We start from the raw sequence: 66,667 nt of genomic DNA, 5'->3' as shown, positions 1-66,667 counted from the left end.
TTAGAAAAGACAATGGGAACGCGAATCTAAATGAAAGTAGCATAAAAGATTAAACACACTTTTTTTGCAAAGTGAGGACCTTAGTTTTTGATCGAAATTCAGATCGAAAAATTTCATTGACTTTGCATTGTTTTTTTGACACACTACAAAGTGAGGACCTGAAATTATTTGCATTTTTATTAAGGTATACATGGTGAATAAATTTCTGACTTTCAGATCTTGCTAATGTTTGAAACGCAAAGAATTCTATCTAAATTTTAGTGAAATACTATTAATCTTAAATTATCAGATGGCTTTGTGGTTGGTTAAAGTTGTAATTGTTTTTAACTCAACATTTAAGATGTTCCTAGCGTGATAAAATGATATTAGAATGACATGGCATTGCCAATCTAACTGAAAGTTATGCTTAAAAGATTAAAACACACCTTTTTTGCAAAGTGAGGACCTCACTTTTGATCGAAATTCAAATTGAAAATTTCCTTGATTTGCATTGTAACTTTGACACACTACAAAGTGAGGACCTGAAGTCATTTTGTATTTTTACCTACATCTTTCAAACAGGAATAAGTAATGATGATTAAAATGTCAATAATTACATCCAGAATATATTTACGATTTTTAGAGCTTCTGTAATATTTGAAACACAAGAACTTTACCAAAATTTAGTAAAATACCATGAATTTTGAATGATCAAGATGATTTATGGTTGGTTAAAGTTGTAATTGTTTTTAAGTCAACATGTAAGATGTTCCTAGCATGATAAAATCATCTTAGAAAAGATGATGGCAACGCGAATCTAAATGAAAGTAGCCATAAAAGATTAAATACAGATTTTTTGCAAGTGAGGACCTCAGTTTGATCGAAATTCAGATTGAAAATTTCCTTGATTTTGCATTGTAACTTTGACACACTACAAATTGAGGAACTGAAAATATTGAATTTTCACCTGAGGGTTCTGTAATGTTTGAAACCCAAGAATTTTATCTAAATTTTAGTAAAATACCATTAATTTTGAATGATCAAGAAAGCTTGTGGTTGGTTAAAGTGTGTAATAGTTTTTAAGTCAACATGTCCTTATGTTCGTTTTCGAGATTTTTTTGACTTGTGTTATCTTTTGGTCTGATTACTGCATTGACATACTCGGTTCTACATATTTCTTCTCGGTGTTCGTACCGTACCGATGATCTCTGATAGCCTTTTGGACTTGCTGATTTATTGCAATTTTTCCTCTTTTTTTCCATAAAATGTCTTTCTGTTAGAGACGAGGAGAAAATTACCCAGAAGCACCTGTAAGTCGTCAAACTGACTTTACCAGACCCCGGACTTTGGGCCCGCCCGAACGCTGCATCCACTCCACTGGGTTCTAAATTGTTCCTGGGCCTTCCCAAGTGTGCCCTGACCCGTGGCAACCTTTCATTTCGTCTTAAAAAGTCGGCCAAAAATGCCCAAAAGGTGATTTCGGGCTATCGGGTTCATCCCGAACGCGTGCCAATCGAGCTCAAATTTTGAGGGAGTCTTCAGGGTGACGAGGGAAAGTTCCCTGCCAAATTTGGAGTTATACCATTTCTAGTTGGCTCAGAATTCACGCGTTCGGGGTGAACTCGATAGCCCGAAATCGCCTTTTTGGGTACTTTTGGCCAATTTTTGCCGACTTTTAAAATCTGTAAAATCTGTAAAATCTGCTTTATTATAATTAAACCTCTCGGTTAAGACTTTCGGGTCGAAAAGCATTCACATAAAAAAGAAAGCACACTGTGGTCACTCTTGTCTAGAGGAGCTAGGTATTGGATGTCATTGACTTGGTGTTCTTCATTTGTTAGTATCAGATCTATTAATGATGTTTTAATTCTATTCTATTCTAATTTTTAATTTCTATTAATGAAAGTTTTCCGATAACTTGTTTTCCGAAAATAATCCGAAATAGGATTTAAACTTAGTAGTCTTAACGACGACGACCACCCGAGGGGAAAAAATCGCGGAAGGGATTTGAAGGGTCCCCTTGGCTGACCAATAAGTAAAGTTATTGAGACGAGAAAATTTAGCTCCTATGAGAGTTGTGAGGTGTGATTTACGAATTTTATAACAAAGTACGACAAATTTCATTGACTCAATCAACTACAAATTTTAAATGATTTAAAAGCCTCAATCCGATAGCGCCTTAAGTCTGTATTTACACGTTCATTTTTCCAGATCACTTACAGACGGCTCAAAAATAAAACGTAACAAAAAATGTCATTTTGACGTCCAAAAATTTTTTTGTTTAAAAAACCTGAATTTGCTTTTTCTAGAAACGACCGTGTGCGGCCAAAATTAAGGTCTTTAAAACCGACCCAGGAAAGAATTGTCTAAAAATCTATCATTATGGCTCGCCTGGTGTAATTTTTCGATAATATTTGCCTTGTTAAGGACAAAACTTTTTGAAGTTTACCATAATTTCGTATTTTCCTTAAATTTTAGACCCTTGCAGAGCACCTCCTCTCTCATCGAGCCTTAGCGGTGCAATTTCAGATAATGTCTGATTAATTCGCACAAAAGATTTTTTTTTAAGTTTATTGAAGCATAATGTCCCTGCCGTATTATGAAAGAGAAATCTCTAAAGATTGATGTTTATTCTTTACCAGACAGTGACTTATGCTCTGAGGATGAAAATGCTTCCTGACTAGTGGAAAAACCCCACAAATATCCTTTAAGAAGTTTGATTTAAAATCTCTAAAAATTACTTCTGACTACATCGCAACAAACTCGTGCTCAACCCTCCATTATACAACAAATCAGACTGTCACTAATAATTAACATTTACTCAAGTCCTCAGATTGCATGTTTGTACACACGAATTTTCTGAAATCCGGGAAGTCCTCACTTTAACGGGTACTTATAAACGAAAAAATAGACACAGGTCCTTGGTATAACGGATTTTTGAATTAAAAGATAGGGGTGTGTTATTAGGACTGTTTTACGTATTAGTGTCTACTCTAACCCCACCTAAAATTTTATTACCGTGGGTTGCATTAATTTAAAGATATAGACTTTTTTGTGTAGGTCCTCACTTTAACGGGTTGCGAATGAGGTCCTCACTATGGACTTTTCGTGTGCTATGGTGTATGTATGTATGTATGTCTGTATGTATGTATGTCCGTCCGAAAATTTTAGGGCAGGCTGGACACTTCAAAAAAGGTCGGATTTGACTGAAATTTGGCACACTTGTTCCTTGGGTGAATATCTGGGGGTGTTTTTTTCATTTTTTGAAAATTTTGATTTTTGGGGCCTTGGGACGAGTTTTTCACCAAAACGAGGCTGGCAGCCTGGACACTTCAAAAAATTCGGATTTGGCTGAAATTTGGCACACTTGTTCCTTGGGTGAATATCTGGGGGCGTTTTTTTCATTTTTTGAAAATTTTGATTTTTGGGACCTGGGGACGAGTTTTTCACCAAACGAGGCTGGCAGCTGGAGACTTTAAAAACGGTCCGATTTGGCTGAAATTTGGCACACTTGTTCCTTGGGTGAATATCTGGGGGTATTTTTTTCATTTTTTGAAAATTTTGATTTTTGGGGCCTGGGGACGAGTTTTTCGCCAAAACGAGGCTAAGACTTTGGGGCAGCCTGGAGACTGCAAAAATGGTCAAATTTGGCTGAAATTTGACTGTAAAGCTATGATGGTAGACTTTAAGAATAGGGATATATGTAAACATTTGTGAACCCAAGAAAACTTTAATATCTTATTGATAAATTTTAAAATCAATTTTCGTATATGATAAATTGTGGGAAATTAATTTTTCAGAGCAACGTGTGAACAAAAGCCACAAAAGGTTTGAGGAACTTTCTCCTAAGTTATTTATTTTGAAAGGCTCTTAGGACGAGGACACTATTCTAACGCACATAAAAAAATGAAAAAATTAAGATAAAAACACCCCCAGGTATTCACCCAAGGAACAAGTGTACCAAATTTCAGCCAAAACGGACAAAGTATATTTGCTACCTAATACTAAATATTTGAAATGTTACAATTGGGCCTTCTAATAACGGGAAAATCTGAAGTTGAGCCCAGTGCGGTGTGCACGTTCGATTTAGTTGAAAGTTTTGGAACATAGATTTTCAAGACAAGGGAAAGTCATAACTCTTGAGTCTTGACTCTCCACCCGCTAATCAACCTGATCCATTTTGAAATACTGTACTTGAATCAAACTGCATTGAGCTGAGGTGACACTCCCGGGGGGGTTACCAATTGACAGTATTTGCGGCAAAAAAATTGGCTTTTAGAATCGCACCCTTACAGTGCATTTATCAAATCAAAAGTCCACCCTTTACAGTGCATTTCTGATAAATTGGAAAACATACCCTTAACCGTTATCTGGTACCAGATGTGGAAATATGCTACGACACGTTTTGCTCTAAAGGTCCGGCATATTTTATATTGGTCCGCTCCTTTAGAGCTTTAGCGTGGGCAGCCGCCAATACGCCATCGGAATATCAGATAGCCTAAACCGCTGCAGATACCCGTCGCGGCGTCGGTCAATTTGCCTGACTGCCCCCCCCCCCCCAATTTTTGTTTCTTAAAATTTTAACGGAAATTTTCAAAAATATCAATAAGAGCTCATGAAACCAGAAAAAGTTTGATCAATGTTGACAAAACAGACAAAATAACACAATTTTCGTCGCACCCGTATAGGATTCAAACTCTCTATAATCATTACCCTTAAGTTGCCGTTTCATCGACTTATCCACTCGGCCACGCAGCTGATGTGCAAGAGAAGTGAACAATGATTATCATGAGACCTTTATTTTGCCACGACTTGTATAATTTTACCCTGTCAAGGTATTGACTTCTTAAAGAAATGATTTTAGATTATTTCCAACATGCAAGAGCCGATTGCACTAAATATATATAACACTCGAAAACTATCATGTTATATTTTTTTGTAATTAAATCTTGCATCAGCAGTTTCGAAACAAAAGCATGCTATATTTTTATGTAAAGTTATTTTTATAAAGAGAAACGCTTCCTAGGATTAAAGGAAATAAACCAGCTGTGCTGGAAGGTCAGCCCGAAAGGATAAGAAAGATTAGAAGATAAGAAGATTAAAATAATTAATTCAAGGAAAACTAGTTGTCCCTTATTTTCCAAGGAAAATTAGTTATCGCGTATTTTCCAAGGAAATTTAGTTATTGCGTATTTTCCAAGGAAATTTAGTTATTGCGTATTTTCCAAGGAAGATCACTAGACCGTATTTTCCAAGGAAAATCACTGGTCCGTATTTTCTGAGGAAAATAGTTGTTGCGTATTTTCCAAGGAAAATTAGTTATTGCGTATTTTCCAAGGAAGATCACTAGACCGTATTTTCCAAGGAAAATCACTGGTCCGTATTTTCTGAGGAAAATAGTTGTTGCGTATTTTCCAAGGAGAATTAGTTGTTGCGTATTTTCCAAAGAAAATCACTGGTCCGTATTTTCTGAGGAAAATAGTTGTTGCGTATTTTCCAAGGAAAATTAGTTGTTGTGTATTTTCCAAAGAAATTTAGTTATTGTGTATTTTCCAAGGAAGATCACTAGACCGTATTTTCCAAGGAAAATCACTGGTCCGTATTTTCTGAGGAAAATAGTTGTTGCGTATTTTTCAAGGAAAATTAGTTGTTGCGTATTTTCCAAGGAAAATTAGTTATTACGTATTTTCCAAGGAAGATCACTAGATCGTATTTTCCAAGGAAAATCACTGGTCCGTATTTTCTGAGGAAAATTAGTTGTTGCGTATTTTCCAAGGAAAATCCTTTGTTCCGTTCTTTCCCAGGAAAATCAATTTTCACGTATTTTTCAAGGAAAATCAATTGTTCCCTATAGCTAATTTGCAAAGGAAATCATTTCTGTCGTATTCTCCAAGGAAAATCACAGCACTTTATTGATTTTCTTTTGAAAGAAAAGGTATTTCCCTTGCAAAAAATACAAAATAACTGAAATTCCTTGAGCAATCATTAGTTGAATTTTTCTTTTTGAAAAAGAAGATTATTATTCCCTTGAGAAACACACAGAAAATCAATTTCCTATGCGAAAATTCATAGCCTGTCTTATTTAATTGGAAATACAGATTTTATTTATTTTTCTCTTGGAAAACTGCTCAGAATGATGATTTCACAAACTGGGGGGAGGAGTCTTCAAAAGTCATGCATCCGACATGTTCTAGTCCAACAGCTAAAAAGTCCGATAAGGCAATCGAAGGTTGCTCCAGTTTTTCCGAACCGATTTTGTCCGGCAAAAAGTGTCAAAAGAATATTTGTTTCAGAAAAAACGTTATTAGCCTGTCTGACTAGCCAACCAATTTTTAACACTTAGGCGGAGGACCGTGTCCGTCTAGTACAGACTTTTAAACTAAATTTAGGGAAAAAATCTCTCAAAGGGTCCCAAAATCATCAAAATTTTGTCTCTCAAAGGGGCGATTTTCGATTTTTGCCTCGGACATACCTGTCACCTTGCAAACCTAGTACCCCCCCCCCCCCCCCGGAGCATCCGTACCCCTTTTTGCCAATATCCCCCATGTATATCTCGAGGAAAGTGTATTGGAACTTTGTGATTCAAAGACAGATTTTGGATGAAAATTGTATCAAAAGTCCCGGGGGGGGGTACTACCCTTGTCGACCGACGGGGGTGCTCCGCCGAGGTTCGAAAAATGGACCCTACGTGGGACTCGAAATTTGCGAAAAAAGTGACCCTGAATGGGACTGAAATTCCAAAATTTTCTCAAATTTTCTACTTTTTCCCCAAATTTTCCAAAAATAGGCACCCTACGAGGGACTGATTTTTCTATTTTGGTGTTTTTGCGACCCTACCAGGGACTCGTGGAGGTTAAAAAAGGTATCCTGACCAGCGGAGCATCCCCGTAACCCATTTTGCCTTAGTACCCCCCCCCCCCCGGGTCAAAAGTATCAAAAGATTAAAGGACAACAACAAGATCTGCTATTTACAAAGATAAATTTCTCGTCCTCCGTGCTTGAAAAATCAATATTTTTGATTAGGTCTGAAATATTTTTGATCCCTGTGGATAGATTAGTTTAGGAAAGAAAAAAATACTTATGGGGGAATCGAACCCTGGACCATCTGACCTGATATCTGATGCTCTACCGTCTGAGCTAATTAACCGTATCTGTCTTTCGAGAGCAAATGTTTTTATATTACCATAAAAAGTAATAAAAAATGACGTAATGTAATTGCGTAAAACATTTTCATTCGCGCATACAAAGGATTTTCATTGTTATTTTGTCGATACTGGCGTAATCATTTGAGAGTATTCCGATCAGAATTACAACTAATACTTGCTTAGCGCTAGCCATAAGCGATGCTAGGTTCTAGAAATCCGTTCGGGAATGTTTTGCCGAAAACGTAAATCGGGGAAACACTTTTTTTGAACGGAAACGGATGATAACATACTATTTGAAATATTTTTTTTGATGGATTGTGTGTGTTTATAAAAAATAAATGATCTGATTTTTCTCAGCTCTTTGTTACCTATCCCTTGACCAAAAACGTTTGTGCGTGGCCTTATAATTGAGCCTCTCACTTTTGTTTTCAGCCTCCCGCCTCCCACTTTTGTTTCAGCCTCCCGCCTCCCACTTTTGTTTTCAGCCTCCCGCCTCCCACTTTTGTTTTCAGCCTCCCGCCTCCCACTTTCGTTTTCAGCCTCCCGCCTCCCGCCTCCCACTTTCGATTTTAGCCTCCCGCCTCCCACTTTCGTTTTCAGCCCCCGCCTCCCACTTTCGATTTTAGCCTCCCACCCCCCACTTTCAATTTCAGCCTCCCGCCTCCCACTTTCGTTTTCAGCCTCCCGCCTCCCGCCTCCCACTTTCAATTTCAGCCTCCCGCCTCCCACTTTCGTTTTCAGCCTCCCGCCTCCCGCCTCCCACTTTCGATTTAGCCTCCCGCCTCCCACTTTCGTTTTCAGCCTCCCGCCTCCCACTTTCGATTTCAGCCTCCCGACTCCCGGCTCCCGGTTCAGCCTCCCGCCTCCCGCCTCCCAGTTTTCCTGTATGCCCTTTGCAAATGGGTTTTAGTTTATTTTCAGTGTAAATTTCAGTGCAAATAAAATCAATAGTGTCTTTTATCGGGACACTTGTAAAGAGTGATTCTACATCATAACTAACTTCTTCTTCATCATGTTTTAACGCGGGAAGTTCTTTCAGTAAGTGTGGGAAAGTTTGTGTGTCTTTAATTACGAATTCACGATTTACGATTTATTGCCTCCTTTGAAAATTCTTTTATTGTTTTATATTGTTTTAATAGACCCTTTTAATTAGCCTTTTATCCTAGAATCAATTTTTTGTATGATATGTAGATACATTTTTCAACCTAGAAATGTCATTTTTAACCTGATGATGAGCAGTTAAGACTCGAAAAGCTTTGTTTGAATAAAATCAAATTTTTGTGTTGTTTATTTATTTTGAATCATGATTTAGTGGCTTGGAGAAAAAAAAAAAAAAAAAAAAAAAAAAAAAAAAAAAAATATACCGATTGTCCTGTAGTGGCGGTAAAGGATTGACATGGTCATTGCTTGTAGACCAACGATCATAAAACACATACCGATTACCATCAGATAAACTACTTTATTCTCATTTTTAATTTTATTGGTGATGTACATGGTGACAGCGAACGCGACGGATTCCAGATTGAAAATCATTCCTATGTAATGAATAGGTATGTTGTATAATTGTCTAGAAATTGTAGGCATTTGCATTGCGTTGAAACATGCTGCGAAATAACCGCATACAAATGTCATTAGAATGATAAAATTGACACGAGGGTTTGTGAATATACTTTTTGACTTCAATTTTTCCGCCGATTGTTTGCTTGGCTTTTTCTTCTCGTCCTCTTGGGAATTAATTTCGTTGGTATTTTCAAATTTACAATTTTTTTCCGAAAGATCCGATACAAAAAACACAATGACGAGGACGAATGAAGCCCACAGAAGTCCCACTAAAAAGAACGGGAAATTATACACCTTGAATCGGGCGCCAAAAATCGTGAAATCAACTCCACTAAATACAGAAGTAACAATTGGGCTGCCAATATAACTAATATAATAACACATGGTACACATTGCAATCTTTTTCGATTGCTCTTCGCTGTCGTCGTAATGTCGAATAATTTCTCCTTGGACGATTGATAACAACGAGTCGGCAAGACCTTGAATCAAACGCGCAATCAAGATAACGAACGCGTAAGAGGGTAGTTTAGGTATAAACTTATTTCTTTCTTTTTTTATGATTCTTGTTGGCTTATGATAAAGAAATTATCTTATATCTAGTAGAACCTATTTGTATCTTGTTTATCTGTAAAATATATTTTTTAGCTTTTTAAAATTTTATACTAATTACTGGTTATTGAAAAGATGTTAAACTTGTTAATATAAAATTAAAATTATTTCCAGTCAAATTAAATATAGTCTATAAGTATAAAGCAAGTCAATCAAACAGCAGACAGTTGTAATCAAAATCATCCTCACTAAAAAGATACTGTTCATTTGAAGTATCAGCTATACAAAGTTTGAAAAACGTATCCTCAAAATCGTTTTTATCTGGGACTTCCACATCGTCAAAAACGTTATTTATTATTACCATAAGCTCAAAAATAAGCTCTTTATCGATGATTGGTAAGTGGGCAGAAATTGTTTTGACAGAGTCTATAAAGGGTAAAAATGATATAATTTCTTCCATCACGCTTGGTGCCAAATTGGAAATGAGCTGGTGTTGGATAAGAATTGCTTTATTTGGAGTTGATCTTTCCTGGTACTCTATTAGCAAGGCTTTGACTAAATCCTCGTCATCTTTCGTGACATCTCTAATTCTATTAGGAGGACTTTCTTCGTCTAACTCAAAAAAAAAAGGTGTTTGTGGGTTGGTTTTTCCATCACAAAGTTCACATTCACAAACTTTAGAACAAAGTGTGCAGCAATAATGTTTAGGTGATAAGGGTTGTATATTTACTTCGGGTGGGTTGAATGGGGTAAACAGTTTAATACGTAAACATTCCTGGTGATCCATGTAATCTCTCATGTTTTGTGTTACTCTGCCACATCTAGGGAAAGAGTACAGAATTGCATGGCACATCGTCATAGTCCCAGAACGACCTGCTCTACCAATTTGTTGACAAAAATCAACAGTGTCATATGCTGGTCCAAAATTGATCACAAAATGAACACTTTTCATGTCAACACCACATCCCAAAGCACTTGTTGCCAAAATAACACGAATATCAGTTTCCTCTTTCAAGGCATTTAGGATGGTTATTTTTTCGTCATCGAAAGAAGTTGAGTGATATATTTGTACATGTTTACGTAAAATATCTTTTGGTAGAATTTCACTCATGAGAAACTCATCATACAACCAGCCAGCAAGTATTACTGTCCTACAGTAGATAACAATTTTTGGAGCCGCTTCTGCATAATCCTTCAAACCATGCAATACCCAATATAGCGGTTTCGAAGAGCGTTGATTTAGCTTGATTTTGTGGAGTGTTATATTCTTTCTATCAATCACTTCGGTTATAACATTCATAGATTGGCCCATGGAACAAGAGGCTTTCAGTAGTTTAGTGATATCAACATCGACAGTTGCACTAAGGGCAAGGATTGGTAGATTTTCTTTGATAACCGAACGAAGTTCGTTGATTCGTTTGAAAGCCTCTCGAAAGGGTTTTGATGATTTATCACATTCACCCCATGTCACTTTGTGTACTTCATCAACCACCAAACAGACAGTTCTTTCAGCAAATGTCTCACTGCTTAGCATGTCTCTCCATTTTTTCACGTTGAGAAAACTTTCAGGAGTACCAATCAAAAGGTTATATTGACCAGAAGCGATCTCAGAATACTTCTCAAAGTCTAGTGTTGTTGGTTTGAGAGAAAGAACTTCAGGGAGTTTCTTTGCAGAGTTCACCTGATCTGATATCAATGACAGTAATGGTGATAAAACAATGATCATTGGTTTCTTGATATGGTGAAACTTTTCAAAACAAACTGGTAACATTTGATAGATGAGACTCTTCCCATATCCTGTTGGCAGAACACAAAGTGTATCCTTTCCTCTCAAAATACTATCAACAGCTTCTATCTGTTTTTGTTTAACATTAAAGTCTGTACCACCAAGAAGAGATTCCAGAAATTCTTTAACACAACTTTCTGTCTGCTTCGCCATTTTCAACTTTGTTTTGATTTGAATGTTTTGATTTTAATATGTTTTACCGTGGTTACTCTTTCTAAGATAAAAAAATCCGCGGTTAAATGAGATAATTGCGCATAATTGTTTAGTGAGTGAGTTCGCGGCTCCGATAATTATTACAAATATTTAACAGTTTTTTTCGACCAATCAGGTTCAACTCGCTATATTATAGCGAGCAGAACGGTGGGAAGTTCTAAACGTTTTCGCCAACAAGAATCATAAAAAAAGAAATAAGTTTATACCTAAACTAGTAAGAGGGTACAGAGTAAAGAAAATTGCCGAAAGCAACTATTAAACATACTATAATGAGAGTCTTTTTCACATTGCGTGTACGATCGGTATAACGAGTTAATGTCAAACATCCAGCGGTTGACATAGCAAAATAAGATGCTGATATCACTCCGAACCAGATTTCTGCATTTTCTGCATGGACTCCCTCTTGCAAATAACTCAATATCGTAGATGGGAAAATGCCATACTCTAAACCAATGATCAATACGAAAATGCAATAAGATATGAAAGTTCTATGGCGTTTCTTTTTCCAATCTTCTAGATTGATATTTATTTCTTCTTCCATTTTATAGTTTAATCTACGAATTTTCTATCACTCTATAAAAAGAATATGTAAATGTCTTTTTAAAAAAAGCTGATAAATAACTTTGAGCTAAGAAACAATCGATAACAACCGCAAAGTTACAAACAACAAAAACAGAAAAAGAAGCATGGTTCAACCCCGCCATCATTTGATAAAAGCGTTAAGGTCTGTAACATAAATAAGTTGCAGTTCAACTTTTTTTCAAGTGGCCGCCAACCCGCCAACTTTTTCATCAAATTGTAACACTTTTCTTGTTTCAATTTTCAAATGTTTTTATTTGATGAAAAATATTTAAAATGGCCCCAGACCTTTACCACAAACATAAGATACATAAACAGTTTTCTATATCTGATTAAAAAGCACTTTCCGCCTCGACACAAAACACGCAGAAAACTTAACTTAAAGCTGTGACAAAAACATTAAGAAAATTATCAGAACCCATAATGAACCAAGAAAATATTTATCTAAAAAAAATCTTTAAAAAGAAAACGAAAGATTGTATAACACAGATAAACAAAAACCGTATTTTTGAAAAAATCCATACAAAAAATTGTTGCTTACAAAAATGTATCGCATCTTGTACCTCAAAAACCTGACAAAGTTTATATTTGGCTCACAGAGCTAACAGAAAGTTTTCTAAAATGTTTTTTTTCCAATCCGACAAACAAATAAACACAACAATTACAAAAATACAACCACTAAAAACTACCCAATAACTCGACAAAAATATAATGGTTATCCAGAGCCCCCGACTATGTACACATAAACATAAAAGCAATCTAATCATATTAGAAATTTGACCATACCCCAATTAAAGAGTTCGTTGGATGTTTTTATAGAAAAAAAGTATGTTCCACTCTTTAGTAATTATTTTTGTTGAATAGAGGAATGTCGTTGTTATGTGAGCTTAATATACCATATCATCACCGTAATCAATAAAATTAATTACAGTCAACTTTCTCTAATTCGAACCTCTATTATTTGAATCTCTCTGTAATTCGAACTTAAATATAAATGGTAAATGTAAGTTAAGTGTAATGGTAAATCTACACTAAGTTGCCTCTTTAGATATCCAAGATTTTTTAAGTTTGTTGTATAAATGAAAGTTATTGAGGGGTAAAAAGTGATTTCCCCCCTATTCAAGTGCAATGGTGTATACCACAAATACCCCCATAGACTCTGATAGACCTATTTTAGAATAAAAAAGTTAAGTCTTTCTGAAAGTCAAAAGGTTAATAAAGATTTCCCAAAAGTTATTTGGTTCTGATTTAAAATTTTCTCTTCAAAGTGAGAGGCTACAATTTTGTCTCGTACGGAACAAAGTTTTAGCTGTAAAACCCGTGGAAAAAATTGAAAACATGAAAACAACTTGTAAAGTGCGATGAAACTATTTTTTTCTTGAAACCTGAAACCTAGAAGATACAAAAACACCAAAAGAATTTTTTCAGCCTTTTGGAAAATTTTCATGCAAATCACCCATATAATACTCTCTTTAATTCGAAAATCACTTGAAAATCGAATTAGAGAGAGAGAGTCGCTAAAAAGCTTAAAAATGCAGTTTAGTAACTCGAACCTCTGTATCTTGATTGTCTCCTTGTGTCGAAGAAGTTTCAATTTCTTGTGAGTGTGCGAGTTTTGTATCAAGTTACAGAGAGTACTTATTATAGTTATCCACCTGAAAGGGGGCAAAATGTTTCAGTTCGAATAATAGAAAGTGATAGAGGTCCGAATTTGAAAGAGTCCATTGTTTTCCTTTTCATAATTTCAGAGGTGTCAAAGAGTTGCAGTGTCCACAATGTCGTGAGATCGTTAGAGACAACCAGGTAATAAATTTCTTACGAATTTTTGACGACCGTGTGGCCAACGACAGTGACCGTGTGGCCGACGACAGTGTCCGTGTGGCCAACGACAGTGACCGTGTGGCCAACGACAGTGACCGTGTGACCAACGACAGTGACCGTGTGGCCAACGACAATGACCATGTAGCCAACGACAGTGACCGTGTGGCCAACGACAATGACCATGTAGCCAACCGACAGTGACCGTGTGGCCAACGACAGTGACCGTGTGGCCAACGACAGTGACCGTGTGGCCAACGACAATGACCATGTGGCCAACGACAGTGACCGTGTGGCCAACGACAATGACCATGTGGCCAACGACAGTGACCGTGTGACCAACGACAGTGACCGTGTGGCCAACGACAATGACCATGTAGCCAACGACAGTGACCGTGTAGCCAACGACAATGACCGTGTGGCCGACGACAGTGACCGTGTGGCCAACGACAGTGACCGTGTGGCTAACGACAGTGACCGTGTAGCCAACGACAGTGACCGTGTGGCCAACGACAGTGACCGTGTGGCCGACGACAGTGTCCGTGTGGCCAACGACAGTGACCGTGTGGCCAACGACAGTGTCCGTGTGACCAACGACAGTGACCGTGTGGCCAACGACAGTGTCCGTGTGGCCAACGACAGTGACCGTGTAGCCAACGACAGTGACCGTGTGGCCAACGACAGTGACCGTGTGGCCAACGACAGTGACCGTGTGGCCAACGACAGTGACCGTGTGGCCAACGACAGTGATCGTGTAGCCAACGACAATGACCGTGTGGCCAACGACAGTGACCGTGTAGCCAACGACAGTGACCGTGTAGCCAACGACAGTGTCCGTGTGGCCAACGACAGTGACCGTGTGGCCAACGACAGTGATCGTGTAGCCAACGACAATGACCGTGTGGCCAACGACAGTGACCGTGTAGCCAACGACAGTGACCGTGTAGCCAACGACAGTGTCCGTGTGGCCAACGACAGTGACCGTGTGGCCAACGACAATGACCATGTGGCCAACGATAGTGACCGTGTAGCCAACGACAGTGATCGTGTAGCCAACGACAATGACCGTGTGGCCAACGACAGTGACCGTGTAGCCAACGACAGTGACCGTGTGGCCAACGACAGTGACCGTAACACGACGTGACACGAACGTGACTAAAATGACCAAATCAATACACAATTATTTACTCATATCGATTAAAGGTATAATCAACTTTTCTTACAATACACAGATACAGTTACCTCCCTCTAATCCGAACCTCTATAATTCGAATTTTCCATCATTCGAAACTAAAACCTTTGTTTCATCAGCTGGAAATGTCATATGTAATTCAAATCTTCCTCGGATTCATACGTCTCTGAGACAGCTCTTGTTGTTAATTCATTGCACGACTTGTAAACCTCGTAAATTTTGCTTAATGATATCGTCGCGGTTTTAATGTTTTTTTTTAAATAATAAAACCGCCCATTTTTTCGATGAGAGATATGAATGTATCTTTTGCTTTGTTTTTTTTCTCTGTATGCGATCTTTTGTTTGCGATAGACCGTCTTCAGATTTTATCAATTTTACTTATATGACTGATACACAAACTGAAGTATGACAGAAAATATATGGCCGACATAATGAGTCATTTGTACGCTATAAATCATCCCTCTTCCCTCTTTTGCTCTTTGTTTCGATTTATTCCAATGGGTTCTTCCAGAAAATATTTGTACATAAGTGGTGGAGGATATATATTGGATATTTTGTCCGGGGGTATTGGAAAATCTGCAAAATTTACCTTTTTTTAGGGGCTTACTTGCTCTGATTCGGGGTGATTTTGAATGTCCGGGGGGGGGTCAACTGACTGACTCTCAACTGGGTTGAGATCGGTTGTCCGGGGAGTAAATTTCCAAAATATGTTTCAGCCAGCATATTCAATTTTTTTCTGGAAGAGCCCAATCTCCCGAACCTTATCAGGACCACTTTGAAAATATTTTCAAATATTGTCAAATGAAAAGTGTCTTACTTGCTCAATTTCCATTTTATTTTGGAGGTATCCAGAAGCATAATTCGTGGTATTCATTCATGACGTAATGTTTTATACGGAAGCACAAAAAAAAGACCGGGTATTTGTCACTAATTTTGAATCCAAAATTGGTGGCAAAAGTCCGAGCTATTTTAAATGCTTCCGTTTAGAACATATCATCGTGAATATCATGACTTCCATCCCAGCAGGGGCCCCTCTGAAAACCATAACTTTATTAATTGTTTCGTTTTTTTAAAGATTTTTTCAAATGTCATGTTACACCGATTGATATTATCAATACAAGTTTATTGTTCGAACGAGGATACAGGTTGTCAATGGGTCGGTGAAGTCAACCAATTGGAGGTGAGGCAGAATTAATATTTCATAATTGCACGATAGGTTGTTATTTTTTCTCAAAGAGAGCAATTAATCGTTTAATTGCATCCTGTAATACCGTGGTATAATAGCCATGGTATATCATGGTAATTATTCAATGGCTGTTTTTGCCTACAGGTATATAATAATAGAAAAAAATCTTCGAACATTATCATTATTTTTTCTTAGCTCTAGTTTAGACGGCCGACTTTCTGCCCTGCCTATTCTAATTGTTAGAGTAGGCAGAAAGTCGGCACAAAGTTGGCTGTTAAAATGAAGTGCGTATCCTCACTAAATATAATAAAATTTATATCTGATTAACGTCACACTTCTATCGTTCGATTATTTTTGAAAATTCGATTAAAATCAAACTATTTTCAGGGCAAGTTTCCTCGTATACTGTGTCGATAAAACCTTCTGGTGTGTAAGATTCAGAAAACATCTCCCGTAGGTAATTCTGTAGCACCAGTAGTACAGATAAGGTGATTTTTCCCACTTTGTCAAGATTCTTGTAGAGGAAAATTCTAAATCTTCTTAAGACATAGGACCAAATGCATTTTCAGAGATTCTACGGAAACGTGATAAGTGATAATCATAGTGTCCAGCCCCCCCCCTCTTTTACTGGGGGGCTAGAGATTTTTAAAATGTTCCAAAAATGGGGCAACAAACCTTAGTTTAAGACTTTTTCCCTTTCAATGTGTCAGATGGTCCAGAGTACCGGTTCCCACAAATCTCCAAAAATGGGGGGGGGAAGGGGGTCTGGGAAATTTTGAATTTTCTGGAGGGATGAGGTAGAAGGGGTCACCTGCTTTTTTCCCTGAGGGCTGAGACCCTAAGGACACTATGATAATTAAATACACGACTTCTGAGGGAAAGGTCCTGTTGAATGGAGGGTTTAAGGCAGTCTATCCCCAAAGGAAAAGCACTGTCTCCGACAAATACACATTAAGGTACAGGATAGTGTCATGGTTGATGTAATTGGGGTCATCAAGATGGTAATAAGCTAGGTCCTTGAAGGCCGAATGTGTCGTATTCAAATGCTTTGTATTAGAAGTAAAATTCTATTTCAATGATCTTAAGTTATCAAAAATAGCAAAAGAAATATTTTTTCCGGCCTGCTGCATGAGAGCTTTTTTCCTTCACCCGCATTCTGGAAACACTACATTTTTTTATTGTCCAATTTCTTGATTTTAATCGCCATGTTTCCTTACCTCTATTTTTAGGAGCATTTACTGTCATGCGCAAAGGGTACAGGTTACCATCCCAACAGAAGAGCATTAACATTCGTAAGAAGTATTCTTTTGGCCTTCACAAAATTATTCTGACCATTTATGTTAAATGATAGCTAGAAAAGCAAATCACACTTTACATCTTTATGAATATATTAATAATTCTTGATCTTGATCTGTTTTTAAAGAACGTTGATGTTTAAGAACTATCCGCGGGGGCACAATCGTACGTGCGTGCGGCCCTTAATGGTCCTTTTTCTTCCCAAAGTACACTGTAAATGTCCAAATAAGCAAAGGATGAGACAAAACTTTTAAGAAAACTTACCGTAAGGGTAGATTTTTCGACAAATTTGCTCAAATTTGGCTAAATGTCTTCTGCACTGTAAGGCCTTTATTTTGGGCCCCACGTACGGTCGTTTTTGAATCGAGTGCCCTCCCCCTCCGGGAGAATCATGCACTCCCTAAATCACAAGAAAGTATTTTAAACCTAAAAAATTTCAACTCTATTTTTGTTTTAGTTTGGGAAAGTATCTTTGTTGACAAGATTTTTTGAAGAATAGATATATTAGAGGAATACGGAAATTAATGACTCTTTCATCTCATTTATAACTCTAGGGTAAAAAACAGCACGGTTTTAACAACTCGGCATCAAGCAGTTCCAATAACCATCATTCTTTCAACCAATCACAACACGACAATTTTCAAAACAATGTGATGCTCAACATGCTGGATAGTTTAACATCACTTCGTTCGAAAATGGATTTCATCGAAAACAACATTACACCTAACCATACGTCATCTCCTGAAAGGCACGCCACGAGTGCTTGCCATTCGCGCACACCAAGCTCTGGCACCGGTGGGAATACTCCTAAAGTCCAGCGTAAAAGATCACGACGCAGTCAAAGCGAGGAAACAACTGCTCTAACTAAATTCAAAAACCTCATTCATTTCGAAAATCAAACCTACCTGAAAATCGGATTTTTTGTCGCCTTAATATCGATATACCTGATGACGGCAAAGTTGTTTTACACCATGGAAAATACTCCATCTTACGACTCTACAGCATGTGGAAACCGCTTCGATCGTCTTTTGTCACAGGACATTCAAAAGAGCACTGAAACATTTGAGGCCGGTTTTCATCGTCTAAGTGAATTTCATGAATACAACATAAGGATCCATCTACATGAGCTTCAATCGCAAGAAAAGGAAGCGGCCGAAATGATCCCATCTTTTTATCGCGAGATGAACCGAACCATTGTAGAGATGGATCGACGTTTTCATTGGCTGATTGAACAATCACGTGATGAAATCAAAAGAAACATTACGTCATTTGATGACCGATCACTGAGGGAATTCTCAATCGATAGCGTGGTGGTTTTAGTTGGTATGGTCAATGATATTACCAATAATGTTTGGAGGCGAGTGACCGAAGAAATGAGTTTCAGCGAATATCGAATGTTGAACCGAGCAGGAGCTCTGGTTGATTTTGTACGACAAAAATATTTTGAAATTTTGGAGAAAGCCAAGTTCAATTTAAGCCAAACAAAAGGGCGGTCAGCTTTAAAAGATCTAAGTCTGGAGTACGAAGGATTTGTATCAAATGTAACGCAACGCCTAACTAGCCTGCATGAAGATCAAGTGGAATCAATGGTCAGGCTAGATATATCAACCGTTCGTAAATTTTACGAGGATTATTTACGAGCGTATTACACGAATCAGTCGCAACTGGTAACGCACGAAAATCGTTTGCAGTTCTTGGTAGATTCGGTGCAGAACAAGAATCTAATGAACGGTCGTTTTATTTGGCAATTAAATGCTACGCGAATCTTGGAAACAAGACGCAGCAAAGATGTACAAAGTTCAATTGAGTTTCGATCTGGGTCTATGGGCAAAGCGCGTTTGTATTTGTACCGCGATCGAGTTCGTAAAGGGTTTTGGAAGATGTCCTTTGTCCAAGTGGACTTAAATCCAGTTAAGATTTGGCTATCTGTATTAAGTCAAGTTAAGCCGGAGCTGTTATTGATTCACGAGAATATCGTTGGTTCTGTTACAATTCCGGTCACCAAGGCTGAGAGATCGAAAGTGAAAGTGGTCAAACATTTCTCACTACCAATGAATACTACCAAGCTGATTGAGAAAGGTTATATTAAGAATGGTAGAATCTACATTCGATGTCTTACTACTGACTAAATACATTACTGATGTGATGTATTTATTATAGAGATGTTATAATAAGGGACTTGAGCGGGGAAAATGTTTATTTTAGGAGCTAAGTGATATGCCTAACCTTGGTATTATAGATTTTGTTGTTGTATCAGTTAATTAAAATGTCGGTTATTGTATTCTAAAAAAATCGAACAAATGTTTTTAAAGCTAAAAATAATATTATTCATTCTTTGAAAATTCTTAATATTTTTTAGATTTAAACCGTGTGACTCTTATAAAAAGAATTCTTATACAAAAAAATTGTGTTTAGGGATGAATTTGAGATAAATGTTTGAATTATAGTTCGACAAGAGATTTTTAAACATGAGATATTTTGTATATATTTGACACATTTGATATTTATTATGAAGTTTTTATGAAGTATTTATTTGGAAGGTTTTGTAAGAAGGTGAAAGATTTTTTTATGTAAATTATATTGCTGTTTTGTCAGTAGGAGTTATTACCTTATATTAAATATACCTTAGCTAACATTTTTTTCATTCCTTGTTTCTGTACTTTAATTTGAGCACCTGAGAACGCCGTGCAGCCCGGCAATCGTCCTTGCAAGAACGTCTTGCGCCGTGCCATAAACCTCTAGCATTTTTATAGATATTCTTGCTCGTACATCATTGAAAATCATTTTCATCGCTTGCATTATTTTTAATTTCGTTTTAGTTAATTTAAGAAATTAAAAGAAAAATTAATAAACATAACAAAATACAACAGAATATAATTAGAGAACTTCCAAAGATGTCGTCACCGAAATTGAAAACTGCTCTTGGAAATATTGTTGCTGCTGAAAAAGCGTAAGTATTTATAAGACACTTTTTTATAAGAACGATATTTTTTTCATTATATCATCGAAATTTTTTCAGGGAAAATCGTCCTGTTCTTACAGTATTCTTAGGTTAGGATCCAAATTCAACCAAAATTAACTGAATGTAGCATGTAATACATACCTGAACCATAAAATGGCACTTTTAGCGCTACTGAGGGATGATTATCAATTTACAGTTATCTATTACAGTCACTGACCTTTATATATCCCTGGACCAAGCTATATCCACCTTCTTTGATCGGAGTTTTTTAGGAATTGGTACCCGTAAAGAAGCCATTGCAGTGTTAAAAATGAACGTCTAACGGCGATACATCATCAAAAGGGGAAGTAGATCTAGCGCTCTCACTGTATTTACACCGCTATTGAGTGGTGCCGCCATTAGGATACCACTTTTCAAAAAACTCCGATCAAAGATTTAGCATGGCCGGGATTGAGAAACATGGTCTAGAGTGTATAAAGGTCAGTGAATACAGTATGTATTTCAGTTTATTCAATTTATTTTATACAACAATTAAATAAGTAAAGAACACATGGTCTCCAAAATCGTTCTTGTAATAAATTTTTATTTTTAATTTTAGCCTGAAGACATCCATGTTTAAATGGTCACCTGATTATGACACAGCGGCCAGTGAATACACAAAAGCAGGTTTGACTTTCATGTTTTTTCTCCAAACTACCTTAAAAGAAGAAATTTTGGTAGGAATTTAATTTGGCGGATGACCGAAAAAGTTTTTTAGAGGGAATTTAATTTGGTGGATGGACGAAAAAACTAAATTTGGCGGGAATTTAATTTGGCGTTTGCTGAAAAATGTATCCTTAAAATGGCGTAAAAACAGCAAAAAAAAATACAAAAACACCTTAACAGAGATCATATTTCCAAAAAGTTTAATATGGCGGGAACTTAATTTTGGCGGATTCTGGCCAAATCCGCCAAATCCGTCAAATTCGCCAAATTTTCTTTCCGCCAAAATTTCTTCCTTTAAGGTAGAGCAACTGCATTGCATTAGAGTCTCTTTAACTCGAACCTCTACAAATCTAATGTCTCCTTAACTCGAAATAGTTTGCTCGTCCCTTCAGTTAACAATGCCTTATAAATCTTACTCCATAACTCGAATTAATCGAACATAAATTTCCTTAACTCGAACAAGTTTGTCTTTCCCGTCAGTTGTCGAGTTATGGATAGACTCAACTGTATTAAAACTTCTACAATCCGATTTATAGAAACTTGTTATAAGGGTTTATACTCTACATGATGAAGAGTCGTTCAAGTTAAAGAGACATCCGAGTTGATAGAGACTTTACTATAATAGAGTGACCCATTGCAATGTCTCCTGGCATTGCATCATAGACCAATCATGGATCCAACAGCTGATTGGTTGTAAGTGACGTAAAATCGGTCAATACGTCACTAACAACCAATCAGCTGTTGAGTCCTTTGAAGACATTGCAATGGTGCATATAATGAATAGTAGAATGTCCCTCTTAAGGTCTATGTGTTTACGGCCTTTATATTTCTTTGAGGTTTGTTTTTCATTCTTTTCTTTTTTGCTTCATTTTTCTAAGCTACCAATTTCAAGCTGGCTGGTTCAGCAGAGAAAGCACAAGACGCCTACATTAAAGCCTCGCAGATGCAAGAAAAGCTTGGATCGTTATTCCATGCAGCTAAGTAAGTTAAACACTTATGATTTCATTCGACTCTTAAACTAATGTTAGCATTCCAACATAACACCCTTCTAGGGTCTCCTGGGGATGCACATTTGGCAAAACACCCTCCTCGAGGTCCCTCAAAGAGTTTAAAAACCTGAAAAAGTAAGCCAATCTCTGAAAGGGCTCAACAATTACTAAAAATTCAAATTGACCCCCCTTAACGGGTCATAAATCCTTAAAATTTCTATCATATATAATAATTTTGCCTGAAACTTTTAAGAAAATACCGATTTTTGAAATTTAGCATGGACCTACCCGTCATCTCGCACATATAATTACCCGCAGGTATCACTAGATACCTTTAGATTATTGTTGATAGTTGGTAGTGCTTTTTCTTTGTTGACGTAATATCTCCCCTTTAACTCAGGATTTTCGTTTCAGTTATCTTTCCATAGTAATCATATATACTTTCCGTACTTTTTTTGCAGGCTTTTGACACAGGCAGCAGGGATTGCATCAGATCTCAAAAATCTTGAGGAAGCTGTTACTTTAATGCAAAGAGCGTGGTATGAAAATCATTTTCCTAATTTATTTATGGAACTCTTTTGTTTGATGGTTTACCCCTTTTTGGTTAAGGGGACTAGATATTTTCAAGTTTCCTACAAAAGAGGGCCCAACAAAGTTTTGACTTTCTAGGGAACCTAAGACAAATGGGTTGACTTATTTTCCCCTGAGATGGGTGTTGAGAGATGTTGGCCAACCTTATCAATCCCAAGGCTTATGGTAAGAACTAACGTCATTTCCCCGGCTGCAGAGACATAATAAAGTTGAATAAGGTTTCCGTTTTCGTTTCTGAGGCTTCCAATGTTTGCAGATAACTATCATTGTATTTACTTTTGTTTAGTTCGTTATACAGAGAGCATGGTACCCCAGATACAGCCGCACTCACTATATCCAAAGCTGCTAAGTATGTATTTCTCAAAATTTATTTCTTCGATAATTAAAACATTACAAATTACTTCTGCTAATGTAATCGTCTGTAACTATAATGAAACGATTCTATGAGCAGACTTATGGATACCTACGGAAGGTTGTGAAAAGGTTATTAATTTTATTGAAATATGTTCTAGTGGATTTGTAAGAGGTAAGATAATGGTGATTGTTGTTATTATTACCCCAATTTTTTCAATAATAATAATACCCCGATTTTTGCTTCATGTCAGGCATTCCCATATCTTACTTTTTTACTCTTTAGAATGTGTGAAACAGGACTACCAAGTAAAGCTACAGAGATGTATCTACTAGCTGCAGAGCTATGCGAAGTATGTTTTGAATTTCTTCCCAAGGAAACGTTCTTTGAGAGTCTTCAACCTTCTGTGTTTCTTGGAAAATGCTTCTCTTCCCAATATTTCCCCTTGAGATATTATATATACTTTGTCGCAATTAGGTTTAGGGAGACTGAAGGTGTGGATCCGTTAAAATTTTATTTTCTATTATGGGGGGGGGTCAAACCCTTAAAACATTATGATCATCTACTAGAAAATATCAATTAACCCTCTGTCTTTCATAGCTTTCCTTTCACCTTTAGTTAGATTTCTCCCAATTTTTCAATAGAACGATGAGAAATTGCGAGACTCGGCAGACCATTTGAATAACGCAGTGAGGATGGAACTCAAACAGAAAAAGTAGGTTGTTTGCAAATAATACTGTCACCAAAAAATTTAATTATCAGTAGCGTATTGCCCTCCCCCCCTCTCCAAGCGGCCGATTTTTTTGGGGGGCGCCGAAATACAAAGGGTGCAAAAAGACGCCTCCGATTACAAATTTCGCTGCCCATTCGCTCTTTTATAGCAGTTTTCGACCAAGTTTTCGTGCTCGCTTCGCTCGCGTCATTTTTACAAAGACATTTACTTTTTATAGAGGGGGCCAAAATCCAAATTTACTAAAATTCCCTCTCCTTAGAACGAGATAAAAATTGTGTCGAAAAACCCTAGTTCTCTTTTAGTTTGCCAACTATTCTAAAAGTAATGTTGAGACCCTTTAACTCGAACAATTTTTATGGTCGACCATCCAGTTAACAATGCTTTATGAACATTACTCCCATAACTCGAAATTTCCTTAACACTCGAATAAATTTTTTGATCCCTGTGCGTGTTCCAGTTATAAAAACTCTATTGTAGCTTACAGTTATTCTTACTCTAACCTGGTTTGCTTTCAGATACAAAGAAGCGGCCACTATAATGAAGCAACGATGTGAACTCTTCAAAAAACTTCAAAATCCTAATAACGCACACCAGGTAAAATATTTATTGGCGATGCCCGAATTTTCAACTCTTGAACCTAACTGAATTTTGACATCTAGATTGTAAATAATCCTTCAGATGGCTACATTATTCCACAGTGGTTTCATTCTTACGAAGAAAAGTGATTTAGAAACTCCATGCTGTCTGCGTGGCTTAGCCCTTAGACCACGAGGGACGTGTATATGCGTCCAAAACAAGCCAAAATACTGAGTCTCAGACTTGAGGCCATAGTTCCTGACCACTTGATTTAAAGGGACATAAAATAGCTCTCCAATGGTATCAAAACCATCTTCTATTAATCAAAAGCTGCAAGCTTTTATGGCACTTTAAAGTTTTGAGTTTCAAAAAAAAGATTTAGAAAAACTTCAACTTTTTCAAAAAAAAAACAGCGCGCACAAAGAGTTAAAGTAAAACTTTCTAAATTTGTTTGAGGACTCCAAATTTCTAAAAATGACTGAAAATCATATGATAAAATGGTATCTGATTTGAATGAAATTGTTTTGATCCTTAAAAATAATTTTCAAAGGTCTCTAAGTTTTCCTGGCTGCTTTGACGATTTCTACATATTCGGTGGTATAGCACCTTAAGATGTTCAAGAGGTTCAAAATGATTGTCTTCCTTTTCTTTCAGCTAACCCTATGCATGGCGATCGTGTATTTGGCTGCTGGAGATTTCGTGCAAGCGGAAACAGCTTTCAAGGATGGTTTTGAGTAAGTGTTGACTGTTTTACGTATTTTATTAAAAGACTTATCGAAACTGGTGGTAAAGAGATCCAATTTTTTTGGTTGGCCAGGTTGCTAAGGCTTGAGGAAGGCTCAAATAGCCCATTTTTTCACTGTACCCTTTCAAGGAGTGATTCGGTGGATATTCTACACTCTATACAGCATTACATGGGATGTCATGGTACAAAATTATACAAAATTCACAAAGTGGCTCTGAGAGAGTATAACTTCTCTGTATTGTTTCAAAATCACTCTTCTTGGGACTAGATGGGGTTTTACAAGCTCTTAATTGATTTTATTGGTCGTTAGCCAGTAATAAAAGAATTTTGTTACTTTTTCTAAAGGACCTGTCATTTTTATTACTTCAAATGACCAATTATTAAAGTATCTTATAAAAAATTCCATCTCGTATGCTCCTCTTCATGTATTTGCAGAGTTGATCGTTTTGGTGACAGTGATGAAGCGATGTATACCGAACAATTTCTCAAAGCCTACCAAGAATATGATGCGGAATTACTCAATCAAACGAAATCAGCTCCTCTCGTCAAATATTTAGATACTGAGGTAATTATTAACTAATCCATCTGAAGATTATGTCTTTCAAAATAGTTTTTAATTAAACATAGTAGGTGGCAACTCTTAGTATCCATAACATCAATGTCAATTGAATCCATATATTCTGGAGGTTATGAATTTTGCCTTTAATTTCAGTTTTTGGCCATAATAGTCTAGCAAGCTAGACGACTAATTCAGACATGGTAGAAATAAAGCAAAAAGTGATGGAGGGAACAATTTTAGTTTATACAAACTAAACCCCGTAACAATAATTTTATTATCATATAACGCCTATACTACTGTATTACACGCATTATAAACGACTCCAGTCTAGGCCATAAAGACCAGACCCCTTCTCAAAAAAGTTTAAATATCCTATCCCTTTCGAAGCAATAACATGCGGTTGCGTCCAAGGGTCAAAGGAAAGGTCCTACGGATTCTAAGGGTTGCTCCCTTACTAAAAGTGAACTAAATTGAGTTGGGTGGAGGCCTAAAGAAAGTTCAACGACCATTGAAACAGTGCTGGACACTTCGTTTAGCTCAGAATTTCATGCTCTATCAGATCGAATCAATCTTTTTCGTTTATTTTGACTTTTGAAAATCAGCTATTTTCCTACCCCTATTATTTTCCCTTGCAGTTTTGCCTATGGCGTCACTATTTTGATCATAAAAAGTTTTCCCGGGCCTAACCTGCGTCCTCCCTCTTAAAAATATCTTGTAATATACTGTTCTTTGGAATAGACTTAAAATGGCTAGGTTGTAAAAAAAATGTCACGGGACCCCAGGCTTGCCCCCTACTAAATAATAGGGGGGGATGTTAGGACTAATTTTTTAAGCCCATTTGTCAAAAGTTGCCTTTGGGTATAAAAAGAAGAAAAATTCATGTAAAAACCCTGTGGTACTTTTTTCAAGGTTGCCACGGGTAGGGTGCCACCGCCGCTCCGCCAGCAAAATTGAAATTTCAAAAAAATTTAAAACATAGGGAAGTGACCCCTTATTTGAAAGGTATTTTCATGCTGATTAAGAAAATCAATATTGTAAGGGTGAAAAACACTCTAACAAGAAGTAACTTAAGAAAAACGATCAAAAAATTGCGTTTTTAGCAAAATCCTCAAAATTTTGCCAACTGTCGGAAATTACATTTTGTGACAGTGTTATTTAACCACATTATATTGACTTTCTTAATCAGCATGAAAATACCTTTCAAATGAGGGGTCACTTCACTATGTTTTGAAAATTTTTGAAATTTCGATTTTGCTGGAGGAGCGACGGTGGCACCCTGCCCGTGGCAACCTTGAAAAGGGTGCCAAAGGGTTTTAACATGATTTTTTCTTCTTTTTATACCCAAAGGCAACTTTTGACAAATGGGCTAAGAATTTATGCCATTTTTGCAAAATAACTTCCCCCCCTATAAATAACACGTTGCATATTTCCAAAGAATCATAAAATTTAGAGAATTATTGAATGAATTTTTTTAAATAACAACAGTTTTGAAATAATCCATGATTCGGCTTCATTTCCATAGATTGCACGCCTCGCCAAAACACTTGAACTGTCAACCTGTAAAAACATTCCATCCAAACTTGACATCGGTGGTAAAAGTGAATTGGAACAATTTGAAGACCAGTTGGGTGATCAAGACAAAGTTGCTGGTGACATCGAGCAAAATAATGAAGCAGATGAAGGAGAAGTTGAAGGGATGCTTTGTTGAGGAAGAAAAGTTTTCCTTGATTTCATTTGGAAGATTATTCTATCAGGGAAGAAAGTGGGGGGGGGAGTTTAAGAACACCTCACCGGATGAAATTTGATCACATCCTTAAAAAAGTCTTGTCATTTTCCTTCGGCTTTTTCCCAGATAACGTATTCCGCACTCTCTACGAGGCTACCAAGCGGTTTTCGTGACGACGTGATTTGAAAGATTTTTGAGCCGCGATGCGTGATTTGGACTTTTTCAAAGGGATGCGTGATTGTCCATTTTTTTGCTGATTTGCATGATCGTGATTGAGAGAGTTACAGAGTTACCGATGAGAGGGGGCATCCTCTACCTAACGACATCAATCTTGAATCAATTACTGAATCGTATCGAAAATCGGCAGTCGAGAACCCTTCAGAATTTAAAGCTTATTTGGATCTTTTTTTTACTGAAAGTAATAAGAAACAAGGTTTTTTGAAAGGCTCTGTAAACTAGTAAAATTTTTGTGTTTTTTTTCAAAAAGATTTTATTCTTAGCTCGCTGTGATTGATATGCAGTTTAGCGTGTACTCGAACTTTTTCAAGTTTTGTTCCCTTTTTTGGACCTACCTTGGAGGTCCTTTAAATTAACCGATGTCCGTCCGTTCGTCCGTTCGTCCGTTCGTCCGTCTGTTACCAGCTTTTCTCAGGATTGGCTCATTAGTTTTTTCTAATTTTTGGCACAATGATGCAAAATGGCAATGCCCAAAATGTGACGGAGCCCGATTTTCGAAAAAAAAAATTTTCCGGCCGAAAATGCCGGAAATATGCCGGAAAAACTGTTTTTTTGGCATTTTCTCGAGATTTTATCATTAGTTTTTTCTGATTTTTTGCTCAAAGATGCGTATTAGCAATGCCCAAAACATAGCCTAGTCCGATTTTTGAGAAAAAATTTTTTCCGGTCGAAAATGCCGGAAATATGCCGGAAATCGCCGTTTTTCTGGATTTTCATTGGACTTTTTCCTTATAATTGGTTGTTTTTTCATTCAAAAACATTATTAATAGCAATGACCACCATCAAGCATGTTTTAATTTTCAATAAAATTGATTTTTGAAGCCGGAACTATTTAAAAATCGCCGGAACAACCTATTGTCGCCGGAAAGACAGTATTTCTTGAATTTCTCAAGCTGTACTTTATATTTTTTTATAAAATTTTGCACACTGATGCAAAATGACAATACCTAAAATGTGATGGAGCCCGATTTTCGAAAAACATTTTTTCCGGCAGAAAATGCCGGAAATATGCCGGAAAAACCTGTTTTTTTGGCATTTTCTCGAGATTTCATCATTGTTTTTTTCTGATTTTTTGCAGAAAGATGCGTAATAGCAATGCCCAAAACATGGCTGAGTTCGATTTTTGAGAAAAATTCTTCTCTGGCCGAAAATGCCAGAAATATACCGGAAATCGCCGTTTTTGCAGATTTTCATTGGACTTTTTCGTGATATGTCTTTGTTTTTTCACGCAAAATCATTATTGATAACAATGCTAACCATCAAGTATGGTTCAATTGTCAATAAAACTGATTTTTGATGCCGGGACTTTCTAAAAATCGCCGGAACAGCCAAATATCGCCGGAAAAACGTTTTTCTTGAATTTCTCGAGCTGTACTTTATATTTTTTTATGAAATTTTGCACACTGATGCAAAATGGCAATACCTAAAATGTGACGGAGCCTGATTTTTGAAGAAAAAAAATTTCGGCCAAAAATGCCGATAATATGCCGTCAAAACCGGTTTGTTGCCATTTTGTCGAGATTTCATTAATCGTTTTTCCCGATTTTTGCACAAAGATGTGTATCAGCAATGCCCTAAGTGTGGCCGATTCGGATTTTTGAGAATCATGTTTTTCCGGCCGCAAATGCCGGAAGTATGCCGGAATCGCCGTTTTTGCAGATTTGAATAGGGCTTTTTCCATATATTTCTTTGTTTTTTCACTTAAAAAAATTATTGATAACAATGCCACCATCAAGCATGATTCAATTGTCAATAAAATCTTTGCAATTTTGCAACCGGAACTTTCTATTTATTTTTCCCTAAACCCCTCCCCCCCCCCCATTAACAATCAATGATGAAATTTAATGCATTTTCGCTAACCGCTATATTTTCTTAATGATTGTTTTTCTCCTTTTGCTATCTAAGTTTCATCATCAGGTAGGTCCATTCAGCATGTTGCTTGTTATATTTGCATTCATATGTTCTTTTTTTCAATAAATTTTTAGGTTCTAAGCACACAGTGTATACGAATGATTTTTATAGTTCGTTTTTTTTTTGGTCAAGATTTTAGTGTATTCTTAAAAATTAATATTTCCAAAAAGCAAAATTTATGAGGTATTTATTTAACTTTAAGTAATTATTTCAGTTGTCAATTACTTTTTTCTAGATTAGATTTTTTTTTGAAAAGGCATCCCCTGGGTCAATTGAACAAATCTCTACATATTTACCATTATTTTCTAATATGCAGTTTTTCGGATCTATATACCAGATCAGTTTCTCTGTAGAGTGTACACATCTATAATTATGTCAAATTTTTCTGTCGAACTTTAATAACTTAATACCATGGGGAGCTTGTAGGGTTCGAAATACCGTTTCCCGGAATCCCGAAAATCGAAAATAAAACTACACCGCCAACCGGTTTGTAGAGGTTAAAAAATACCAGAAAACCGACAAAAATCAGGCTAATCGCCATCCCCGTCTGATTTCAAAATACCATTTTCCTGTCTCTTTTTTTGTCAAATCACGTAATAATGTTCGTTGATGAAGAAGAAGAATGAAGAATATTTATGGTCTGGTGTGAGTATGCGTTATTTCGCAAATAAACAATTCTTTGAAATGTTTCACTGTCCTGGGGGGGGGGGGTACTAGGGTTGGCGGATGCGAGGGGTATGTGCGTATGGACCTCCGAAAACTGACCCTTACAGAGACTGATTTTTGCTGGACCCTTACAGAGACTTTTTCAAAAAAATTCCTAAAAGTCGACCTGTTTGATTTTCCGACCCTTAGAGAGAGAGACTTTGAGGGGTTGTGAAAACCGACCCTTACCGTCCACAAATTCCCAGCACCCATTTTTGTCTAAGTAACCCCCCCCCCGGGTTCATTGTATAGAATTGACTTGACCAAACAGCTTAACATAACTTTGTTAATTTTTGAAATTTATTCAATATTACATGAATATTTTGTATCTTGGATAATATTATGTATACTTTAAATAATTTAATAAAATACACCTTTCGGATATAAGAAAATGACGATGAATTTTTTTTGCTTGTCAGTTTATCTCTATTTTTACCTCCTAAGTTTTGGATTGTTTTTTACGACAGTTTTATCATCTGCATCTTTTTTTTTTACCACATTTCATATGGAATAAAGAAAATGGGACATAGTGAAATATGAAAACTAGAGAACAAAGGCATTAATTTTCAGATTTGGAATGTATCTACGTGTTTTATTCTGCTTTTGTATTCACTTTGCAAAAATTAATTTTCTTGTTACCAATAACAACTTACTATATTCATGTTTTGAATACTTGTAAATGAAGTGTTATTTTTTCAAGGTATCTAAGTTACACATATTTTTCAATTTTTTTGTCTGCCATTTTAAAACACCGATATTTATTTATGTCCTTCTTCTCTTCTCTTCTGACGGTAAAAAATAGATTACTGTATTGTGGAAATGGAAAAAAACATTTGAATATTTGAAATTGCGTTTTCTATTTTTTTCCCCTTTTTGTTTCAATTTTTTGATAGGGTAACACGGTTTTCCAGGCTTATTTCGGTTGGAGCTTGAAACTCGAAGCGCGCCTGAAAAGCGCAAACGCTAAGCTAATGTACTCTATTATGTTTGGGACTTAGTGTTGCAAACCTCTTTTGACTTTGAGCCCCCTGGGTATCAATGACCATACTTTACTATTTTTGTATCAATATTTTGAAAACGAGGCAAGTTGCTCGTTATGACTAAATTTTTGATAAGGTCTATTTTCTCCTATCAAAACTCTAGCCCATGTTCTTAGATTTAAATTGGCCTTTGTTTACAAAAATAGTTTCAAAACCTTAGCTCTCCGACACTACGTAATGGCCCTCATTGATTGGAAAAACGAAAAACACACCCGCGATTCCCGGATTCCGGAGCAACCAGGGGAAACAAGTTTAAAAAACGCGTTTTTAAAACAAACCAAACCGCGTTTTCGAAGGTTGTTTCTGCGTTTTAGCTTTGTAAACCCAGTTTTTCGACTTGCTTGCTTGTCGGAGTGCTTGAATTTTGAATTTGAACTTCAGGTTGACACAACAACCAGGCTGTGACAACCCTAGTTCCTATTAAATCGATGTCCTTCCATCTGCTGTTCGTAAGTTTAAACTAGGTGTTTCTAATAAATTTTTCCAGAATTTAAATGAGAAGCCATTTGCTCATATCGCCATGCATTTGCCTTTTTGCAGGCTGCTGCCATAATGGTAGATTTTTGGGGAAATTTATATAAAAGTATATCATTTCTATTGCCATTTAAAGTGTAAGTTTGCAAAGTTACTTATAGTACTTAGTATATACAGGAAGTCATCAGAAATTTGAGCGATTCAGACCTTCCTTATCTTTAAAGAAGGGTGACGAAATTAGAAGAGCAGGGCCGGCGAATCAATTTTGAAAGTGGAGGGGCCAAATAGTAAGTGTCTAAGGAGGCGCCACCATGGTTGGCGCCGACGGGCAGAGAAAAGCAAGTTTCGCCGGCCCTGAAGAGGGATGTAGATAAAAATATACAGAAATAGAAATTTAGAATATTATACCTAGGATAGGGATGTTTGATTCAGATGGATTGCGTTCCGCAGTCGAATCACAATTATTCGATCACATTCATATTCAATTGGTTCGATCCTGATTTTCGGTCAAATTTGTTTGATTGACACCGGCTGGTTTCCTGGACTTTTCGTTCACAATGCACCGTAACTTTGTGTAATGGACACTGTCAAATGAAATGTACAAAGAAATTGGCTGTTTTGCACCATTTTTTATCATGTTTACATTTTGAGCTGTAGTAACTTATGAAAAGATATATATATATATTGCTCTTGTTTTTATCAATTTCAGCTGATAAAAATGGTGTCAGAATTAGAGGAGGGATGTCCACATTAGACCAAGTTATGGTACAAACTAGAGACTGAAAAATACGAAATAAGTCCAGATGTGTCTTTCGTCTTTATGAAAAGAAGCTACGACCCCCCCCCCGAAATTGATATGTCATCAGGTTGGAGGTGCCGTGGTACAGTGGTCATCAACCTTGATTCCTGTATGGGAGATCAAGGTTTGATTCTCACTCACACACAGCAGCCATGGTATCAGCCCACCCCAGAAATCTGAAGGGCACCTAGGCCAGGTTAGTAGAGGGGGACTAATGCCTTGCAATTCTTTGGGCTTACCGGGGAAATCCCACTTGTTCGACAGTATACTTGTTCGACGGTGCATTTGTTCGACAAATCTTAAAAAATGTCGAACTGTTGCGCTGTCGAACAACTGATCGCTTAGTTGTTCGACAGACCAGTTGTTCGAATGTTACTTGTTCGAATGTTACTTGTTCGACATCCACTTGTTCGACTGTATGGTTGTTAGACACCCACTTGTTCGACACTCATTTGTCGAACAAGTGGTCTGTCGAACAACTAAGCGATCAGTTGTTCGACAGCGCAACAGTTCGACGGACCAGTTGTTCGACAAAATAAAATAACAGAAATGAAAGGAGGCCCGGAAATCCTAGGCCCGGAATTATCGAGTTACCAAAATTCGAGTTAGAAATTTTCGAGTTAGCAATTTTTGAGTTAGCTAAATAAATCGAGCTAAATTATGATGAAGTGAAAGTTATGACGTCACTTAACTGTTACTCGCTTTTCCATTTTTCCAAAAGGATTTTCGAGTTAGCAATCAACTCAGATTTCATTTTTCTCAAAAAGCATAGACTGTAGGAGCCCCCCCCCCCCAGCGGCACCCCTAATCACGCCATCAAGCAAAAAAATTTTCTCCATCACGCATCACGAAAATCGCTAAAATTTGTCATCACGCGAAAAATAGCCCAAATCACGCATCACGCCTTAAATTTTTGCCCTATCGCGCATCACGCCAAAAAAATCTCTACAGTATGTGGCCCCCAAAACGGCGATCAAATTTGAAATTTCCCTCAAATCTAGAGGAAAAGAGATTTTACAAAGATTTTTGCTGCATGAAAAACTTTAACATCTCTACTTCATTTCCCAGAAGTTCTTTTTCAAAATTTTTAATTTTAACAATATTTTTCAATCGCTTAAAGATAGGTAGCTTTTTTCTAATGGCCCCCAAAACGGAGGTTTGCAATTTTAGCGATTTCTTGAGATATCTTTAAGATATGAATACAAAACTTTGACCATAGTTTGGAAATGTGATTTAAAGGGTTTTGGGCATAAATTAGTTTGATAAAATTGCCCAGTGGTAATAGGGGGGAAAACTATGAACATATTTGTGTTTCCCCTTAAATTTACGACCCGATGGATGTAAAATTTATGATTTTAATGAATTATTTCAAGATTTTCGATATTGCAAAGTCCAAACTGAAAATTTAGAAATTTTCAAAATGACTATTTTGATTTAACAACGACTTAATCAAGTTTTTGAAAACAAATCTCTTTTGAAAAAGTTCCATTCATGTATGGAATAAGCTGTGAAAATTTTAGAAAAAAAGCTTAATTGAAACTGAAAATATTAAGCTTTAAAGATATTTTTCTCCTATATTTTGCAAAAAAATGACAGAATTTGCCGTTTTTGCTGACTTAGCGAAAAAAATTATATGTAATCTTAATTTTTTGTTATAAACTATTAACTCAAGGTGATAGGAATGGAATTCCAATATTTTTTGCTGTTTCTCATATTTAGAACTTTCGGTTTTATCAATGCTGATTCTAGGGTCCCAAAATACTGGTTGACCTTCAAGATGCTATATCTTTTACCCAGCCTCTAAAGTCACAGATGTATCTGCATTTTCTGAACGGCATTAGGTGTAGAAAGGTTCCTATACCCCGTTTTCATAACTTATTTTCAATATCCAAGGAGCTAGAGTGAGTTATATTCAATTTTTATCTAATTTTGGTGTTAAAATATTTCCTTTAGACGCAAATATGTTATTTTGAATTTGTCTCAAACCAGCAAAAACATGCTCATTTTTAAGTATAACCATCTTTCTTTCAAAATAAACAAAAATCGTTTAATTCTGATAAATCTACAAGTCAGAATCTTCATTTTAATGACGACCTCCGTTTTGGGGGCCGTCTCCGTTTTGGGGGCCATATACTGTAATCACGCCATCACGCAAAAAAAAGTCCCAGTCATGCCATCACGCAGACCGCTGGGGGGGGGGGGGCTCCTGTAGTCTAGAGGTAGACTTATAAATTAAAAATTCCAGGTCAATAATCAGCTCCACCTAATTATCAAACACTGAAAGGTGAACAGTACTGCAAAAGAGAAGTGCGCTCGTCAAAAGATGAAAAGAGGGAAATTATTCAAAACACTCTCTAGTGCGGCTTTTTATGGCAGACATACATGTAGTAGAATTGCCGCCCTATTTTGCGTAATAAGAATAATAATGGTCTGGAAATTATTGAAAAAGAGGCTAATACAGAAGAAAAAGGGCAAAAAAAAATTTTCAAAAACATTTTCCCAAGAATTAATAAGCGGGGGGTTGGAATATACTCTAGGGTCTGAGTTAGGTCTCGTATGTACATCGGCGTATAGTCACTTTATCTTTTGATCATGAAAGTATAGTCCTTGAAGAGTCAGAAAACGACGTGTGTGGCGTTATTTGGATCAGGCACAAATTTCCATAATGGCGGATTTTAGATTTTCAACCCGTTTTAGTCCTCCTTGCTTGAAAAATCTTTTTTTTGACTTCAAACATAGACATATTATATTTTTATTAATCAGCATAAAATTGTAACCTAACAGTTTAGGACAATTGCCCGATCGTAGGGCGCTTTTAAATCGAGAGGCGCATCCATCTAGGGACGTTTTTTCCGCCCCATTTGCTTTCATTGGACGACAAGAAATTTTGAGTCCACCCAATAAAAATTTTTCAGAAAGTTTTTTTGAAAAAGTTAAGTATTAGTGAGATGCATCTTTGGTCCAAATTTGGTCAAGATATGTCGTTTACTTTTGAAGATATAGCGATTTTACGATTTATGACTTCATCAAATTATGACGTCATAATTCACAATTTCTTTAATTATTATTTTCTGGGGCACTATTTAATTAGGCCACAACCGGGTCCTGAAAGTTCAAGGTATATGTTAAATAAAGTGGATCCCTTAAAATGGGTGCTATTGCTCTCATTTTTGTGATTTGTGTTTTTAAAAACTTTAGACACGCCCTAACTCACCCGAGACAGCCGTAATGGCAGTTTACGTAAAAAATAGCGGCGGTAGAGTTTGGGACAAAGACCACCAAACTCTACCAGCTGTAAAATCTTTTCGACAAAACACCCGCGACTAGAAGTTTATGGTCTATGCTGTAAATCAAATGGTGGTAGCGGTGGTAGTAACTGATTCCTGTTTCAAAGGACCCACTATTTTTGAAACAAAGAGGCCGATCTGTTAAAATAAAATCAATGCATCTATCCTCTTTTGACTTAAAGCATGTTGATGGAAAGAAATTTTTTTAGGTTTCGAAATGACGAGTTATTAAGTCATCGGCACTTAAAGGGTTAATTCCAACGTTAACTCCTCGTATTTTTTCAGTTTTTTTTTCAAAGAGGCGGTGTTCAAACTTTAATTTCAAATGCTATCTTTTCAACTTTTTTAAATTAGGTCCTCAATAAAAATTACCAGCAGCCGAAAGTATCGTTCCAAAATAAACGAAATTTGGGTGAAAGAGTTAAGCATTCTATTCCTGGCGAGATCAGGTTATTACTGAGAAGATGGTTTTTTCCCATTAAAAGACCTCTGCTATTTTTTGAAAAATCGAGTCTGATTGGCTTTTTAAATCCTTTGAAAAGAAGTTTAGATTCGGGAAAAGAGGAGTCAAACTTTGTGCATAAAATATCTACAATCATGCTCATAATATTTGAGAAAAAAGTTCCCCAGGAAGTTTCAAAACTACAAACGATTCGTAAGTGCTCTAAAAAAGGAATAGACGAGTAGAGGTTTTAGCCCAAAATTGACTTTCTCGTCTGAACTTCAAATTTCGAAAAACGACCAAAATTCTCATAATATTTTGACTCTGATAGTAGATGAGGTAATATTAACATTTTCAAATCTTTTCTTTTGTTTCTTAGAGAATTAATGTTAAGATAAGCGAATAAGATATCATTTTCAGAGCCATTATAAAGAATAAAGTTAATTTTTTCTCTTTCTGATCCAAGCACAATCTTTATTGGTCGTTTTTATAAACGGCCTGTTTACCGATTCTCGATATATTCTTGATGGTTAGTTTCGGAATCCAACGGCGGTTACAGAAGGTACTCAGTGTTTTTAATGGAGAGCAATTACTCCCATAAAAGGAATAATAACAAAAGAAACACTCTCCGTAAAAAAGATTGAGTACCTTCTGTAACCGCCATTGCCGAAATATTTATAGTTACATGGATTTATCATAGATAGGACTCTGGATACACATTTTTTTATAAGCAACCGAGTTGCTAAGGGCCCAGGCCTCAAAATGGCCCAAAAAATAAGCAACTTGCTTAGCAACCCTAAGGCCTCAAATTCAAATTAGCAACTTTTTTCCTCAGCAATAAAAAAAAACTTTGACACAACTTTGAAAGAAAGCCTTGAAAATCTTTGAAAAATGCCTCTACTGCCCATTCAAAATTGAAAAATGCAAAATGTGCTTTTCAACCATTTTAAGCTTGAAAATTTTTAAGCAACCATACAAGCAACTTTGGGCCTGGATTTCGAAAAACCCTTACCAACTCTAGGCCTGACCCGAAAGATGGAGTTGCTTATAAAAAAAATGTTTACACCACAAGCTGGTTTTTCATCGATTTCTCATGTACTAGCCTTTTCGCAGTAATGACATTATTGTTCACTCTCCTCCCTTCATAATCATCTTTCGTAAAATTATTTATTGCATTTTTCATCAAAACACAATTATACGATTCTCAAATGAGACCTAGAGTTCTCTCAAGAGAGTCAAATGCATCAAATAAATTGCTAATGATATGTCGTTATGACGTTTCAAACTATGATACAAAAATATGACGAACATGTTATGTAAAAGAAATTGAATGTTGACACCAGAAAATTTCAAACTTCCACCTCACCAAAACCACCGTGCCACCGCGTGCCTCCAAAAGATTTTCATATCACTATGAAACCAAGATTCTCTGGTTTAACATATGTCAATCCTAGCTCTTCCCAGAAAAAATTGGAAAGATATTGCCAACTTTATTTTTAGCGTCAATCTAGGCTTTTTACTAAATTTTTCTTGTTTGATGATGTTTTTGTCACATTTGATTTCATAAATGTATTCGTTGAGCTTTCTTGCTTTCATCTTCAAAGTTTCATCCGGTAAATATACAAAAACAACAAGTTACAGGACTTTTTAGAAATTGGATTATTAATCATTTTTCAAAATCAGAGACCTTCGAGCCGCCATGACGGTTGTCCTTTGCGGACAAAGCTACATCCTCGATTGTTAAAACAATGGAAAAACAATGCTTCGCTCTCCACCGTTTTATTTGATGTTTATCCAAAGTCCTATGATAAATCCATGATAGTTTTAACGAGGATCGTTGACAAAGTTTTTGTCACCATCAGTTGTTTCACTATCCCCTGGCTACTTCATGGATTATGGTGTTCCTTTGGCGTTGGTCGTGATCCCTCTTTTCTTTGGTTTCAGCGTACCTTGTCTCTTTTAAGATTGATTTCAAGCCACTCGCTAGAGGACGGATGTTGCGTTGACATACGATTTTTGGGCTTCGTTGACTTTGGTTTCAACTTTTGTCAAGAAGGAAGACTGGATCTCTTCTAAAATTGATGATAAAACAAAAGGAAGCAAAATCTCCAAGTTAAAAAATGAAAAAAATAAATCGGAAAAGCTAAAGGAAGAAAAATAGACCTACAAGCATGGTCATAGTATTTGAAAAAAAAGAGAAATTCCCCAGAAAGTTTTAAAACCACACAATCTACTTTTAAGTGCTCTAAAGGAGGTTCGAAGTGTATAGTTTTAGCTCTGAGTTTTAACGCTAGACGCATTAACGCTTGTAGTTATGGAATGTCCAATTCCAAAATTCAAGATATTAGGTCATAACTCGGAAAAAGTCTGATTTTTCGTAAAACGGTTTTATTAACTCGGAAAAAATTATCTCGGGAATACTCTTCCAATCCTCTCGTGTATGTACTGGCCAATTTCCCATCGGAGAGGAATGAGTGATAGTCAACTTTTTATGTGCAACGCGTGCAACTAAGCTTGAGCGTAAAGCTAAAAATATTACGGTTGGACCTGCCAATTCCTGGGTTACCAACCTCATCCCCGTGTATCCCAGGCTTTATTTGCATTAGTCTAATCTAATTGACTAAGAATACCCTGTTGTGTTGATAGATGCAAGTTTCCCCCTCAGTGGGGAAACTTATTAAAACAAAGCATCCTAAACAAAAGATCTGACGTTACAGAATTACACTGCATTGCAATATCTTCAAAACTGTAACATGCTAAAGCACTGGACTCAACTTCAGACAGGCACGGATTTGAAAGGTCGCTTCGCTTAGTTCGCTGCAGCGACCGTTGACAAGAAAAAGAGTGAAGTTTTCCTATTTGGGTATTCTTATTTTGCTATAATAATAATTGCATGATTGCGCAAAAAGTTTTTTTTTAGAAAATAGTTTGCAACATCAAAAAATAGTATGTAACATCATATAATAGAATTGTAACACCGTAATCCACACGCAATAATTTATCTTACAATATAACGCTATCATCACATGATATTAGTATGTTTTATGCCCAGCGACTTCTATAATATCTTATACCGGATATTGCCATTTTGCATCAATTTCGTGAAAAAATAAAATTACAGCTCGAGAAATTCAAGAAATACCGTTTTTCCGGCGAAAATAGGCTGTTCCGGCGATTTTTAGAAAGTTCCGGCTTCAAAAATCAGTTTAATTGACAATTGAACCATGCTTGATGGTAGGCATTGCCATTGATAATATTTTTCTATGAAAAAGAACAACGAAATATAATGACAAAGTCTGATCAAAATCTGCAAAAATGGCGATTTCCGGCATATTTCCGGGATTTTCGACCGGAAAAGAATTTTTCTTAAAAACCGGACTCAGCCATGATTTGGACATTGCTAATACGCATCTTTGTGCATGCAAAAAATCATAAAAAATTAATGATGAAATCTCGAGAAATGCCAAAAACCGATTTTTCTGGCATTTTTCCGGTATTTTTGGCCGGAAAAATATGTTTTTCAAAAATCGGGCTTTGTCACATTTTACATATTACCATTTTGCATCAGTGTTCAAAATTTTATGAAAAATATAAAGTACAGCTCGAGAAATTCAAGAAATACCGTTTTTCCGGCGAAAAACGGCTGTTCCGGCAATTTTTAGAAAGTTCCGGTATTTTCGGCCGGAAAAAAGTTTTTCTCAAAAATGGTACTCGGCAATTTTTTGCGCATCTTTGTGCAAAAAATCAGAAAAAAACTAATGATTAAATCTCGAGAAAATGCCAAAAAAACGGTTTTTCCGGCATATTTCCGGCATTTCGACCGGAAAAAAGTTTTCCCGAAAATTGGACTCTGTCACATTTTGGGCATTCCCACTTTGCATATTTTTGCCAAAAATCAGAAAAAACTAATGTTAATGAGCCAATCTTAAGAAAAGCTGGTAACAGCAGACGGACGAACGAACGGACGGCGGACGGACAAAGGTTAATTTATAGGACCTCAGTGGGGGAATTTCTTAAAACAAAACGTCATAAAACAAAAGATCTGACATTATTTGATTATTTTCAATGGGGAAAAAAAATCGGGGTTAATTTCCCACCGGGGACGATATTTTGGAAAATTTTTCCAGTGGGAGGGGTTCCCAGTGGGGCTGTGGCTGTGAGAAGGGGGTGTGCTATCAGTAAGCATATAAAAAGCTAATAATACGCAGGGAACGAGGTTGCTGGGTTACCAGACTCCTCGCTGCAAAATCCTTTACGCGGTCTTGTAAAATTCCGTAATCTGAACCTTTCAGATGTGAAAATCTTTCCGCGCGAAAAATAAATTCCTAGTTAACTAACTAACTCAAAAAAAGGTTTTGTGAAAAAAATTCCGAGTTAGCCAACTCGAAAATTTTTTTTGCGAAAAAAAAAGATTCCAGTTAATTCTAACTCGAAAAATCTTTTTTGGAAAAGAAAAATCCAGTTAGAATTGAGTATACGTCATAATTTAAATTTTTATGACGTCATAATTTAGCTAACTCGAAAATTGCTAACTCGAACTTTTCTAAGTCGAATATACGGGCCTCTCTTCAGAGCTTTACCGTGTCGGAAGAAAATTTCTGCATCTGGGAGCCAGATAAGGGTAAACCATAGGCTACGATTTTATGTGAAATACACTTTGGTACAGGGTAATATACAAACTGTCGACCATCTACACTGTCGAACAACTGGGCTGTCGATTATGTGAACGATCACTTGTTTGACGCCCACTTGTTCGACAGTTATGTCGAACAAGTGGGTGTCGAACAACTATAGATTGTCGAACAAGTGGGTTGTCGAACAAATGGGTTGTCGATCAAGTGGGCGCCCATTTCTTCGACAACCCACTTGTTCGACAATTTTACGAATTTGTCGAACAAGTGAGTTGTCGAACAAATGGGTTGTCGAACATGTGACATATCACCAAATTATGCAGGTAGGAGGAAAGCTTTAAAGCATTGCTTTTCGCTAGACTAGATGGTTTTGATGAGTGAACGTTCGTGTCGAATTCTTAACCAGTTTGGGGACGAGCTCAACCAGCTCAAGGCGAATTCCTTAAAAGTATGGCAAAATTCCTATCCAGCTTGGGAAAAGGGGTTCTTTACCAGTTTTTAGTGTGAAATCTGGTCAGTAAAATGAGGTCCAACTGAATTCGTTAACAAGCTTTGAAAACTGGTTAGGTCAACCAGCGACCCCTAAAACCGGACCTGATCAAGATTTGCATTAAGGTTGAAACGAACCTATACAATAAGATGCAAATGCACCTTTTTACCAAAAATAAAACTATCAGGGGGAGGCAAATTGAGCTATTCCAGACATTTTTTGAACTACCCTGGATTTTAAAACTCGAAAAACCAGACAATCTAGATTTTTTATTTCCAGACCATCCTGGACGTTACACCTCGACATAGGGGGTACAGACTATTTCTGGAATAGCTCATTCCAAATCTGAAATAAACTCCGGGCTAGGTTAATAAATGCCAAACTAAAATAATACTCTTTTTTCGTAACAGGTGGTAGATAAAAAGCATTACTTAGTTGGATTGTTGGATATCTCGTACCGCAAAGGTATGATTCCATTTATCATATTTAAACTTTAGAGCTACTTGGCAATGACATTGACATTTTTTGCCATTTTTGCTAATAGTAATACCAAAAATATTATTGCAGTAAAGTTTATTTCTATTGCAAACTACGAAGTCAAGTTGTTAGCTACAGAATTCTGCAAGCGTTATTTACTACCCATCTTTAGAATTACATTGTCAGTTCTATTATTGCTAATTCAAGGGCCCCCGAAATATCGTTTTAAAAATCAATTTCTCAACATATAAATACCTGGGTTTTAGATAGGGGGCAGATAAGGTATTATCAATTTCAATCTGACAATGCGTTTGTCTATCTGTGTGTCACAAAAACTTGTGTATCACAGTTTACAAAAACTTTAAGGCAGCCTGGAGACTTTAAAAGGGTTGGATTTGGCTGAAATTTTGCACACTTGTTCCTTAGGGCCTAGTGACCTAAAAAATAGTCGGATTTGTCTGAAATTTTACACACTTGTTCCTTGGATGAATATCGGGGGTTTTTTCACTTCTTTTGAAAATTTAGATTGGGGACGAGTTTTTCGTCAAAACGAGGCTAAAACTTTGGGGTAGCCTAGTGACATCAAAAATTGTCCGGATGTGTCTGAAACTTTGCACACTTGTTCCTTGAGTGAATATCTGGGGGCGCTTTTTTCATGTTTTGAAAATTTTGATTTTTAGGACCTGGACACTAATATTTATTTTATTTTTTTGCTACAATCGGGCCTATGAATAATTTGAAGCATCTGAAGTAGAGCCCAGTGCGTTGCGCACGTGCGACTATTAGTAGGTATAGAAAACTCCCAATCTTAATACCTCAATTTCAATGTCTAAGGAGCTACAGAGAGTTCTATGCTTAATGTTTCAGTCAAGATACTCGCTGTCTTCCTTCCTAGCTCATTGATCCCATTTTCAAAACAAAATTTGAGCAGCGAGCTGATTTGAGCGATGAATTTTCCCATACACGTTTTTTTATAAGAACAAACTATATAAGAATATGGAATCGATGGCCAAAATGGTAAGAACAAATTAAGAACATTTTAAGACTTTGGGGTCTCAAAAAACACCCGATTTTTTAGGAAAATGGGCAAAAATACTCATAAAATGGGGGAAAATAAGAACATGTTAAGAACATTTTTGGACCTACCTCCGGGTACCCCGGTGGAGGTTCTATAAATTAACCCATGTCCGTTCGTCCGTCCGTCCTTCTGTTACCAGCTTTTCTCAGGCTTGGCTCATTAGTTTTTTCTGATTTTTTGCACAATGATGCAAATTGGCAATGCCCAGAACGTGACGGAGCCCAATTTTTGAGAAAAAATTTATTTGGGCAAATTTGGGCCAAAAACTACCTAAAAATAGGGTTTTTTGGACTTTGTGCAAAATCCTGTCATTACTTTTTTCTGATTTTTTTACAAAGATGGAGGGCAAGATTCTCTAAAGAATGGCTGAAGTGGTTTTCCCGGAAAATTCTTATTCGCTTTAAAAAACGGATTTTCGTATTTTGGGGAAATTCCCTTTAACCAAATAAGAAAATATAGCTTTTCTCAATGTTGACTCGTTATTTTTTTCTGATTTTTGGCACAATGATGCAAAATGGCAATGCCTAAAATGTGTCGGAGCCCGATTTTCGAAAAAAAATATATTTGGGCAAATTTGGGCCAAAAACTGCCTAAAAATAGGGTTTTTTGGACTTTGTGCAAAATCCTGTCATTACTTTTTTCTGATTTTTTGTACAAAGATGGAGGGCAAGATTCTCTAAAGAATGGCTGAAGTGGTTTTTCCTGGAAAATTCTTATTCGCCTTAAAAGATGGATTTTCGTATTTGGGGAAAATTCCCTTTAACCAAATAAGAAAATATAGCTTTTCTCAATGTTGACTCATAATTTTTTTCTGATTTTTTGCACAATGATGCAAAATGGCAATGCCCAAAATGTGAAGGAGCCAGATTTTTAAGGAAATTTTTTTTGGGCAAATTTGGGCCAAAAACAGCTTAGAAGGTTTTTTGGGCCTGAATGGTTTAAGTGATTTTCGTATTTGGGGAAATTCCTTTTTACCATTTTACATTATTCAACACACAAGCTTTATTTTTCCATTCTGAATTTTTGTACAATTATTGTCACTTTTTTCTTATTTTCATCTGATGTTAATCATTAGGTAGGTCCATTCAGCATGTTGCTTGTTAGGCTTAAAACTCAAAAAGTTAAGAACATCAGAAGGCCTCAAAAATTTTGGATATTCTTATTTAAAAAAACTTGTATGCGAAGCATGCTTACCATTATGCTTATTTTTTAGCAAATTTGAGCCTCAGTATGCTTATAAACGCTATTCTTATAAAGTGTATGACAATAACTGTAGGATTCTCTTGTTAAGTATGCAAAAATGCAACCGGAAATCAGCCAATCAGTCGTGAATAATCTTGTGATTTGTATCTTAAAAAGGTTTTCCCTTTTGTAAACAACCCTGCATGATAAAATCATTTCAACTGGATTCTGTTCTAGTAGGAGATATGCAAACAAATTTACCTGAAAATGTCTCAATCATTCACCTATATTTCTCATTAAAATTTTATAACTCAAAAGTCACCATACCTCATTGTGAAGAGATCTTTTTCCTAATATGATACTTTATAAAGAGAAATTAAAAAATTAATAATACATGATTGAAAAAAAAATTGGGAAAGAAACTTTTCAATTTTTAATTTATCAGTTTTACTCGCCTTTTTTTTAACACACTCAAGAGTACTTTTCACGAAGAGTGTTGCGTTGTGTTTTGCAATCAAACAATTTTTACAAGAAGACATTTTTAGAGGCTAAATAATCACTTGTGGTATTATTTTCATTTAGCAAAGATTGTTGTTTGCGCATCTCCGTGCATGCGCACATCAAGAATCAAGATGAAGAAGAAAAGTATATTCGGGATGTTGAGTAAGTGCAAATTCTGTTTTTAGTGTCTTTATGTTCATGATATTCATGACGTAATGTTTTACACGGCAATACCCAAAAAATACTTTTGCGGCGTTTGTCACCAGTTTTATATTGCTTGAATTCGAAGGCGTCTTTCGGATGTTTCTGCTGGAAATATTATATCTCGGATATCACGAATTCGATTCTACCGCTTTACCTTACATTTTTCTTTATAAAAACAAAGAGGCTCAAATGTTGAAAAATGAGAACATTCTAAGATCTAATTCACTCTTTTATTTTTATAAGAACCAGTAAAATTTTGCTGAGGCTCGACTGTTGTTAATTTCTTGGCACTTTGAGCCTCAAATTGTTCTTATCCTGTTCTCATTTAGAGGGTGTTTTAGGTTTTTTGCCCACTTTTTACTACTTTGATCCCTTGATTGCTTGATAGTGAGTAATTCCAGTAATTCTCAGCATTATTCTTAAATTGTTCTTAAATTGTTCTTACGAAACTGTTCTTATAGAGGAAAAAGAGTGGGACAGGAATTTCAGTGTCAGACACGTTTACACGCTTCTTTTTATAAGAATACACTATATAAGAATGTCGATGATGAAAATGGCCGAAAAATTAAGAATAATGCTAAGAATATCACCATCATCATGGAATTTTTCTAATCAAGCTAAGAATGCCATTTTTAGAGCAGTTTTAATTAAAAATTGTCAATTACCCCCAGGTAAGGCTCACTCCTTTCACAAAAATGTCATTTTGTGCTTGAGTTGAGACGTATGTAATAAATGTTAAATCTAGTCTGAATTAGGATCCTAACCTAAGAATGCTGTCAGACTATTTTAGGATGATTTTCCCAAAAAAGTTAAGAATATCCATGATGAAATGGATTTACACCATTCTTATACGAAAAGCGTGTATTTCATAAATACTTTGAAGCTTTTGAAGCTTTTGGATGTTCTTAACTTTTTGGGTTTTAAGCCTAAAAATTTTGTTAATATGCTCTTAATTTTAGCATTTTTGATAGTATTGTAGTATAATTTTCTAAGGAATTGCACATTATAGACTCTATGTAGCCGTAAAATGGTCTTTTAGAATGTTCTTAATTTTTTTTATCTAATAGCCTAATGTGTTCTTATATAACTTTGTTCTTATAGAAAAAACGTGTAGTTTAAAAAATAAGATGTAAATATTGTAATAAGTCCTTTCTTTCCCCGAAATTACCTCTTTGCTTTATTTGTCATTATAAGCTCAAAATGACATCTCCAGTTAATTATTCTATGAATGTCCTTTATTATACTTTTTAGTGATTCTTTCCTCGAAATTGAAAAATTCGACATCGAAAAATCTCAGCCAAAAAAAAGAGCCCAAAATTGTTCTAGATTTTTTAGAGATTTTCTTATCAATAATTAAACACTTTTTGTTTATAAGTGCAAGCTATATAAGAACATAAGGCTTCCATGGCCAAAAGAGTAAGAACATTTTAAGGCTTTGCGGACTGTGAAACATGCAATTTTTAACAATTGACAATAAGAACTCAATAATAAGAACCAAGAAATAGTAAGAACATTTTAAGAACTTTTTTAAGCCTAAAACTCAAAAAGGCTTAGAACATTCGAAGGCTTCAAAAATTTTGGATGTTGTTATAAATAAAAAACATGTGTTATGACTTTTCATGCCCAGAATTCGCAAATATTAGGAATACAGTAAAATTTTCTATCTCAGTCCTTCTTTATCAATAATTGATTTTTGAAATATTTTCTTCATGTCGGGATGAATATTAACAAAATGGAAGTCAATTTATTTTCACTGATATATTTTCTTTGTCGTATCCTTGCCAACAGATAATCACTTATATATTTATTATATAAATCGTTAGGTAAAGAGAATAAGAACGCATTTAGTTGACAAAAAATATAATTTGAAATTTCAAGTGTTTTGTTTTACAAATTTCGATTTGTGCTTTAAAATCACTTCTTAAAATTTTATTTCACAAATGAAACGAAAACAAGCTTTCTATTTGCCATTCCACCTTTAAATATAATCTACAAAACTATGCTTATAAAAAGAAAAATCTTTGTTTCTTATAAGACAAAGGCCACTGGTCTCTCGACTTTGAATTGAGGAATCGAGGTGTACACGTTTTTTTATAAGAAAATCGAAAGTTTTTTGAAGCCTTAGGATGTTCTTAACTTTTTAAGTTTAAAGCCTAAAAATGTTCTTAACATGTTCTTATTTTCTTTTTGTGAGCATTTTTTTCCATTTTCTTAAGAAATTGGCCATTTTAGTCATTAGAGTCTGCAAAGCCTTAAGATGTTCTTAACTTGTTCTTAACATTTTGGGCATTGAAGCCTTATGTTCTTATATAGTTTGCTCTTATAACAAAACGTGTAATCTTGTTTAGAAAAAACAAGTCAACATCATGCTATGATTATGTTACATGCTCTGTCGGCTCATCCTTTTCCCTTCTTTCCCCTTAATTTTTAAAGTAAGCTATTCAAAAATATCTTTTCCGAGAGAGTTTTCCAGGATTTGTTTTAGTTACTGAAAAACAAACATAATATTCATATATTCGTCGCTAAGGAGAATATATTTCTCCATTTTTATCGATACTCTTTTTTTTATGTTTCATAATTTTAGAATTTTGCCCCATACAAATCAATATAAACCATACTATAACCATAATATAGATCATACTGATGTATAAATGCCTAATTAAATGAGGCCCCAATGGTCTCAATTTTTCTTTAGAAGTTCACGCATCCATGCAAATCTTTCTCAAGTTTCACGCATGGCGTTCTAAATCCTTGGTTTCACGCAAAAAAAGCCGCAAAATCGGGAAATTTTTTCGGATGAAATCGGGGAAAAATTTTTAAAATTAGGCACTTTACACATGATCGGTGGAAATAGAGAAAATTCGCGTATTCACACCCAAACAAACGAGCGCAGATTCATGCATTCACGAAATCTAAAAATTGGTTTTCACGCATTTTCAATTCACGCAACTTTTTAAAATTTTTTCACGCATTCATGCAAACCATTGGGGAGCCCTTAAATAACTTTTTTATGTATTATTTACATTTTTTTGAAATTTTTGCATCACAAGCTTATACTTCGGCCAAAGATTTAAAGGTTTTCTTTTTACAAAAGTGTTCCCGTTTCATATCAGACACATGTTTCATACCAGGACAGTGTCTGCCTATTGTTATATTGTGCTCAGATAAGCAAAAAAAAGCTTTTCTTTTCCTCTTTCTGGCCAATCTTGCTCCATATCCGTGTCAATGTAAAACTTACTTGTAAATTAAAATTGATGAGTAAGCAAACCATATCATTCTTATTTAAAAACAAAACCTTTAAGTTTAGAATGTCCTCTTTCTATAAAAAAAAATAACTCTGAGATCGTCAATGCTTTTTTCAAGTCACTCGGCAGCTGTACTACAAATTCTTTATATTAGTTAGCCTTAGATTGCTATTTTTTTCGGTACTGTGCCGGTAGCTCTCGACCTAGAAGCGCTGCGCCCTATACCGCCCTATTTTTGACCCTGGCCCGGTTAAAAATTAAGTGTAGATTGCATTTCTTCACTTAGTTGGTGATTGCACGACATTTGAAATCAGAAAATATTTAGTAAATTAAAGTTACGAGTGAAAGTATTAAATACAATGCAAACGATTCTATCAAATAAATACACGTTTTCTTTATAAGAACATCCAGGCTTAACTTAAAGATGTTCTTAAATGTTCGAAAAAATTTTCTCTAATTTTCAAAAATTTCCTACCCTTAGTGAGACTTTTTTGTAATTTTTTCTCTCAAAATCAAAATTTTTTTCTAAAAATTGTGATTTTTCCCACCCTTAGAGAGACTACTTTGAAATTTCCTGATTTTTGTAACCCTTAGAGAGACTTTGACAGGTGAAAAACCCGACCCTTACCGTCCGCACATACCCAGCACCTATTTTTGCCGGGACATTACTCCCTCTAAAAGTTAAAAAAATCTTATCCGATCCTATCTTTATCTTTATCTCGAGGAAGTATAAATAACAGTAGTGTGTATAGGTAGAGGGAGGAAACTGCTCCCCAGTGGCACTAAAAACGCGCCTCTTATCCCATGATTTTTGCTCCCTTTTCTTTTTTTCATTTTTTCATACCAAAATAACAGTTTTTTAATAAAATTTACAAAAAATAAGAAAACTATCTAAAAAAAGCTAATTTTTTCAACAAATATGTCTATAATAGAGTTTTTACAGTTAGGCACACACTGGACCTCTAACCCACCTGAAATTTCTAATATCTTGGCAGTGCCGTAGGAAGCATTTTCATATTGTCATATTGGGGGGGGGCTGAAGTTTAGTGACACCGCGAGGGCGAACCATGGTTTGGCCCGAGGGGGAAAATTTAGAAAATGTCAAAATTGCGTTTTCACGTCATTTCCGGTCGATTTAGCCGAGTTACATTTGGGAATTGACTATATCCACTTAAAAGTCCTCTATAACGTTTTTTGAGAGCTTTCGATTGGTATAAGTGGTTTCAGGTTTCAGTGACTTTGAAATTTCGTCAAATTTAGGGGTCAAGGGGTTTCGCCTGTGACGTGATTTTTTGAGTCTTTAAAAATTTTCTTAGGCCTCGGCAAACCACCCCCTTCGCGAAAAACTCTTAAGATACTTTATTCTTTGAAATGGAACAGGTTTGCTTTCGTCGCTTTAAAAAAATGTCACTGGCGGTAAAGGGATACCCCTTCTATTGAAAGGGATTCAAATGACTTAGTTTTTCATTTGGATTGAGTCAAACAACAAGATCGTGTATGTCCAGACCTACCGGCACAGAACCGAATCAGAACGCGATCTCATATGATTCCAGTGACATTTAATGGTTTAAGATAAGCAGCAATGTGACAAAATTTCTGTTTTATTTATTTTAGTGGTTACAGTTGTGTTGATATCGCAAGCTAGCGGTCAAGAAAATCCAAAAGAAGAATCGACTCAGAAGGAGTTGGAAGAAGGTGGTGGAGGAGGAAGAGGAGGTGGGAATGATGGATCTTCCCAAGTTGGAGATGGCAAGACCAAAGGAGCAAATGTGGAAGGTGAATCAGGTTCCTCAGGTGCTGGCAAAAATGAATCTAGTCGATCTAACCAACATAGCCCTGGTGGAAAGGACCCAAAAGCCTTACTTGCTAAAGTCAAACAAGAAGATCTAGTAGAGATTCGTTCAATACTCGGCCTGAAGGATGACGCTAGCATTATTGATATTGTGGCAGCAATGGCAATGACCAACGATCCAAAAAGGGCTATGGAGATTTCCAAGATCCTTGCTCAATACATGCCAGGCCCAAATGGCCCTGACGGCCCTGTAATGCCAATAGATAAGATCAAGGAGGAGCTTGGGCAACTTGATAAGGAGTGGATACAGTTTCTTAGTAGATCAATTCTGGAGATGGGTTCGGTTACTGTTGACCGTATCAAGGAGTTGTTGAATAGAGATGCTATTATGGTTGAGGATATTTCAATGTTTCTTATGATGAAAAAAATCGTGGAAAATCTTAGCGAAGGAAGCAAGGCTAAACTTGTTCAAATGTCCAAATTATGTCAAGGAGGTAATACAAGTGATTTAAGTCTTTTCAAAAGATGGTCAGAGCTGAAAGAAAGTAAACAAGAGAAGATTATGGATTATCTGAAGAAGTTCCAACCGATGAAAAAAGAGCAGATTGAGAAAATCATTACGTCTTTAGCGAATTCGCAAAAGTTGGAAGATTTAGCCAAACTACTAAATGTGAGTTCAAATGTGAGAGCTATCTTGGCTAAAATTGTTGACGATGAAAGTGCTTCATCGCCGGAATTGATGGAAAACGTCACAACATTTTTGAGACAGAATACACCTGTTGACTCGGAAATGATTCGAGAAATGGTTGAGAAGATGAGTGGTAAGGAATTTGCACTATTGGCTATGATGGTTGGTGTTCGAGAAAGTAAGAATGAAACATTAATTGTTGAAAAGCTCTTGAGTGGAAAGTATGAAAAAGCCATACAGTACGTTAAAGCTAAAATAAATGTAGGTGGTTATGATGACGGTGACGATGATGGTGACAATAGCCATGGAGGATGGTGCCCTGAAACTGGAGAGCTTTTGACAGTTCAAGAGATTAAGGAGAAGTTGAAGGATCTTGATGCTGATTGGGTAACCATACTTGGTAAAAATAACCTGGATCTACCTGGTAACATTATAACTGTTGGAACTATTGAAAAAACCTTAACTGCCAATGATGGTCGGAAAAGGATCAAAGAAATTTCTTTGTTTTTTCGTATGAAGGAACTTGTGGATGATGAAAATATGGCAAAACTTGTTGAGATGCTGAAACCTTGCGAAGGTGCCAAAGCTGATATCAAAAGTGTTTTTAGGAAATGGGGAGAATCAAAAGAAAGCATTCAAGTTAAAGCTTTTGAATTTGTGAAAAATCTTCAACCACTTGGCATAGATGAGATTAAAAAAATCGTCAATGCTTTAGCGAATTCGCAAAAATTGGAAGAATTAGCTAAACTTGTTGGTGTTAATTCGAATGTAAACACCATCATAGCTGAAATCACAAAAGGTGAAATGTCAGAAGAAATTGAAGAATTTTTGAAAGATAATAAACCAATTATTGATATAGAAATTCTAAAGACAATTATTGAACGAATGCAAAATGGGGATTTACTGAGGCTTGTAGAAATGGTTGGTACACCAGCCAATGCTGATAAAGAATCAAAAGATTATTCAAAAATTATTCAAAAGATTAGTGAATTAAAAGGTCAGAAGAAAGCTGACGTTTTCTCTTTTCTCAAAAGACATATGTCGTGCGAACCTGATGGCCCTGGTAGCCCCAATGGACCCGGTGGTCCCAATGGCCCTGATGGCCCCAATGGACCTGTTGGGCCTTATTCCAGGTATGGTTTCTTTACATTTTATTTTTTCGTTGCTGGGACCTTTCTCTCTTTCTTTGGAAAAATTATCCCTAAAATTTTAAAAAGGTTATTAAATATATCTACATTTCGATTGTTTGTTGATCAGATGTATAAGCAAGTGTGTGAGGGGTAAATCACTTGAAAAAAGGTGTACGATAATACTTTTTGACTTATTGACTTTTCATTTGACTTTTTTTTTGACTTTTTGACATTTTCTGACTTTTTTCAAACTTTCATTTTGACTTTTTCCCGAAAAAAACGCCCACGCCCTTGGGCGCTAAAAGCCCAAGTCTTCCCTAAAACGCCCACCACCAATAAATTTTGTTCCACCCATCCGCCCTTTTCGCAACTTTTTGACTTTTTCCAGACTTTAATAATTTTTCGAGTGATTTACCCCTCGCAAGTGTATATACTAAGAACTGTAAGTAAGTACTCTCTCTTTTATAAGAATAGTGCTTATAAGAATATCCTCCGATTTAGAAAATTCTTAAGAATATTTCAGCCTTAGCCAGAAAAAAAACTATTCTTATTTAAAAAGACGTGTATTTAAAGGTTTTGTTTTTAAATAAGAGTGATATCGTTTTCTTACTCATCAATTGAAATTCACAAGCTTTTTCACATTGGATTGACATGGATGAGGAGCAAGATTGGTCAGAAAGAGGAGAAGAAAAATATTTTTATGCTTTTAAAAATAAAACCTTTAATATCGTTTTAGTGTCTTGTTCATGATTGATGAAAGGAAGGATGCCCTGGGTACCATTTTGAAAAAGGGTTTGGCCAAATACATTGAGAAGAGAGAAAGAATAAATGTGTTCGATCGCATTCGAAAAGTGGAAATGAAAATGAAACTGGTGAACGAAGATGAGTTCAGAACAAATGTGAAATGTATAAATCGAAGACCAGCCTCTCCTTTTGATTGTAATTTATTGTAAGTGAACTTTATTTCATTTATTTGTCTGCCAATTATAGGTTATTTAGCCTAGTTAACTAAGCCCATATTCACGAGGGCAATTGGGCTTTTCCAGAAAAAAATTGAATATGTTGGGGATATAACATCTTTTAGAAATTTACCCCATTTTGACCCCCGGACAACAGGTCTGACTCCCCGGACAAGCATCAGTTGCCCCCTGGACATTCAAAATTATCCCTGAACAGAGCAAGTATATCCTCCACCCTCCCCCCCATGTACGCATGTACGGGCATTTTCTGGAAGAGCCCATTTTTATTCATTAAATTTGAAATGGTTGATGAAATCAAATACAATTTCCCAGTGGGGAAAATTTTTTCTCTATCACACCGGAATATAGCCTGGAAGTCTATAAACCCCTCCCAAATTGAAATACTCGAATAAATTTATCAATTAGCCCAAAAGTGGTTTTCTCGCCCGAACTCCAATTTTCAAAAAACGAGGAAATAAGCTAAATTCTCAATATATTTTCACCATGATTGTAGAGAGTTTAACTTTATTGTTTTTTTATGATAGTCTTGGACCATACCCTGTTGGCGAATGTTTAGTAAAGCGTATCAACTTCAAACTGTTGGTGTTTTTATCCAATGAGAAGATTGGTGAAAAAATTCTTCCGTTGAATATCACTTTGGGACACGTCAAAATGGATCTGGGATCGCCGTCTAACGAGACTTCTCGACGTTTTTATGTCAAGGAACGGCAATTATTGAGAGTCACAACAAAACCTGGCACCGAGGATGACAAACATGGACCTGTTAGCGTAAGTATCAAACCCAATCTCGCTCCCAGGATGTTTTTCTATGACATTGCGTAAGTTTTTTATTACCAGGAAATGGTTTGGATTATTGAAAAAAGCTGAGGTGTTTTTCGTTCGTAAAAATCAACGTAAGGTCAAAAAAGAATACAATACAATAAATTTGATAGAGGCTGCTGAAACATAAAGGCCTCTCCCATGTGGGCTGTTTAATGCTATGAGATTTTATGGTTGTTTAAATGCTGCTAAAAATCGAGGGTAAATACTGTCTAGAAAATCAACATTTTAACATTTATTTTCAACGAACAAGTTGTATTGTCCCTTCATTTAATAATGCCCTATCAACCTTACTCCCATTACTCGAAAATTCCTTTAACTCGAACAAATTCGTGTTCCCCGTGCGGGTTCCAGTTATAGAGACTCCACTGTATATGTTGGTAATCTTTTTGATGTTAATGTGATACACTGCAAATAGACCTTTTCATAAATTACGTCACAAACATCACTTGCCTCGTTTTGAAATTATTGCCATTGCAGATTTTATTAAAACTACTTCCTATTCATAAAAAGTCATGTCTCAAGAGACATAATTACCATGGTAATTATTTGAATGGCCACCTGATGACGTCATCTGACAGGTAAAATTTGGTGTTACTGTTTAAAATTAAGTTTTAGACCCTCTAAGGATCATATGTGCCAAATTTCATGCTTTTATCACCATCTGAAGTATTTTTGTGCTAGCAGACCTCACTATATTGATTTACTTTCTGTCATATTTCAGTATAACGACTTGAAGCTTGATCGAGAAATCAAGCCTGTACCTGCATGTAACCTTCCAGACGATTTCAAGATGGCTTACAGAGGACTATGTGTACAATCACAAATTAACATCGAATGTCTCAATGGTATACTTATTATTTTTATCTCCCAAAGCAATAGTCTGAATTACAGATCTCTCCAAAACTGCAGGTAGTATAGTACAGTCATAGGCGGTTTTAGACCCTGACGAACTTACAGTGAAGTCGGGTAACTTGCATCAGTGGAGGGAAACTTGCATAGCCATCAAATGGCTGACCAATCAAAGCAGCAAAATATCAAAACAAATGAACTACGCAGCCTCGGCTCGCAGCTCTACTCTACCATTTTGTTTTGATTTAACCAAACAGGTCATTCATTTGAGGGGTATGCAAGTTTCCCTCCACTGATGCAAGTTACTCGACTTCACGGTATCAGGGGAAGAGATTTGTAATTGTAATTTCATTGTATTTTAACGAGCGTTGCACTCCTTCGCATGTTTCCGACGTACTTGCTCTATTGTCTTAAATCCGCCAGTGTTAGTGGAGTCTTTTTAACTCGAGCCTCTACAAGTATAACTCGAACATATCTTTATGGTCCCTTCAGTTAACAATACTTTTATAACTCTTACTCCACAACTCGAAATTTCCTTAACTCGAACAAATTCGTCTTCCCCGTGCGTGGTAGAGTCACGGAAACTCCATTGTATATCTATAAGGAGCACGGATGATGTTAGAGGATGACAGTTCTTTGATGTCACCAAATTGAGTGAAGAAGATTTAGTGTAACTTAAGGCCGGTCTCCACTTGCGCGGGCTGCGATCGCACTTTTTGGTTTCAATCCTTTTTGCTTGAAAAAAAGATTACGTCATAAAAATGTAGCGCGCGCTCGAAAAAAAGTTGAACACATTTCAACTTTTTTCAACCGCTACGTCAGATCGCGCCAATGGAGTTGCTTCATTTTTCTTTTGTCCAATAGCGTGGAGGCTTTGCTCGAATAAGTGCGATCAAAGTGCGCGCAAGTGGAGACCGGTCTTTATACAGAATGTTGCGGAAGGATGCTCCAATGTTAACTACAATTGAGTCAATATAACTCGAACACGCATGGGGAACAAAAATTTGTTTGAGTTAAGGAATTTTCGAGTTATGTACCGTAAGTCTAATGTTGACATCCATCTTCTAATTTCGACACCCTTTTTTAGAGATATGAATAATAGGAAGGTCGAGATCATTGATAGACAAGAGGTTTTTCATCCCTAATCGCTAAGCAAAAAAAGTAGTTTCCATCAGCGATTCCGACCTTCATACTATTCCTTGTTGAAATTAGATGAGGGATGTCGACATTAGAACAACTTACGGTAGTCATCTATATTCAGATAGACTTTTCCGCCTTACACCTACCAATATTTTTTTGATGTTTCAGCTTCTGATTTCAGTAAAGTTTGGTTATTGAGCTCCAATCAAAAACAAAAGTTAGCCTGTGACGACAAAAGACGCGCAGTACCACTGATGAGTGATCACTCCATCCAGTATGTACCAAGTTTCGATAACAAAGATGCTATATTAAAGGTGTTTTATGGATGCTCTCAAAACGTGATGTCTCTCACTCCTCCTGATGATAAAGACAAACAGTCTGGGAAAAAAAACGACCAAAGCCAAGGGACTGGAAAAGAAGGTGATCAAACTCAAGAGCCTGGAAAAGAAAGTGGCCAAAGTCAAGAACCTGGGAAAGAAAGTGGCCAAAGTCAAGAACCTGGGAAAGAAGGGGGGCAAAGTCAAATTCCAGGCCCTGGCTCGGCGGTTGGAATTCCATTACCAGGACCACTTCCAGCTATTTTCGTAAGTTGATACCATTTTTTATTGAAACAGTATGGTAACTGTCATAAACATATATAAGAATCTATCTGATCTTTTTGTAGAAGAAATCAAGAAAGTTTTGTATGTTGCCTCGTCTGAATACTATGTCTATTGGGCTTTTCCAGAAAAAACCGTATACCTGTTGAGGTGGTCCATCCCTCTGTGGCTGGAAATGCTGTAACCCCTTGGAATTCCAGACAATTTCAGGTTTAAACACCTCAGGAATTCTGAACTTTAGTAGGATTCAAAAAGCTGAGATTTTTATATCTCCCTTTGGAATTCCGCCACATATCAAACCTTACCCCCTTGGAACGGAAATGGACCTCCTCAACAAGGGTTATACGTTTTTTTTAGAAAAGCCCATTCAGGATGGTATATCATAAGCTACAAAGTCTTAATATAAAAATCTATCTGATCATTTTTTTCAAATTCAATAAGGTTTTGTATGTTAACTCGTCTGAATACTATGTGGTTCTAAGGAAAAATGATTGTATAGTTAAAATCGTGAGGTCTTAAAGTCTCTCTAAACTGAAAATGAAGTTTCCAGCATCAAATGATCAAAAGTTCATTTTTCATCTTCATTTTTAAGAGTTTTTGAATTTATATTTCTCAAAAATTAAAGTACTCTTAGTTATCTTTTCAACGATGTATAATTTCTTAGAAATTGGTTAAAAAATGGTAAGCAAAAGATAAAAATTAAAACTAATGAGCGTTATAAAGAACTTGAATTTCTTCAGAATTATTCGAATTACGGGGAATTATTTTAAAGATTTTTACAGCTGAGGGTCATTACCTTAGTTCGAATAATAAAAATATTTCAATAGTGAAGGTTATTAGTTGTATTTTTTTCTTCTTAATATTTATATAGGATCTACGAGAGGGAAAATCATTCTTTTCGAAAGGACTTGAAGTCATTTTCGAAGTCGAAAAAGCCCCACCGCGTGTTGAATTTAACGTCAAGCCAAACATTGGTGAAGTATTTTCACGTAATATTCCATACCAACAAAAAGAAGGAAATAGAAGATATCAACCAACATTGTTAACCATAGAAGAAATAATGGACGGACCTTTTTCGTATGAACGAGGGAAGGGAAAATCACTTGTGGTACATACTGAAAATGGGAAAGGTTCATATTTATTTATCTGTCTCTATCAAACCTTCTTTGATTGGAGGGAAACCTAATGAGCTGTTCCAAAAAATTTCCATACCTAACTTTTTCAAGTCAAAATAAATTTCTTGGAAATGTGTGGATACCCCCTGGGAAATTGCAAAATTTGCAAAAACACCCTGTAAAAAATTCTTTTCATGTCTTAAAGTGAGGTTGGACCAACTGAAATCAGTCGTTTATCCCCTGGAAGTTTAAGAATAGCTTTTTACCCTCTGGAAAAATGAAAAGTACTTCTTTAGATCTCCTGGAAATTCTTCTCGGATTACCCCCTGGAAAAGTTTTTCCACCCCCTGTATGGGTATGAAATGGAATGGCCCAATTATTTATGTAAAACCACGCAGACAACATATCACTAGCCTTACTTCAATAGAAATTAATTTACTTCAAAAAAGTTTTGAGTTAAGTGTCGACCGATGCATACATTAAGGGAAGAAATTTTCGTTGGACAAATTTTCGCGGAATTTAATTTCGCGGATTTGTCAAAAAATTCTGCGAAACACGAATATTCTTAGGATTAAAAAAATCACCTCTATTTTGTAAACAAAAAATTTCCTCAACTGCGAAATTAAATTCTGCGAAACTTCCAAATTTCGAGCTATGAGCCGAGAAATTAAATTCCGCGAAATTTTTCTCCCGCGCACGAAAATTTCAAATTTCAAGGATATTTAGTGATTTTTTTAAATGAAATTCATGAAATAAAATTATAAGCGGTAATTTTCCCCCAGAATAACAATGTAACACTCTCTGATACAACCAAAGATAATAGAGTACCTTATCGGCACTTTTTACACCGGCCCGTATGGGCGTTATTTTTGGGCTCGTGGCGTAATAAGGGCCGGCGTTAAAAGGGCTAAGATTTTGCAATTTCAACCTAAAAGCATCATCATTTCATCAAGGATTTTATAGGTATGATTTGAAGACGAAAATTATCCATTGTTTCACTCTATATTTAAAACTTCAGTGAAATATTTAAAAATCTGTGATTTTCGATGGAATTTACAACAGTTTACTACTGAACAGTTTCCTAATTTGAAGTATAAGTAGCCATTTTTACAAATTTTGGCGTTATTCACGGCCCTAATTGGCGTAAGCCCAAAATTACACTTGGCGTAATAAGGGCCGGCGTAAAAGGGGCCGACTCTATATTTAAAACTTCAGTGAAATATTTAAAAATCTGTGATTTTCGATGGAATTTACAACAGTTTACTACTGAAAAATTTCCTTATTTGAAGTATAAGTAGCCATTTTTACAAATTTTGGCGTTATTCACGGCCCTAATTGGCGTAAGCCCAAAATTAAACTTGGCGTAATAAGGGCCGGCGTAAAAGGGGCCGGCTCTATATTTAAAACTTCAGTGAAATGTTTAAAAATCTGTGATCTTCGATGGAATTTTCAACAGTTTACTACTGAAAAAATTCCTAATTTGAAGTATAAGTAGCCATTTTTACAAATTTTGGCGTTATTTACGGCCCTAATTGGCGTAAGCCCAAAATTAGACGTAATAAGGGCCGGCGTAAAAAGGGCCGATAAGGTATTACGTCTATGAATATAAATCTTTATCAAATTTTCTTATTTCAAAGGTGGTCTTGTGTTGTGGCAAACTGTTCAAACTGACCCAACCCTCATCCAAAAGAAATGTACTGGTGATCCAGATTTCAAAACATTCAAGATGCCAATTCTTTTAAAACGAGATTGTCAAATCAAATTCGAGAACCGTGCTGAAAAAATCTTACGATATTCAATCAATGTTTATGCTTGGGATGGTAAAAAGGAATTGGGGAAAGCATTGATCAATTTAGCGTTGATTGAATCTGGTACAGCTTTTTCCATTCGTACAATGAAGTTGACTTTTAAGCAGATCAATTGTGAGGGTAAAGTGGACAAGCTTTGTAAACCAAAGTGTGATGGACAACTAGTTTCAACTGCAGTAAAACGTAAGTTATCAGTGTTTTAAAATTTTTCTAGACTGCAAGATAGTCGTTTTTTCGGAATATAAGTCGAATAATAATAATAATAGTAATAATCTGGAAAAAAACCGTAAGTTTAGTTTGGAAATAATTTATAGTTTACGCTAACCAAACGTAGTGAGCGTATAGCGAGCGTTACCTGTACCGCCATAAACGACTATTTTAATAGACTAACTTTTTCCGTCTCAATCTGATTTTCCATAGTGAAGTATATGAGGAGGCTTTTTCTGTCTCAAATTCTGCATAGTTTGCCATTCAGTAGGGAGTCTAGGAAAATTGTTTCATTATACATAGTGGATAGAGGGAATAAGCTGTGAAGAAGGGGAGGGGTCTGCTTTTGGAAACATAGTCTTTTTGCTTTTTTGCGAGGTTTAGTTGTTATTGCCGTCTGACATAATCTTGATCAACTTTAAAGGTCAATTTACACTACATAGTATCGATAAAGGATGAGAGATTGGCTTTTTATTTCAATTAACAATCAGTAGGGGAGATCTTTTTAGGGTTGACTGGCACGCAGGCTGGGCGGGAAAAGTGAGTTTAAAAAGAACCCGCCCTCTGATTAAGTTCTCAAGAGAGAACTTTAAAATCTTTAGTGAGCAACGGGGAAAATGCACAGCACTTCATTTCTTAAGGTGAATCATAAAACATAGTCTTTTTTGGAAATCACAAAAGTTTGGAAAGATTACAATTTGAAAAGACTTCCATCTAGAGTAGGCTGCAAGCATCCACTAACAGATCTTGTACTATTTTGTTACTCATTATATACTAACAAATCTTGAGGTTTTGTAGAGGTCTGCAATTCAGACTACACAAACTCTTTATAATTCGATTCTCTCTATAATTCGAACTAAAATATTGGTCCCATCACCTGAAAATTGATTTAAATTACTCTCTGTAATTCGAATCCTTCTCTAATTCGAATTTTTGGTCCCATGAAGATCGAATTAGAGAGAGAGTCAATTGTTCATCAAGAGAAAATTCTCTCTTTCACACAGTGTGGGCAATATATCAAAGGGAATCCCAAACAAGAGTATGCTGCTAGCATACTTACGGATTCATGCTATATGCTTCTTGCGGTTTTGTAGAGGTCTGAGACCATGTTCAGACATTATGGTTCCGTTCCGTTCCAAAACGAAACGGTTCTGAAACAAGTGTGAACGTCAAAATTCGAAACGTCAAAAAGAAGACGTTACAAAGCAAAAACAGATCGAAACGGTTTCGCTTCACTTCTTTCATAGGAACGGAATTGCTCCGTTTTTTTGCTCCAAAACACGTTCCGAAACCAATATGAACACACTCGATCCCTAACGAAAATCACACCGGAGCGAAACGGAACAGTGACATGTGAACATGGTCTGAGACTCAGATAATCCCTTTTTTTCTTTCTTAGAATGTGGAGAATGTATCAGAGGGAACACCAATCGAACACAGAGTGACCATTACAAATGTGGTATTTGTCTGAACGATTTGCTCATTATTATCAATAAGTACAAAGAAACACCGCGCAAGTATAAGAAGGATTGTAATGGAACGTGCGCTGGCAGTGCAGACAATAGCGAATGTGGTGTTTGTCTTAGAAAAGGCGATATCGAAGCAAGGGCAGCTTGTAAGTTATTTTTCCTCATATAAAGCATATAGTAGCGTGTTTATGTATCCGAGCTAAATCGAAGGAGACGGTATAAAGCAAAGCTGACATAGAACCGAAATCACCGTCCACTTTGCTCGAAGACGGTAAAAACACCAAAATACCGTCGTCTGTTTAGGTAAAAAAACAGGGGTGATATAGAGCCGTACATCAACTATCGACTTTGTTTTGCGTCGACTTCACTTACTGTCGCCCTCGATATCCTTCGATACATAAACTCGCTAGTGGTTCAAAATTTATGTCGGAGACTCTTTATTTTCTGTATAAGGAGTATGGCTAAAAGAAACACGCTGTTCCTGAATATGCTTCCAGTGTAGAATGGTTAGCTCAGTCGGTAGAGTAGTTCCGAAAGTCGTAAGTTTAAATCCCACTTCAGCTCTCATTTTAGTAGCGTCACTTGATGTCACTTGCCTCAATACTGAATTATAACTAAAAATCGCTTGCTTTTCTCGGACACAAGATTTCTCCTTGCAGATAAATTTTAATTCCTCATTAATTGCTATTGCAATCAACGTGCTCTAATTTCAAAGTTACATGGAATATTTCCGTATTTCTAATATTCTCTAATTCGAACACAGATTCTATGTCTCGTGAATATCGAATTAGGTAAGTGGGTAAGTAAGTATATTCATCTGGTGGCTGTCGGTGGAGCCGGGAGTGAGGGAGTCTATCCCCTTTTTTATTTGCGCTATGACCGGGGATCGAACCCACCATCCTTAAGTTGTAAGGCGAATGCTCTACCGACTGAGCTACTCGGCCACGAATTAGGGAAAGTCAACCTATGAGTAATCATTCTCTTTTTTCTTAATTCTACAGTGAAGGACGAATGTGGACAGTGCAAAAATAATCCAAATAAAAAAATATGTGAGCCTGGCTCTCTAGCTATCAAAGCGTACGCACCGAAAGCTTATGATGAATATTTAACATTCCCGATCAATATATGCCTGAACGAACAACACCAAGGAGTCAAGACATGCGCGTTACATGGAAAACAGTAAACTTCTTTTTTATAAATACAGTGGAGTCTCTCCATAACTCGAACCTGCAAGAGGAACACAAATTTCGAATTACGGAGTAAGATTTATAAGGCATTGCTAACTGAAGGAACTATAAAACTTGTTTGACGAAGTTAAAGGTTTTGTTTTCAAATAAGAGTGATATCGTTTGCTTACTCATCACTTTTAATTAACAAGCTTTCTCACATTGGATTGACACGGATGTGAAGCAAGATTGATCGGAAAGAGGAAAATAACAACATTTTTTGCTTATATCAGCATATTATTACAATAGGCAGACACTGCCCTGGTATTAAATATGTGCCTTGTATGAAACGGGAACACTTATGTAAAAATAAAACCTTTAAGGAGACAGTTATAGTAAGTAAGTCTATGACCGCAGTCGGAGGCGACCCGAAGGCTCCTCTTTCGATAGCTATCTACCCGAAAGTAGGAGAGGGCGCCACTTTTTCTCCCAGGATTTCTCCACTTACCCTTTAATAACCTGAGATCAGATTGTGAATGTTTTCTGCACGCCACGCTGAAGCTCTAAAGGGATGTGTGAAAACAAACAATCTGACGAATATGCAATCTCGAAATCGTAAGGACTGCGTTCGTCTAAAAGGACTGGGAATGACAACAAAGTTGCGCGTTTTTGTTTATGAATAGGGCGCCGTATCAGTTTTTATTTTTCCGGCGCACAACAAGATTCTTGTTGTAGAATTTTCCGCGGGAGGACTATTTTCCTCAGATGTATAATTTTCAAGCGCCTTTAGAGGTTTACCGTGCGGGTAAGAAAATTATGAACATCTGTTATCAGGTTATATCTTAAGGGCTCTGGTCACAGTGAGAAATCAATATCAGAATTTGAAGATAAAACCCTATGTTTTCGCTTCTTTGACATGTTTAACCTTTAGACACCGCTGTTTTTAAAAACAGCGCGCGCTGCTGCCGCTGTTTTTTTCATGAAAATGGAGGTTTCGCGGAAAATGTCATAAAATCTGAACCGCTAAAGCTTAAGTAAAAAGTAAACCCATTTTGAAAAGCTAAGGATCTATTTTTTCAGATAATACCAAAAAGACGCCTCATCATTCTTTTAAACCTGACTACACAGCCTCAAATCAAAACAGTAAAAATTCCATGTTTACGATTTTTTCACTTTTTTTCTTTTTTTTGACAAATTGAATGAAAAAAGTGGGTACAAGGTAAAGATTGGTCCCAGAAAAATTATTTTATTTTCGTTTATGTTATAAGCCACCATTGTGTGAAATTTCAGGGCTGAAGAAGCTCATTTCATCTCAGAATCTAAGTTTCGGTGAAGCACATTTTTCCACCAAAATCGACACTCTGGCCACAACAGGTAAATTAAGATGTCCCGTTGCTCTAAAATTGGCCCTGCACTTACCCTAAGCCTGTAAAATTACTACAATAATCATAACAGACTCTCTATCATGTAAATTCAAGCAATAAAACACCAGAATAGTGGAAAAACTGAGGCAAAACAGCCCTGAGTTGTTGGAGCTAGAGATAGGCATGTATGTCAGGAAATACCCCCTAAAACCCCTTCAAACCACATAGAAACTGCCAATAAAGGTTCTCTATCTCATATAATGATATTTATATGCTGAAACCAAGAAAAAACCAGACATAAACATGACTTTTCAGTCCAAAAATCCATCAAACACCCTCAGTCCACCACTAAAACGATGCTTTGTTGACATTTGAAAAATACACCGACATTGAGTTCCGATATCTCGAGATGTATAAAAGCAGGACCCGTAAAACTTTGAATGAATGAACCTTCACCCCTATCCTGTCTGCTGAATTTTACAGAATAGAAAAATTCAAACTGGTCTTTATTTTATTAAACTTTGAAAGGACCCCAGTATCAAAACGTACGTGGTACGTCTCTCGGCCTGTATATATGACGTACGTGGTACGTCTCTCGGCGTCTAAAGGTTAAGAACAAACTGCTTTTGAAAAAATGAATTTAAGTAATTACATCATGAGTAATAAAGGAATAAGTGTGGCATTGACCTTAATAAAACGTCAGAACGACGCGATTCATATACTTTTCACAAAAAAGCCTAATCTCCTTGGGAAAATCAGTTATTTTATAATAATAAAATAATGAAAAATATTTTTTTCATTTAGATTTTTTCGGAAAAATTTTCTTTTTGGCTACATCCCAAGTTATAGCTGTTTTCGTATGGAAATTTAGTGGAGAAAATTGCCAATGATGAGGTTTTTTGGAGATTTTAAAGGAAAGATACTTCCACAAAAATTTTCCGAAATTGTATTTTTAGATACTAAATAGATACATCACCTGAACCAAAAAAAATTCCAAAATGTTTGATTTTTATCGAGATTAGGGCTTTGAAAGGTGAAATACTCTTCTTCGAAAAACTCTTCGTTTTCTTCTTCATTTAATTTTTTCATTTCAATTTTTCGATTTTTAAATTCTAAAAAGGTAGGTTTAACATGACATATTATAAAATAAGTTATACATTAATCTTTTTAAAATGCAGAAATTGCCATTTAAGTTGGTGTAAAATCGAAAAATTGGGTATGTCCAGAGCCCTTAATTGCTGAGCATCAAGCAGAGAGGCATCAAGTACCATTTTGAGAATCTTTGATAAGACCCGCCTGGGGTTTGAACCCACAACCTTGCGAACCGTAGCAGGATGCTCTACCACTGCACTATGGTCGAGTTATAGACTCTCCTGTAAATATGAAATATAATTATTTTAAGTGTTGATTATGAACACTAGAGTATTATTCTTCGCCCAAAATCTTAGTGCTGAGGTAACTCTGATATTATAAGTTCAAACAAGTTGTAAAGAAAATGATGATTTTTTATCCTACTGAAATGTTTTGAAAAATTCAATATATATCTTTGTATTAAAAAAAACAAGTCAGATCCTATTTAATGGGGAGTCTGATTAACTCGAAGGCGAATTAATCGAAACACTAAAGGTTCGAGTTATAGAGAATTAGAATGAATAGAAACAAGATATAGACTCGCTCAAAAGACAAGAGACAATATTTAATAAGCGCATGGTCGAGTTATGGACTAAAAATAAATTACAGTTGACGCTCTCTAATTCGATCTTCAAGGGGAATTGGACTTTCATCGAATAAGAGAGCTTATCGAAAAAGGGAGCGTCATTTATGTTTCTTGTTGACGGGGGCTTTAAATTTCATCGAATAAGGGATCCTATCGAATAGTAGAACGTCGAATTAGAGAGCACCAACTGTAATTTAAATCAGTTCTTAAAAATATTTTCACAGAAAAAAATACTTATCTGAACAGAAGTACCAGTAAAAATAAAATTTAACTTAATTTTTTTATCTTTTAGGTTGCAAGTTGTGTGTCCATTAACAGTTGCCAACAAAATTAAGCATCCAACCAAATGTCTTGTATCATCGCTAAGAAAAGGTTGTCGACCAAGAATTTTGCCTTTCAAAAGGGAAAAGTATGTCGGCTATTTACTTTTTTTTTTTTTTTTTTTTTCTTTATTGAAACAAAAACACGTGTACACTACGAACATATATTACAAAACATTACTTAAACATAAAATATAGTCCCTCCCCGCGCTAGGAACTAACGTTATATCGCCAGAGGTACTAGACTATGTAAAAAATAAATAAATAAGTAAATAAAGAGAACAAAAAATCTTGGAGAAGGGAACTACAATTGTTAGGTAAAAGCCTAAAATAAAGCACCGCTAAACCTTCCAGTTTCGTTAAGAAATTCAACAACAGAACAAAGAATAGATTTATTTAGATTTGAACTCAAACTTTCATCCCCATATAATAAAAGCCGACAGAAAAAAGGAGGGTTGTGCGGCGGATGAAAAATAATGCCTAGGGTCTGAAGTTTGTCGAACAAAGATTGTCTTGCATGGGAATATATAGAGCAGTGCAGAAGAAAGTGCTGAGTGTTTTCAACAGAGTTAGTTTGGCAACCACAGAAAGGGTCTAAAGTGTCGCGGAAGCCATGTCTAAATTTATGCTCGTTGAGATGGCTGAAACCGACCCGAAGTCGATTAAGAAAGATCACTCCTTGAATGTCAGGAACATCAAAAACATGAGATTGCTTGGGTCTCAAAAATTCATAGATTGCTTTTTTGAAAGTTTTAATTGAAGGTAGATCTCGTATATTACCTCCCAGAACATTCCACTGAGATATGCAGTACGGAAAAAAGTGTTACGGAAACGCTCAGTTCGTATATTAAGAGGATAAATAGGATTTCTTGTTCTAAGACCACCTGGTGCTGTAAGTCTTACTGGCAGGTAGTTACGTGAATACGAAGGGGCTAAATTGTTAATAATTCCATAGAAGAATGTCATTCTTCTAGCAAAGCGCCTGTCAGCAAGACTTTCAAGACCAAGTTCTGAATATAGTTTTTCTTGAGACGTTTCACGAAAACAGCCTGTTATAGCTAAACAGGCATTATATTGAATAGATTCAAGCTTCTGCACAAAGGTAGCATTTCCTGGGCGGTCATATACGATATCACCATAATCAAGATGAGGCCTAATGAAAGATTTATAGATGGTTAGTAGAGATCTCCTAGGCACATGCTTGCGAAGTCGGTTAATAAGACCAATTCCTTTATTGGCCTTTTTTATCTTCTCGTCTAGATGGCGATCAAAAGAAAGTTTTGAATCTAAGATTAGAATCTAAGATGTTTCTGGTACTCACTGGTCGTGATATTAGAATTATTAAAGGAGATTACTGGAACATTAGGAGGAGTGAGTCTACAGGTAAAATAGACTTCAATGGCTTGCTTAGATGGGTCAGGGTTAAAAGACATCTTCCATTGATGAGCCCAGTCAGTTATCCTGGAGAGATCTCTGTTAAGTACATCAAGGCTCAAGAGTTGATCAATCACAAGAGAGAATAAAGAGGTATCGTCAGCAAAGATCTTCGGTTTTGAC

General features: G+C 36.1%; 4 protein-coding genes across 4 annotated transcripts in view; 3 read left to right on the top strand and 1 right to left on the bottom strand.

Moving 5' to 3' along the window:
- Nucleotides 1-9,983: 9,983 nt before the first annotated feature.
- Nucleotides 9,984-11,172, bottom strand: LOC136815551 (uncharacterized; the record flags this gene model as incomplete). The annotated part of the gene is given in 1 exon segment (XM_067072004.1): nucleotides 9,984-11,172. A coding segment is annotated over 1 exon segment (1,189 nt), but the record flags the coding sequence as incomplete, so codon positions are not given.
- A 746-nt stretch (nucleotides 11,173-11,918) lies between these two features.
- On the top strand, nucleotides 11,919-15,976 carry LOC136815550 (flagellar attachment zone protein 1-like). The gene is made up of 4 exons (XM_067072002.1): nucleotides 11,919-11,956; nucleotides 13,560-13,614; nucleotides 13,820-14,832; nucleotides 15,897-15,976. Exons 1-3 carry the CDS (start codon nucleotides 11,919-11,921, stop codon nucleotides 14,771-14,773), a joined length of 1,047 nt encoding a protein of 348 aa, XP_066928103.1. The 3' UTR covers nucleotides 14,774-14,832; nucleotides 15,897-15,976.
- A 4,145-nt stretch (nucleotides 15,977-20,121) lies between these two features.
- On the top strand, nucleotides 20,122-27,231 carry LOC136815536 (gamma-soluble NSF attachment protein-like). Its single transcript, XM_067071990.1, has 11 exons — nucleotides 20,122-20,253; nucleotides 20,864-20,931; nucleotides 21,849-21,951; nucleotides 22,421-22,498; nucleotides 22,837-22,899; nucleotides 23,188-23,254; nucleotides 23,547-23,617; nucleotides 24,151-24,229; nucleotides 24,866-24,945; nucleotides 25,392-25,521; nucleotides 27,038-27,231. Exons 1-11 carry the CDS (start codon nucleotides 20,198-20,200, stop codon nucleotides 27,221-27,223), a joined length of 981 nt encoding a protein of 326 aa, XP_066928091.1. The 5' UTR covers nucleotides 20,122-20,197; the 3' UTR covers nucleotides 27,224-27,231.
- A 17,225-nt stretch (nucleotides 27,232-44,456) lies between these two features.
- LOC136815549 (uncharacterized) overlaps nucleotides 44,457-66,667 on the top strand; it is a 60,433-nt gene continuing 38,222 nt past the window's right edge. The window contains exons 1-11 of the mRNA XM_067072001.1: nucleotides 44,457-44,657; nucleotides 49,559-51,557; nucleotides 52,291-52,503; nucleotides 53,059-53,302; nucleotides 54,078-54,201; nucleotides 55,514-55,929; nucleotides 56,816-57,074; nucleotides 58,697-59,050; nucleotides 60,474-60,689; nucleotides 61,545-61,722; nucleotides 65,083-65,199. Of these exons, the coding sequence (XP_066928102.1) occupies nucleotides 44,606-44,657; nucleotides 49,559-51,557; nucleotides 52,291-52,503; nucleotides 53,059-53,302; nucleotides 54,078-54,201; nucleotides 55,514-55,929; nucleotides 56,816-57,074; nucleotides 58,697-59,050; nucleotides 60,474-60,689; nucleotides 61,545-61,722; nucleotides 65,083-65,199 (4,172 nt within the window). The 5' untranslated portion in view covers nucleotides 44,457-44,605. The remainder of the gene's footprint in view (nucleotides 44,658-49,558; nucleotides 51,558-52,290; nucleotides 52,504-53,058; nucleotides 53,303-54,077; nucleotides 54,202-55,513; nucleotides 55,930-56,815; nucleotides 57,075-58,696; nucleotides 59,051-60,473; nucleotides 60,690-61,544; nucleotides 61,723-65,082; nucleotides 65,200-66,667) is intronic.

Source organism: Clytia hemisphaerica, unplaced genomic scaffold (assembly GCF_902728285.1).
Source record: "Clytia hemisphaerica strain Z4C2 unplaced genomic scaffold, Clytia hemisphaerica genome assembly, whole genome shotgun sequence".
Lineage (NCBI taxonomy): Eukaryota > Metazoa > Cnidaria > Hydrozoa > Leptothecata > Clytiidae > Clytia > Clytia hemisphaerica.
The sequence above is the reverse complement of the archived record's forward strand: the minus strand, read 5'-3'. Positions and strand labels throughout refer to the sequence as shown.

Coding starts and splice junctions, on each gene's coding strand:
- LOC136815550 (XM_067072002.1), top strand. CDS start 11,919: ATGGTTCAACCCCGCCATCATTTGATAAAAGCGTTAAG. Junction 11,957..13,559: donor CATTTGATAAAAGCGTTAAG/GTCTGTAACATA, acceptor TCATAATTTCAG/AGGTGTCAAAGAGTTGCAGT. Junction 13,615..13,819: donor AGATCGTTAGAGACAACCAG/GTAATAAATTTC, acceptor ATGACCATGTAG/CCAACCGACAGTGACCGTGT.
- LOC136815536 (XM_067071990.1), top strand. CDS start 20,198: ATGTCGTCACCGAAATTGAAAACTGCTCTTGGAAATATTGTTGCTGCT. Junction 20,254..20,863: donor ATTGTTGCTGCTGAAAAAGC/GTAAGTATTTAT, acceptor TTTTAATTTTAG/CCTGAAGACATCCATGTTTA. Junction 24,946..25,391: donor GCTTTCAAGGATGGTTTTGA/GTAAGTGTTGAC, acceptor ATGTATTTGCAG/AGTTGATCGTTTTGGTGACA.